At 46.6% G+C, this 70,531-nt stretch overlaps 6 protein-coding genes and 1 pseudogene across 6 annotated transcripts in view; 3 read left to right on the forward strand and 4 right to left on the reverse strand.

Annotated features, from left to right (window-relative positions):
* ANO3 (anoctamin 3) overlaps positions 1-10,757 on the reverse strand; it is a 228,487-nt gene extending 217,730 nt beyond the window's left edge. The window contains exon 1 of the mRNA XM_085063267.1: positions 10,566-10,757. Coding sequence (XP_084919393.1) covers positions 10,566-10,740 — 175 coding nt within the window. The 5' untranslated portion in view covers positions 10,741-10,757. The remainder of the gene's footprint in view (positions 1-10,565) is intronic.
* A 12,619-nt stretch (positions 10,758-23,376) lies between these two features.
* On the forward strand, positions 23,377-24,303 carry LOC146436755 (olfactory receptor 5AN6-like). The gene has a single exon (XM_085063886.1). It carries the CDS (start codon positions 23,377-23,379, stop codon positions 24,301-24,303), a length of 927 nt encoding a protein of 308 aa, XP_084920012.1.
* Positions 24,304-32,168: 7,865 nt separating this feature from the next.
* LOC146436756 (olfactory receptor 5F1-like) lies at positions 32,169-34,035 on the reverse strand (annotated as a pseudogene).
* Positions 34,036-40,603: 6,568 nt separating this feature from the next.
* Positions 40,604-43,579, forward strand: LOC146436757 (olfactory receptor 5AP2-like). Its single transcript, XM_085063815.1, has 2 exons — positions 40,604-41,518; positions 43,568-43,579. Exons 1-2 carry the CDS (start codon positions 40,604-40,606, stop codon positions 43,577-43,579), a joined length of 927 nt encoding a protein of 308 aa, XP_084919941.1.
* A 3,717-nt stretch (positions 43,580-47,296) lies between these two features.
* LOC146436758 (olfactory receptor 8U9-like) lies at positions 47,297-48,220 on the reverse strand. Its single transcript, XM_085063887.1, has one exon. It carries the CDS (start codon positions 48,218-48,220, stop codon positions 47,297-47,299), a length of 924 nt encoding a protein of 307 aa, XP_084920013.1.
* Positions 48,221-61,275: 13,055 nt separating this feature from the next.
* On the reverse strand, positions 61,276-62,252 carry LOC146436759 (mas-related G-protein coupled receptor member D-like). Its single transcript, XM_085063888.1, has one exon. The coding sequence runs from the start codon at positions 62,235-62,237 to the stop codon at positions 61,326-61,328; it is 912 nt and encodes a 303-aa protein (XP_084920014.1). The 5' UTR covers positions 62,238-62,252; the 3' UTR covers positions 61,276-61,325.
* Positions 62,253-65,167: 2,915 nt separating this feature from the next.
* Positions 65,168-66,551, forward strand: LOC146436760 (mas-related G-protein coupled receptor member X2-like). Its single transcript, XM_085063889.1, has one exon. It carries the CDS (start codon positions 65,290-65,292, stop codon positions 66,229-66,231), a length of 942 nt encoding a protein of 313 aa, XP_084920015.1. The 5' UTR covers positions 65,168-65,289; the 3' UTR covers positions 66,232-66,551.
* The last annotated feature ends 3,980 nt before the right edge of the window (positions 66,552-70,531 follow it).

The raw sequence follows: 70,531 nt of genomic DNA on the forward strand, positions 1-70,531 counted from the left end.
GGGGACACAAACACAGTGTCAGCGAGGAAGAGAGGAGGCAGTTCTGCTCCCAGGGTCTCCACACACACCAGATTCCAGCAGGAGCATCCCAGCTCCCAGACACATGTCAGTCTGGATGGGAATCATCTCATTTCAGCTTTCTAGGAATTCTGTGGAATTCATTGTAGGTTGCTGTCTGACTCCCAAGGGAGTGTAGAAGATGAGTCAAATGAAACCACTAACTTTCTAATGGTTAAAGCAAAGTGAGCAGCATTGATTCACCTCTTATCACAAAAAATTACATTTCTGCAATATTAAATCATCCCTCTGCTGTATGCCTGTGCTCCAGCTCACACACAGCATTCCATTATTGCATGAATCCTCTTGGAAACTGCATGGTGAAAGTCAAATACCATTGAAGTTGTGGTATACAAGTAGCAAGGCAATATTTGAACCAGGAAACAAATTTTGTAGTGCAGGGTCCTAGGGATTCACCCCAGGAATGAGAGGGGCCAAGTTCAGGCAGTTCAAAAGACAAGATTTCAGGACTGGGATTGCTTTAAAACAAAAGAGGAACCTGACACAGAGACAAACTGCTTTCCCACAGGTCTCATTGCTGAGGCTCTCTCCTGTTACTCATTTCCTGGACAAAGTCAAGAGCAGATTAGAAGCAGAGCTCTGATCCCAGCAAAGGCTCTGAAATAGTTCCTGTTTGTGAGAGCCCTGGAGAACATGATCCAGCAGGGACAAAAGGGGGCCTGGGACAGACCCCTCACTGGACACTGCCCAGGCTCACCCAGCAGGCTTCTCTCCCCTTTCCCAAGTGAGCATTCCAGGGAAGCTCTTGAAGATCCTGACCCAGGGACAGCAGCTGGTGTGTGTGAGGCAATGTGAACCCACAGTGTGTCTGCTCCAGTGAAATTCTCCAGGCTGAGAAAGGAAAGGTGAGACTCTTCTCTTTCAACACAATCCGTGTCCCCCTCGTTGAGGTGGGAGCTGCTGACTGATTTTGGTGGGGGAATTTCAGTCTGTAGGGTATTAAGGCTCTAAATATTGTGGGGAAAGGGAGAGGGGGAGTACTGAAACGAGTGTCCTGCTGAAGGAATCCAGGAGCTCAGTGGCATCAACTGACACCTGAGAATCCAGGTCAGATCCACCACAAAGCCACTTGCTCTGATATCTCCACAGGCAATCTTTTCCTTCTCCAACTGTTTTCCTCCTCCAGCTCTGTGCTGATCAAAGCCAGGAAGGAGGTATCTCCCTGGCTTTTGTGCCAGGCAGTCATACCCATCTTCCACATCCTACTAGCAATCTGTCCGGTCCCTTGCCTCTCTGTCAGAGACTGAAATAGTTCATGCCTCAAACATTGATATAAAATTTTGCTCATTATAACAAAAAGTGTATAAAGAAGCTACAATCAAGGAAACCTCCCTGAAGATACCTGACTGGGACTTTGGACTGAGTTAAACTGCTGAGATTAGATAAAGGGAAACCCTATTGTTCAGTCATCTCAGGCTGAGGGAAAGGTATGCATACACAAAGGCCAAAGCCACTAGCTGCACTAAGGATCATCCCTGGCTGAGTTTGGGGTGGGGGCAGAGCACAGGTCACAGAAGCCAAGTTTACACAGACTGGCCCAGCTGTGGAACCCCCAGCCTCACTGGCTACATCCACGGGACTTTCACATGAGAGGCAGCTGAGGGGAGTCACAATCCATCACAGACCCCCCAGAGTGCTAGGCCTGGCACCACAGGAGTGCAGGTGATGCAAGCAGAGTCTGCTGCTAGAGACTGCCCCTCCCCTGGGGGGACATGCCTGGACATTGCCCCTGGTCTGACTGTATATTAACCCATGGCATCCTGTGCTTTTGGGGGGACCATCACCACCAAGGAGACCGGCTGGAGAGGATCAACGCAACATCGTTGGGATCCACGGATGGTGATATTTTCTCTTTCCCTCTTTCTGTCCCCCCCACCTCTTTTCCTACTTCTCTTTTTCTCTCTTCTCTCTCTCTCTCATATTTTCTATCAAATAAAACTCATACTATTGACTGGCATATGGTCTCGTTTGTACCTTAATTCGGGCAGAGGTATTTCTAAAGAACCTTAATAATTAGATCATAACATTTTATTGGCATAGTCGGCAGGATAGCATTCTCTGACCCGAAGTGCCTTTCACAATACTATTGTCTTCTCTCATCAAATAATTTCATGTTCTTCCTTTTATACTATTTAATTATTAATTATTATAATAATTATACTATATCATAATTATTAATTATACTATACTATGTTAGTATATTATATACTAACAAATACAAACACTACCTTTTTTTTTAAAGGGTGGTAAGAGTTGTTATGACTCCATCCATAACAATTCTCTTACACCAACTTTCTTTGACAGGTTGTGCATATTCTAGTTTGTTTAAACACTTAGAAATTTGACTGCAATTTTCTCTGAGTACATTGTGGAAATTGAAGTGTCATCTCTGGGGGCCAGAAGTTATAGTAAACTGATATGGGGGTTCTAGTTCCCTTTAGTGTCTTTTGTTGTGCGAGTCCAGAATTGGCAGGTTTCAGTCCTGAAGCCAATTCTGCTGCTTGTGTCTCGTGGGGAGGCCTTCCTGTCTGTAGTTTGTAGTAAAAGCCTCTCCTTGGTGTTTTGTGCGGAGCTGTAAAGCTCCTGTTCGTGGTGTTGTGCGGAGCCTAAAAACTCCTGTTTGGAGGGGACCCACGCCCCTACTTTGTGTTTTTTGTGTGTGTGTGTATTTTGTTGTAAAAAGCCAGAATTGACAGGTTTCACTCCTGAAGTCACTTCTGCAACTCTTGTCTTTTAGGGAACACCCCCCACCACCCTCCCCCCCAGTCTGTGGTTTGTGTGGAAAACTAGAATTGGTTCTAACCCTGAAGCCCATTATAAAGCTGCTGCCTTGTGAAGATAGTGTTGTCCCTGTACAAGCTTAGGTATTTTTCATGCAGCTTCCTCTGTTGGGAGGCTGTAGGAAAAGTTTAGGGGAAAATTCCTATCCCAAGCAGCCAGTGTAAAGATAATGTTGTATTGTCTTTCTTTAGTTAATTTGTTACTTGCCTGTCTACCCTAGCTTAGACTTAGTGCAAGAAAAAGTGGAATAAGAAGCAATTGGTTACTAAAAATATGCTTGGTTACTAAAAAGGTGATTAGTTCTTCAAAATGTTTTAAGCAATGGCATTGCTTGTCACTAAATTTAATAATGTCCAAAAAAAAAAAATCACTAAAACTAAAAAAAAAAAAAAAAAAAAAAAAATTAATGCAATTAACAACCTGTTCCACTCAGGCAAGTATTGCCGGGGAAGCTTGTTTCTTTTCTTTTCTAGGAATGTCAAACACTCTTGCATTGAAGATAAGGAAAACGAGTATGAGAGCAGAAAATCTGCAAACAGCAAAATCATGCCTAAATGTGATGACCTTCTCTTCATGTAAAGTCTGTCATTTAGTGTTAGCAACAAGAAGTTTTATTTCATTTTAATAATTGGCCTGGTGGGCCACATTTTCACTTTTCTTTTATAGGAATGTACCAACACATGAAATGATGCTGCATGAGAGCCAGTGAAAATTTAAAATGTCACCATAATTGCTTGCATTGTCAGTTTGTTAACATTTGTAATTTATTCCTATTGTCATTGCAAGTAACTTGCTAGAAGATCAAATATTAGTTAAAATATTTTATATATTCTTATGTTTGATTTTTATCTAACTTATTTTGTCTTTTTACTGAAAAATAATGTGGCAAAAGTTGTTATAGATGCATAATTTGTCTCAACCAATTTAACCCTGAGAGTTGGTATAAGAATTTATACAAAATGCACTAATCTTCTCGGTTCTGCCTTAGAAAAATTTAAAATTATTATAATTTGGCTAAATTTTTCAAATTTACTAAGTAGTGAATTAAAAAATCCTAACAAAACACAAACGTTATATGGAATGACGTGAATAAAATACAGAAAAGCCTTCTACCAGCTCTCAAACCAATGGCTGTTAAATCTCCTGCCATATATCCTAAGAGAGTATTTTAACTCTGCCTCAAAAATTCAAGAGAAAAAACTAGTTGAGATAATACAACTGAATTTGAAAAAGAATCAATTTCATTTTTTAATTACACTGATTGTAAAGCTATAATTTCTAATTTGTTTCAAGGCTAAATTACAACAGTGCTATAATCTGAATCTTAAAAAACAGAGCATAGCCCTCATGTAAAGATAAGATTGCTTAACAATAATTTTTATAAAATCTTTTGTATGTTAATTTTGTATCATAAAAGTAATTTTCATGATGTATAAAATTATCCAGCGAAAAAAAAATATTACCTATAAAATTCTACCAACTATATGTAAATGTGGTCGAGAAAGAAACATACATCCCTGCTAAATCCATCCACATTTATACGAAAAAAAAATGAAAACCAGCTGTATAATTCTATAACCAATTTCCAAACATATTAAGCTAACATCTAAGAGATACAATATAAAAATACCCCTCACACCCACCACCCATTTAAAAACACTAATTCCTGGGGTCGCGGGGTGGAGGTACTGACTAATGAAAATTAAATTGATGATTACAATTGAATTTATGCTTTGAACTATTGTACCTATTAGTATAATTACTCATGTTATTGCTTCTACTATTTCTATCTTTTCTCCCATTATCTTTTTTTTCATCACCTCCGTAGACAACCCATAGGCTAAAGAAGATTGCTAAAAAAGAGACATTTATTACAATGTTTGAGTCACGGGGTGGCTGTCAGAGACTGAAATAGTTCATGCCTCAAACATTGATATAAAGTTTTGCTCATTATAACAAAAACCGTATAAAGAAGCTACAATCAAGGAAACCTCCCTGAAGATACCTGACTGGGACTTTGGACTGAGTCAAACTGCTGAGATTAGATAAAGGGAAACCCTATTGTTCAATCATCTCAGGCTGAGGGAAAGGTATGCATACACAAAGGCCAAAGCTACCAGCTGTGCTGAGAATCATCCCTGGCTGAGTTTGGGGTGGGGGCAGAGCACAGGTCACAGAAGCCAAGTTTACACAAACTGGCTCAGCTGTGGAACCCCCAACCCCACAGGCCACATCCACGGGACTTTCACGTGAGAGGCAGCTGAGGGGGAGTCACAATCCATCACAGACCCCCCAGAGTGCTAGGCCTGGCACCACAGGAGTGCAGGTGATGCAAGCAGAGTTTGCTGCAAGAGACTGCCCCTCCCCTGGGAGGACATGCCTGGACATTGCCCCTGGTCTGACTGTATATTAACCCATGGCATCCTGTGCTTTTGGGGGGACCATCACCACCAAGGAGACCGGCTGGAGAGGATCAACGCAACATCGTTGGGATCCACGGATGGTGATATTTTCTCTTTCCCTCTTTCTGTCCCCCCCACCTCTTTTCTTACTTCTCTTTTTCTCTCTTTTCTTCTCTCTCTCTCTCATAATTTCTCTTAAATAAAACCCATACTATTGACTGGCATACGGTCTCGTTTGTACCTTAATTTGGGCAGAGGTATTTCTAAAGAACATTAATAATTGGATCATAACATTTCCATACACAAAAAAATATATCCATTTTAGAAATAATAATCTTCAATGTTCAAAACTTTAAAACAGAAACCTGAGGCTGCTTGATTCCAAAAACTATACAGCCAAATGGTTTTGAATAATTGCACTTTCTCAAGAGATTGATGTAGTTGCATCTAAGTGATTTCACCATGCCCTCCCTCTTCTCCACCAAAGGCAGGAACACAAAAATGAGAGAGAACTAAATGATTACGAATATTTTTGCACATATAGATACATAATTCCTCGAGATACCATTCTCAATTTATTATTTTACCAGCAAAACAGCACATTTTAGGACTGAGACTAATAGGCAGCTGAATCCTTTCTCACTATGTACTTTTGGAAAAACACATGAGTCTTCCAGAACCACTCAGAACTTTCTATGTATAACATTCAGCTGCCTGCACAGATAACTCCATATAATTCTCTCTCTCCCACGATGTCCTTTCTAAATTTTACTAAACTTGTGTTTTCAGGAAGTTTTTTTTCTTCTTTTGTTGTTTTGGTTCTTTTAAATCAGATGAATGTAGATTGTAGTACAATACTGATACAAATATCACAAAGGTCTGTGAAGTCTGCCAGAGTTTCTATACATTTTTGGTGGTGTAATCATGAAAAAAACATATTTGGGGTTTCTAACAGAGCAAGCAGTAACTTATATACAATGTACTAAATGACATCATTTGTTTCCTCACTCACACAGCCATCAGAACTGACAGTGAAGTCAGTGTTCAAACATGAAATACAACTGTATTCTGCATCACCAGAGGAGCATCCTTTGCTTACCAAAGTTATTGATACACAGCCATCAGTCTGTTCTACTTACAATGCTCACAGGCTTCAGACTTGTTTTTTATAATTTTATGAAAAATTATATTTTTATAAAGTTGCATATAGATACATCACTCAAGACTTAACTGTTATGAAACCTGAAATTCCTCAGTGACCTCCCCATCCACACCGAGTCGTCTTGCATTTTCTAACATACTGGAGGCCTGCTTATCAATTTATGTTCATTATTCAAGTAAAAAGGACTTAAGCATAAAATCCCACTTCTGACAGGTATGATACAAGCATTTCATGGTTGTATTTAGGCTTTGCAAGTGTAAGGTACACTGTGCTACAGGAAGACTGCTCAGACTCATCTGTTTTGCAAGTGTTGACTTCACATTTCAAACAAAGGAGAGCTTTTGCTTTTGCTTTTTTCTGTAAGGTCAGCACATTCTTTACATAGACATACTTCTATTGCTACTAGACAGCTCAGGAAATAAAATCCACTGGTATAAATCATTAGTGTCTTCTCTCAGAGTCTGTTGAACAACCCCACTCTCCATTGAAAGTCAACATCCCATTAAATGAAGGAAGAGCACAGAGGAGAAATTATGCCTCTGGGAGAAGTTAGATTTCTATATTCAGTTTAGTTGCCATTTATCCCAGCCATGTAAGGATAGAAGTCATGACCCCCAGGGGAAGAGGTGAGTGCCTCAGTCTGGCAGGTCTCTCTGCTAACTCTGCATTATTCTTTAGATACAGGATCATTTTGTGTATTATTAATGACATTTTAATTCTGAGGGTAGTGCCAAAGAGAGATAGATCTTCCAGTTGTAGCTCATTGTACATCTTCAGGCTGAGTAGCAAAAAGACTGACTCTTGCCAGCACTGAAGACCAAGGTATATATATGGTATATTTATATATATGCTACATAAATTTGAGTCCCAGTCTTCATCCTTGTATGAATTAATATTCTTTTTCTCCCTTTCTCTTCACCTGCAAGCACCACAGCAGATGCCCTGAAATACTCATCAGTGAAAGAACCACATAAAAGGCAAAAAAAAGTAGTTTTTTTTCTAGCCTTGTACCATTCTACCAAAAGCCACAGAGTCAAACTCATGTGATTTTGTGCATGTCTCATTTCAGAACAACTCAAGTGCTGCATGCACCCTGACTCAACCAATAATGATTTTAGGTGGAATGTTTTCAGTCTCTTCCTGACTAACACGAGATGAAGTAGAACAGCCAGTATCAGGGATAATAATAATGTTTGAATCTGCACAAATATTTACATCTGCAATATCCAGATAAGTTTTGCTGGCTGTGAGAAGTCTGAATAGCAAATACACCAGGCCCTGGAGGAAATTCTACTCTGGTCAGTACAACAGAAAAGTTGTTCTGTATTTCTCTATGAGGAACAGCCTGGTTTGCATTGGTGAAAAGAAACTGCTGTGGCTGTGACACTTGCATTCATGCTATACATTGTATTAAAAATTATTTACAGAGTAAGTGTCTTAAAAATCAAAATAAGCTTGATTTTTTTTTTAAGTTTGCTTGACATCTCTAAAAATCTACCAGTCCCAGATTATCTGCTATGTATGAAGTGTCACTGCTCCATTCAAGCTTTCACACAGAGTCCAGCTGATCCAAGTGCCACGAAAGCCAACAATTGTCTCTGATCTGTTCCTGGGGCATTCATCAACCAATCTTGGGTATGCATTTCATCTCTTTAACCAATTCAAACTCACCATTGTTGTGCAAGTGATAAACCCCTAAAGATTTCAATAAGGCTCTACATGGAAAAAAAAATTCTGTACTCAGACCTTATCAATATTTTTGTTCTTATTCTAGGGTTGTTACTCTCCAATATGTTTTGATGTATGTGCAGATCCCAAAAAAAAAAATGCCTCAAGGTTGGTACTTGCATCGGAATTGAAAATAAAACAAAATAAAAATATGGTTAATATTTTTTGTCCCAGCTCCATTTCTTGAACATCAGAGTGTATTTCAAGACCTCTTTACCACTTTACATGTTGCCACTTTACTTTGTGAGTGTTCATTTTTTTGTAGGTCGTGTTTTTAAAATTAACAACACATCAGTACTACATGAAAAGCTTTTCTTAAGTGAAATCTCTCTTTATTGAATTCTCTGCTTTATGTGCCAAAAGAATTATATGATAAGCACAGCATAATAAATTTTAAACAATAAACCTCTCAAAAGAAACAGTATTTTAATGGCAAATTGAACAGAAGAACAAGGACATTGTACTGAGTACTTAATGTTTTTATAACAGACATACCTTTTCCTACCATTTGTTGGTGATATGAACAATTTCAGATGAGCCTTTTAAATCCTTTAAAAAAAAAAACAGTTGAAAATCTGAAGTTCATTGAGACAAAATAGAAGATTCCCAAGGCTGCAGCTGTAGAGGTGGAAGCCCATGGGGCAGAGATGAAAACATTAGCAAACCTCAGGGCAGCACCCCAATGTGGGATGTTGATTTCACTGGAGGTTTTCATATTACCATTTGAAAACAAACAAATGGACAAACTAAAACAACCCATACCTAAATTCTGAGAGGAAAACTTCTGTTAATTACCATAGCTTGAAGTTTTCTTCTTCCTGCCAAGCAGCATTGTTGGGAAACAGTTTACTCAAACCATCATGGTAGCAAAACCAAGAGTGTGATTGAGTTAATTTTTATCAAAAGCCATGGCTGAGCAAGTAGAAGTCCCTTTTAGGGAAAGACATGTGGAAGCCAAATAAAACTTGTTTATATTCTCCATTAAGGCTTCACCAACACAACACAACACTGGAAACTACAAAGGGCTTGCTTAAAGGCTGGTAAAAAAAACATATCAAGGAAAATTTTAGAAGGCAAATGATGAGATGGCATTTGCTTTAAATGATCATTCATAAACCCCCCGAAAACATTAGGACAATGTGTCAGTGTTTATTTGATTCTGCTCATGATGCAAAAATACAAACCAAGAAAATCTCCAAACTCTGACAAAACATTTGTCAGAGATGCTTGTTAGCACTGTTTCTGCTTCAGGAATATTAAACAGTGTTTGCAACAAATACTAGCAAGACAAAATTCTTTTTAAAAGAATGTAATAATTTTTTCTGAATGGAAGAATCCAACATGGAAGTGTTGTTTTTCATTACCTCCTTTGTGCAGAATTCTGAGCGGTTTAGTTCCACAAACAGTATGTTTCCAGCTTATGCTGGAAGTTCATTTCATTCTTTATCAACAAGATAGGCTAAAAATGTTAGTTTGACATTTAAGGAACATAGCCCAGCAAATCACCTAGCACATGCATAAGTTCTTTAATGACACTTTTATGGAGTATTTTTAAATTTATGTTACAGGATCCCAAGGGAACAGACAGACACCTGATTCCAGACCTTACAAACCCCACTGACATAAAAGATAAAATTTCCAAAGTGCATCAACTGTGAAAATTCTGTTTCACAAAAGTTACTGAAGGCTTTACAGAAAGAGAAATTAGAAAATTTCTATTAGTGAACGCACAAGCCATCTGCTTTTCTTGCAAAAGGAGCATCCCAACCATACAACCATTTTAATGTGTAAGACCTGAATTTATATGTAAAAAATGTTCCAAACATTTGTTGCAGAGTTAAAAACATTACCATTTGATTCATATATTCACCTACTTCAGCCAATCTGAAAGGTGCAGACTTCCTCTGCACTTTGGTTGTCCTATCATAGGATAAAGTGTCAATTAGATTTAGATATTCTCCACTTGCCAAGCCTGTGTTTTGTTCTGGAGCCATAAGAAAGTGAAACCATGATGAAAATCAAATTATTCTTTGAGGATTGTGAAAGTCATAGTATGTGTGTAGTGCAAAAGAAATCAAAATAGTCATTCTTAGAAGGTATTCCCTAGGTGAAGAATTATCAAATACCTAAGAAGACTTTTAGGGATTAACTGAGATTCCATTGATTAACTGCAGATGTGTCACCCTGGTTATATTAGACAATTCCAGGCAGCTACATTCAGGAGACACTGATTTTTTTTTTCAACAAACATTTGTTTCAACCCTTTATCTGAACTAACAGTTCCTTCTATAATGCCTGCATGACAGCAACAATTCCTTTGTTTTCCTTGTTGGGTCTCAGAATTTACTCACCACATGTTATATGAGTAACTAGACACAGATTTGAGGAAATAAGTTATATAAATGCATGCTTACCAGCTGGTGCAGAACGTGAGCAGTGAAGTTGAAAACCATGATAATCAGCACATGATTCACTGAATTTGCTTTCCTCAAAATCTGGCTTGAAATTCTTTTTGCTCTCAATCTCATCTGAAGAAATCTTATCCAGTTCAATTATCCCAGCTGACATTTTGATAGTTTCAGTAGACATCAAATTAAAAACAAAGCTGAATTAAAGAAGAGGCCAGTTTCAGTTCAGCTTTCCCAAACTTGCAGTTTGAAAATAACTTCCTATCACAAAAAAAACCCAACAGTCTCCCCAGACTGGAAAAGTCCAAAATGTTCAGGTTCTTTTTTCATTAAATCAATGACAGAAAAACTGTATTTCCATGAATCTGCTCTTCCAGCTCTGGAGCATCTGACAAATATTGCAGCTCTTCTCTAAAACCAAAAGCTACTACTTTTGAAAGTTCTTCTGCTCTTGCAGTGACAACAACATTATGAAATTTCTGAATAGCTGCCAGAAAAACAGCAAGGATAAGCAGAGACATTTGTCTGCCTGCTGAGTTGTGGACTTCCTAACTTAAGGAGTCCAACTCACATTTTTTTCCCCACTGGTCCAGCTGGGAGGGGCTAATACCAGAGGGAACAAGGACATCCCAATCCATTCTGGCATCCTGCCTTGTTACTTGTGCCACAGTTATGCTTCCTTAGTGAACCCTCAAGTCATTGTCTGGGGTGTGTGCAGGAGGATAAATCACTAAAATCTATGTAATTCCTTGAAAATTAGTAAGAAATGCTTCTCAGTTTCTCCACTTACTATTTTAGAGCATAAAAATGCTTCTTTCTAGGAAAATATTAAGTAATGGCAATACTAAGGGAAGTGGTTTAATCTTTCAAGCTTTTTTATTATTATTTTCATTTCCTTAAATGCAATGAAATCTCACCAGAAGTCAAAACATGGAAATGATCCATCTCTTTCTGAGCTGTCCCAGCAGACTGTGGGCACTCTAAGCAGTGCCAAAGGAGTCACCCCCTTGGACATGCTGGGAGGCTTGGAGAGCAGCCAGGCAGGGGCAAGGGGATGCTCTCTTCATTGAGAGGCTTGGAATCACTCTGCCAACCCAGAAATTCCTTAAAAATAACACAGATCATAAAGCATGAACTATTTATGGGGAAAATTGCCAAACCTGAGCTACAGAAGAGGTGATATGCAATTTGCCAGCTGTTAGCTTGCTATCCCTTTCTTATTTTCTCTTTGCACAGTGAGAAAGAGAAGTGAAAAAATGCAGAGGAAAAGAAAAGATCTATGCAGCCATGCAGCTTTAACTAAACAGTCCCTTGTCCTGCAAAACAGGACAAATCCAAAATCCTAAACTCGACTTGAAAAACATTGAAATGTCTGGTTTAAAAATAAGTCAGCTTTTAAACTGAGTTGCTGATTATCCTCAATAATCTCAATACAAGCAGTGACCAGGTGGAGGTTCCATGTGCTAGCACTAGAAACATATCCTCAAATAGGACCCAGTTATATTAAAAAAAAAAATACATCTATTTACCAGTGGGATAATTCTTTAAATATTTAAGGGAATGTCTGTGAGGTAATATCTAGATGGATTATGATCACAGCAAGGAACTCAACAGTGAGGCAAAAGGGCTAATACTAATAAGTAGAGAAACACAGAAATGGGACTGTAAAAATCAATCACAGGGCAAGCTTACCAAGGAGACCAGAAATATGTGACAGTCCTGTTTTCATTTCACTTCAATTAATGCACATCAGGGGCAGGAAAAGCTTGGTGCAAGTGTCACAACACTAAACAAAACTTTAGAAAGGGTTATGTAACAGGAAAAACAAACAAGTGTGTCATTTGGAAGGCAAACCCAGCATGGCTTACACCAAGAAAAGGAAAAGGGAAAATATCAGAAAAAATCCATTGCATCTTTTTTTAAATAGCCCTTTATTCCAGTTCTTCTTAAATATGTAAAGTCTGGTTATGTCATTTTTGCTGGCTGAAGTAATCTTACTTTGTCATTTGAATGAAACTTCCCCAAATGAAAATGTTGGTTGCTAAATTTTTCAGAAATTTTACAGGAGGTAACAGCCCTATCAATTTACATTACCAAAATAAAATAATAGTAATTTTAAAAAATATTAAAAAATCCATCACTTAAATTGCACTTCCCTGCTCATAAAAATGTAAAAATGCATTTTACATGGAGTTGTTACATAAATGAGTCCAGTGTGGCAAAACTTGTAAAGAAAGGAGCAGCTTAATCCTCTAAAGGCAGAACACCACAAATGCCCAGAGGGTGGATCATTTGTCCAATATTCAGTGTCCCAAGAACCTTATCTTAGCTTTTGCTGGATTCTGTTAACTTTTCCTGGATATGTGAGCAATTTCATTTCCTGTACAAACCTTTATCTGAAGGGTTTAAGTTTCTCCAGTAACATAATTATCAATGTGATCATTTTTTTTCTCATTATTATGATGCTGCTGTTAAGTTTCCCATGTAACTCTGAATATGTAAATCAGTCAAGGGCATGCTGAGTCTTCAGCAATCTGTGACTGTGTGACACCCTGGTCACTCAAACCAAGATTCTTTCACTCTGGAAAGGGGCAAAGGAGAAAAATGCCAACCAGATATTCTCAAGAGGTAAAAATACACAAAAGTTTACTGGCAAAAAAGAATAAATACAACCTGACATCACTTATCACAGCATAGACTTAGCCCATTAAACATAGAAAACCTTACAACCCATTTGATGTTACATTCTGTGAGAAAAGGGTTAGAAGAAAAGAAGAAAAACAAAAAGACTGGAAAGATACAGAAAGACAGACATAGCTAGCAACTCCTGGGTTCCAGCAATGTAAGGCTCCAAGATGAAAGGAGGGTTAAAGCCAACCAACTCTGCTGCAGAGTAAGGGACATACTTAGAAAGGTGAGGAAATATCTCAGTAATTCCAGTGTTTTGTTACATTTTGTACATTTCTGTGTTAAGGAAACTTCCCATTCTGAGCATTCAGGAAGTAGTCTTGCAGTCACACTCCCACTACCAGAGACTTTAACTGGTGGGACTGAAGCCTCTCCACAGTGGGCAATGCCAGGGAGCCTTGTGGGTGCTTTGGTTGACTCCCTACACACCCCACTCTCACACAGTCACACCAGGTCTCCTTACCTGTTCAACACCAGATTTTCTACAATATAGTTTCAAACTGTTCCATTAAGCAACTTAGTCATGCCAGAGAGACACAGAAACAGCTTGAGCTGGGTGCCTCTGAGGAAGGACCCTAAACAGACAAACCCCTTGGCTTTTAAGTCCTCCATTCTTGCTGTGTCCATCCACCTAGGTCACCTCTGGTCTTCATGCCCTTTGCTATCCAGCTCCTGTCGTGTCTCTCTGTGTATTCCTCAACACAGGTGTAGAGGACACAATACTCTCAGCAGAGGGAAAGGCCAGCAGCAGCAGCATTATGTCCAGAAACCTTTTATGCAGAAGAAATTCAGTGGAAGTATTCAATGTTGGAACTCTACTCCAAATTTTGAACCTGGGGGGATCCCTTTCCTTAGGAAGGGAAACGACTATTCCTATTGCTGCTGCTGCTGCCCATCAGAGATAAAGGCCATCAAGATGTTTCTGTCCTGAAAACTTTGTGGGAGCAATCCTTGGACATATTAATTATTGGATATGTTATTCAGATTTTGATGGCAGGCTCTTGGATGTGTTTGAAAGTGCTTTACCATGGGAAAGAAAGTGTCCAGCCCTAGTATTAGAAAGCTACAGCTTTCTAACCTGGCACAGCTTTCTAACCTGGCACACTTCTGTGGAAGCAAGCTCTGGATTGCATTCAATAGCTGAGTGCAGCTACAAATTTCATTTGTTGAAATTGAAACCAAGCACATTTCTGTCCTGACACATTTTGTTTGAGTTATTAACTTTGGATCTGCACTTTGAGCTGCTCAGCTAGCCGTGGTACATTTCCTGGTTTTGCAAATAAACATTGCCATCTCGTGGAACTGTTGAATGGTGACAGAGGGAGACAAAAAGCCAAGGGCTTTTTCTCCTAGCACCTTTGTGTGGGAGCAGTAAACGAAGGCATTCAATTTTGGATCCTGGTTCTGCAAGACCGAAAGAACAAGATCCTGCATACATCTGGGAAGGAAAGGGAATCGTCTTATTGTTGGCAGTGCAGTTTGTAGGCTGAAAAAGAAGGGTTCAATCCAGCTCAACTTGCTCTTTCTTCTGGGAACTTTTTCTGTGGGACTAGTTGCTGAATGTTTTTAGTTTTTAATTTTGTAACTGGTCTCTGCAAGAAAATCTACAAGTGTATGTAGGGCTGAAGATGAAAACACATAGACCTGTGTGTCGTGCAGTTTATAAGCTGTGAGAGGAAAGTGAAAAGCTCTGGATTTTTGTTCTAGGACGTTTAGTATGGTAACACTTTACTAGACCTTTTAAGTTTTGAAGCTAAGCTCTGCAACAGTACATGCAGTTCAGTAGGAAACAGCATAGCTCTGTTGCATGTCTAACTGGCTTTTTCTAGCTCTCTTCCTTCTCTCCTTTTGTCTTACTCTGTGCCTCTCTTTTCCTACTTCTCTTTGCCTGGACCTTTGGGGAAAATAGCATTTCGTACATCTCAAGGTTTTTCCCAGTTGGGCTAAGTTTATGCTAGGTAAATGCTAAATTAACACTGAGTACTGCTAGGATAAGTAGTAGAATGTTGAATTCTGTGTTGTATTTCATTCTTTGCCAAAGATGGTTGATTTTTTGAGCTTCTGCTTTTGCTATTCTTGCCAGTAAGCTGTAGTATGATTTTCACCTCTTGCCTATATCTGGTGGGGATTTCTCCTTTGCTCTAAGAGAGAGCAATAGAACCCTGAGTTAAACCACTGGATCTCAGTGTCCAGGGCTTAACAGGTGGACAGTCAGATCCAGACACATCTCAGTGAGATTAAGGACCTGATCAACAATCAGTAAAGGGAAAAATTCTGTTGCTGGATTGACATCTACAAAGGTTTTGATCAGATTCTGACTGTGTCCTAAACTAGGAACTGACTAAGGGTTAGAGATATTATTTTACTACCATGCAAATATTACTTCTAATGAAGAAACTGAGGAGGGAGTTTGACATTGCCTGCTACAGCTGTTCCTGGGCTCAGTCAGTGGTCAGGGGGGCAGTCCCTGGCTGCACCTTATCCTGAAAAGTGGGGTCAGCCCTGTCCTCTCCGGTTCCCTGGATGCTCCTTTGTATCCCTGCTCCTGCCAAGGCTCCTTGTGTCATTCTAGGGGTTAAAGTGACATAAGGCAAAAGCACAGTAGGTGTTGTTCTAACAGAGTATAAAGTATAGCTGGAAGCACCTTATCAAGACAAAAATTGGCTCACTGGAGCCCTGGAGCCACTACTGAATTGTAGTGGCAGTCACACTGGCTTGTTCCCAGATCTTTGTTTATTTACCATTTAAAAGACAGGACGACAGCCAGCTGCAGGCTCTGTGAGAAGGCTGTGTTTGCAAAAGGCTCTGCAAGTGGCAAAAGAGTATTCTTAAATATATTAATGACCAAAACATTGTAGGAATAATATCAGCTCCTTGCAGGGTGTGGAGGGTCACCTCAAAAACAGGGACAGAGACACAGTACAGGTGTTTCATGCATTCTTTGCCTCTGTCTTCAACACTCACTCCACCCTTCCCAGTGAAAAACATCGATTAACCCACTGGACACTTCAGAGCCCAGAACAGTGCAAGCCCTGCTCAGCAACAACCAAAGCCTCCCTGTGCTATCCACCACATCCCATCCTGAATCCAAACCCAGCTCTGTGCCACTTACTGAGTAGAAAGGAACCCTATCCCAGTCAAATCCAGACCAGTGCAAACACTCACACAGCTCTTGGGGAAAATCCTAATTTATTTAACACCTCCTGCTCCTCAGATCTGACCTGCTATCACATACACATTCCTCACGTTTGGTGGCCGTCTTGGGGCAGCTTCCCGGAGATGGAGGAACCTCCTGGGTCTCTTGGGGCTCATCTCTGCCACCAAGCAAGGAGTGTTCCCAGTTGGCACAGCCGGCACAGCGTCCTGGGAGCCATGGGGTGACAGCTGGGGGCTCCAGGATACTTGCTGCTGCACCACTTGCTCCTCCTGAGAATGCTTCACAGGATCAGGCTGCGCTGCCATTTCTCCTTCTGGGCTTTCCCAGGCCACGTCAGTGCTGAGGAATGCGCCGGGGTGGTTGATGTCCTTGGCTCCAAGGGAGCTGGCAGAGCTGTCCATGGAGTAACTGCTGTACTCAGACCAGCAGGTCTCACTGAGCCTCGGGGAGGGAGGGAGGCTTTGATGACTGAGGCTCTCTGAGGGAACGGAGGCTCCTGGAAGGTGCTGATTTTCCAAGGGCTGAAGGTTTTCATAAACGGGGAGGCTTTCAGACAGAGGGAGGCTCTCAGAGGGCTGGAAGCTGTCGGAGGGTGTGGAAGGTCTTGAAAGGTCGAGGCTCTCAGAGGGATGAAGTTTCTCACAGACAGGGAGGCTCTCAGTGGGAAGAAGGCTCTCAGAATCGGAGAGGCTCTCGGAGGGAAGAAGGTTCTTGGAATCGCAGACGCTCTCAGAGGGATGCAGGTTGTCGCAGACAGGGAAGTTCTCAGAGGGAAGAAGGTTGTCGTAGATGGGGAGGCTTTCAGGGGGAATAAGGGTCTCAGAATCTGGGAGGCTTTCAGAGTGAATAAGGTTCTCAGAATCCTGAAGGCTCTCAGAGGAAGGCAGGCTGCAGGCAAGAGGGAGGCTCTCGGCAGGCTGGAAGCTTTCAGAGAGAACGGAAGCTCTTGGAAGGTCAGTTCCTTCAGAGCAACACACGTTCTCTGAGATAGGCAGCCTCTCAGGGGGAGAGAGCCCCTTGGAAGGAGGGAGGCTGCCAGATTGCTGGAAGCTGTCACAGAGAACGGAAGCTCTTGGAAAGTCAATTTTTTCAGAGCAACACATGTTCTCTGCGATAGGCAGCCTCTCCGGGGGAGAGAGCCCCTTGGAAGGAGGGAGGCTCTCAGATTGCTGGATGCTGTCACAGAGAACGGAAGCTCTTGGAAGGTCAATTCCTTCAGAGCAGTGCTTGTTCTCTGAGACAGAGAGGCTCTCAGCAGGAGAGAACCCCTTGGAAGGAGGGAGGTTCTCGGAGGGCTGGAGCTTCTCGCATGGCTGGAGGCTGTCAGAGGCAGTGGAGGCTCCCGGCAGGATGGCAGATCTCTGACAGCCTGATGTTCTCTTGTGGGTGAAGGATCTCCGATGGGTGGAAATCCTTGAAAGGGTGGGAGCTCTCCCAGGGATGCAGATCCTAGGTGTGAGCAGCCTCTTGAAGCGACGGAGGCTCCTGGAGGAGCTGTACGAGCCACAGCAGGGCAGGTGGCCTCGCTTCACCAGCTTCTCCAGTTGTGCCCACAACACCTTCCACATCCCAGAATAAAGCGGCTCACGTGTCCCATGGCATGCCCACAGCAACAGCATAATTTCCTGCAGCTGCTGGGCCACAGCCAGGCAGGGGCCACAGCTGCAGGGGCTGTGCAGGGGGCTGGTGGGAGCACGTGGCCGCTTGCCAGGGGTCACCCGAGGCCTGGAGCACCTGGGAGCCACAAGGGCTCCTCGGCTCCTCCGTGAGCCTCTGGGCAGAACCCCAGCATGCTTACGATTCTTTGTGATACTTCCATGCTGCCTCCATGGCATCCAGTGGCCAATGGCCCACCAGATAGCCACAGCAGCCAGCAGCAGGAAAAGTGCAGACATGACGACACCGACGGCGCTCATGGCTCCAGGGCGTAGCATCGCGACTGCACTGGCAGCTGCGCCTGCTGGCCCCTCTTATATAGCTGAGGCACGGCTTTGTGACCTCACAGTGCCGTGGGCCAGCAGAGCCCTGTGACATGGCAGCCCTGCCTCACACCAGTCGGAATTTGCCTGTGAGATTTTGCATCTGCAATGAAACCCACAGTGAAAAGCCAAGATGATAATCAATGAAAGAAATTATTCTGGACACCAGGAGAAGATGTTCTTATTTTGAAACATCAATTGTGTACAATAAGGGAATTGCATATAATATGTAACTAACTATACTTTTGCTTGTATAGCTAAATGTATTGTTGCCTGAATGGTCATTGTCTGTTAGACTGCCTTGTCATTGTTTGCTAGCAGCCAATCTTAATAAGCACAGCAACTGTGAAGAGGTATAAGAGCAGCAGCAGAGAATAATAAAAAACCTTTACTTCTTATGGCTCTGGATTACAAGTGTGTGTCTCATTATGTGTGTCTCAACAAAGAGACGGGTTTGTGAGAGCAGAGCAGAGAATGGACAAATCAGCTCCAGCAGGGTGACAGCTCCATCCTTATATGTACAGAATATAATAGAAATGTAACCCAGCAGTGAACCCAAAGCCTGTGGCAATAATTCATGGCAATAACTGCACTTTTTTCTCCTGAGGTTTCTGGCAAAGGTAGACCCAGAATATCTTTGGGCCCAGGCAGAAGGAGAAGCAGCAAATGGAGTTGGGAGAGTTTCTGTGAGTCCCTACGAGATCATGATTTTCTCAAATACTTCCAAATATGTCTGAATAGGAAAACATGGTAACATTTTTCACATGAGGTTTTTGTGTCAAAAAAAGTAGATGATTTGATGAGAGATTGTCGGATGTTGAGGGGCATTGGAATTTTTTCTCCAACCCTGTTACTAAGCAACAAATAATTGGCTGATTAGAGCCATCAAGTCTTTTTTAAGAGACAAAAGGGTGTGCTAGGTGGGGCAGGGGAAGGAAGCAGCCAGCCCTTTGAGACTGGCACTCGTTCTGTCAGACACCTGGAGGAAAGGGACTGCTCTTCGCTTCTGGCTGCAACCGCAGGAGATCCAACTGTGCTCTGTCTTCTCCTTCTGACTGGGTGAGCTTTGATTCAACCTCTTTCCCACTGGGAAGCACACGTTTTCCCGGATGCATTTCTCACAGCAGCTGCCGGGGAGTCCGGATGTCCCTGCCACCCACCCTGCCTCCACCGCACGAGACCGCAGCGTCTGCTGTGACTGCAGAGTCCTTGCTGCCTCGCTGGCTAGCCGGGTAGAGCCAGCCCTTGCCCCCCTGCCGCCCTGCTCATCGCTCCAGGCTGCCTGCCTGCTTTCTCAGCTCCCTGCCATTACCAGCTGCCTGAGGCTGGCCTGACCCTGTGCCACAGCGCCACCTGCAGCCGCTCAGCAGTCATCGCAACAGCCCTGGCCTACCGGGAGCTCAACAGCGCCCCTGCTGCTCACGACAGTGATTACACCCCACGGGAAAAGGCTTGGCAGCTCAAAAGTCATCTGCTATTGGTTTTTGGTTCTATTTGTGGTTGCTATTATTGTTATTGCTTGTTTATAGATACTAGTAAAGAACTGTTATTCCTTTTCCCATACCTTTCCCTGAAAGCCCTTGATTTCAAAATTAAAATAATTCGGAGGGAAGGGAGATCACATTCTCTGTCCTAAGGGAGGGTTCCACCTCTCTTAGCAGGCACCTGTCTTTCAAACCAAGACAGAGATTTGTTGAAACCTAGAAATGTGCTGATGTTAATACTTTTGATAGAAGCAAAGCATCTGCATACACTTGTCAGAAGACTGTGAATGGTAAGTGAGGAGCTGAATGACACAAGCAAGAAAACATCTGGGCATGTGATTTGATTTCACAAGGTGTTACAGGTTGCTGTCTCAAATGTCCACATGTCAGTAGAGCTGGATCAATATCCTTCAGTGGAAAGGGAAGCTTGTCTTGTGTTCCTAGCTTCACAATAGCTTGAGTTTTGCCCAAGGAAGGGTGTGCTGGTTTTGCTGCTGTGTTCAGCCAGAATAGTGCTGTTTGATAGCTCCTGGAACAAGCAGCAGGAGCCTGGATTTCTGTCCCTTGGATTGTGTTGCTGTCCAAGACAAGGACTAAAGCTGAGTGCCAGAGCTCCAGGCACTGCCTTGAAAGTCAGGAGTGACTGGCATCTTATGTCCTGGTTCTGCTTAGGAGATTGCTCAGGTGTACACCTAATGGTTTTTTGATATCCTTTGACTTTCTGGGTGGAAGTAAAAGCATCCTTTGTCTCCCTGCTTTCTGTAATTCCAGGATCAGTCATTACTCTGTAATGGCAGCTAATTATCCTCTGGAATGGGCAGAGGAAATGCTGCCTGAAGTGTGGTTCCACAGCAGATGTGAGCAAGCTTTCTGCAGAGGTTCAAACGGCTTGTGACTTACTGAAACACTGAGGCCTGAGCAACAGCCTTGAGCTGAAGTTGAGCTCTGGGTGAACCTTCAAACTAGGTGGTGTATGTGTGTTCTCTCATTAATGAAATGTACAGGATCATTACTGCAAGGATCTCAGTATCTGCTCATTAACAAAACGTGTATTGACCTTTCTGTACTGAGAAGCTGGGCAAGGCCCTGAAATCAGCCCTGGGGACTTGCTGGGAGGTCCATGGCCTAAGGCAACTCCCTGAGATGCTCCCTGAGCCCTGGCCAGGCTTTGGGAGAAACCCAGAAGGAGGCTGAAGCCAGATGTTCCCTCACTGGAAGTTGTGTGATCTTGTTTATTGCATACTGCCCAAGCTGGGCTCTGTCCCAGCACAGTCAGAAGCTTCTTTGCCTGTGGGTGGATTAACCTGCAGGAATTCCCAGTTCTGGCAGGGGCTCTCCAGTGCTTGGCTGTGACAAGGGCTGTGAAATACTGTTCACAACCCTGATATGTCTGCTTGGGCTGCTCAGGGATGTGACACTGAATATCCTACAGAAAATGATTGGCCACGACCCAAAGGTCAGTAGTGTGCTTTGTGAGATTGTATACAAGGAATAAAGGAGGAAGGGATGAAATTGGCTATTTTTACAGGGAAGCATGCTTAGAAGAGGAATGGCCTGAAGTTGAGTCAGGGGAGGCTTAGGGTGGATATTAGAAAGAGGTTCTTCCCCCAGAGGGTGGTTGGGCACTGGAACAGGATCCCCAGGGCAGTGGGCACTGCACCAAGCCTGGCAGAGATCAGAGGAGTGATTTGAACAATGCTCTTGGGCACATGGTGTGACTCTTGGGGATGGTCCTGTGTGGGGCTGAGAGATGGACTCTGTGATCCTTGTGAATCCCTTCCAACTCAGCATATTCTGTGATTCTCCTGGATTCTTGAAGCCAGTCTTCATAGAATCCTGGAATGGTTTGGTTTGGAAGAGACCTGAAAGCTCATCTTGTTCCACAGCCCTGCCATGGGCAGGGACACCTCCCAGTAGACCAGGTTTCTCCAGCCTGGCCTTGAACACTTCCAGAGATGGGACAGGTGAGCTGTGGTTTGGGCATAAGGAATTTAGAATGGGTAGAAAGGTGGTTCATCATCTCTGGTGCCTGGAACTGCTGATGGCTACCAGCTCCCATGGGATTGTGCCCCACCAGTGAAGTCCCCCCCAGCTCCCTAGTGTTACAAGGCTAAACATGGCATTTGTGGAGCTGAAAAATCTCCAAAAGTGCACAAAAATTGGACACAACAGGTGCAGTGTTGCTCTGTGGTTGCTGTGGGGAAACCCCAAAGCCCTGTGGCTACCTCAAGGTGAGATCATCTCCTCTGGGCAATTGCCTTGAAATTCAGAATCTCAGAGAAGAGATAACAACCCACTTTGGGCTTTGTCACTCTCCTGGGGCTCCAAGAGTCCCCAAATCCCCAAATTGCATGGAATAACAAAGGTGTTTGCTGACAAAGGATATATTTTCAGACTCCTTTCCGGAGTTCCAGGCAGGCGCACCTAACATTCACCTCCAAGAGCATCAGGAGGAAAGCAGGGAGAGTGCAGAGATGTAGGAGAAGATCATCCTGGAGAACCATGAGCCAGGACAGCGCATGCTGAGCCACCCATCTCCTCTTGTTTTCTCTTGCCAAGAAGAAACACCTTCTGTTTTCATCTCAGGTCCTACCTGGAGGCTCCTGGGCTCCAGTTCCTCATCATACTCTGGGTTTAGCACCAAATCCAGGTGATGCACAGCAGGTGTGTGGTGAGGACACCCCGTTGGAATGCTTGCTCTGGAAACTTCTCCTCACTGACCACAAAGGGCTCCTGGATGAGGACTGGAATATTTCCTGTAAGGAACCCTTGTGGATCTTACCATTGCTGATATAAGGCACATCCAAAAGGTGATTTTTGAAATATTTTTCCCAAAATACTATTTTCAGGAGGAGGTTGCTGAGCTTTGGGTGTTGCACATTTTCATTTGAGGGCTGCAGGACCAGGGCAAAGAGCTGGGAGAATCTTTTAGAGCCAAAAGAGTGTGTCCATGAGGGAGGGGAGGCTTCATAGTCAGGAAGTTTTGGATGCCCCTGGATCCCTGGAAGTGTTCAAGGCCAGGTTGGAGGGGGCTTGGAGCAACCTGGTCTAATGGAACATGTCCCTGCAAATGGAGTGGGGGTAGAATGAGATGGTCTGCAAGATCCCTTCCAACCCAAACACTTCTGGGATTCTGTAGAAAAGACAGACAAAGCAGGTGTTTGGAAGATGTCAACACAAGGATGAAGAATCAATTCTGTGCTGTCTTTTACAGGTTTTATTGGGTTTCTCCATGTTACAGGTTGTGCTGGATGATCTCAAAGTCCCAGAGTGAACACACACAGGGGATTAAAGGCAGCACCAAGGTAAAGCTACTCACGGCCGTGTAACCAACAGCTTCTCCCTAACTGTGCCTTGACTTCTGCCCAGGTTTTTCTAATTGATCTGTACCTAAACTCTCACTTTAGATCCTGTAGGGGTGTCTCCAAGCAGATCCCACCAGAAAGAGGGTTTTCCTCCTGGAAGAAATGTCCAGCAATGAGTTCACAGAGAGAACACCCTTTGAAAGAATGTCAGGATGGAATTGCACCCAAGCAACAGAGTTCATCTTGGCAGGGTTCACCGAGGACCCAGCGACTCAGGTTGCCCAATTCCTGCTGTTCCTGCTCATTTACCTTGTCACCATCCTGGGAAACCTGGGGATGATTGCCTTGATCAGAGTCAGTCCCGTGCTCCGCTCCCCCATGTATTATTTCCTGGGCAACCTGGCATTTGTGAACCTCTGTACTTCCACCCTTGTCACCCCCAGGATGTTGGTTGGGGTTTTGTTGAGGAAGGAGGGAATCAGCTATGCTGGGTGCATGGCTCAGGTGTCCAGTTTTGCCTTTTTAGTGATCAGTGAGTGCTCTCTGCTGGCCACGATGGCCTATGATCGCTACATGGCCATTTGCCACCCCCTGCTCTACCCCCTTGTCATGTCCCCAGAGCGCTGCTTCCGCCTGGTGACTGGGTGCTACCTCCTGGGGCTGACCAATGGTGTGGCACAAACCATTGGCATGACCAGCTTGTTCTTCTGTGGCTCCAGCACCATCCATCTGTTCTTCTGTGACATTTCCCTGCTGATCTCACTCTCCACCTCTGACAACATCTACAGCCTCATCATCCTGAGGACTTCAGCATATGTGTTTGGTGTTCCCAGCCCCCTGGTGGTCCTGGTGTCCTATGTGGCCATCATCTCCACCATCCTGAGCATTAGATCAGCCCAGGGCAAGCGCAAAGCTTTCTCCACCTGTGCCTCCCACCTCATCACCGTCACCACCTTCTATGGGGCATTGATTTTCATGTACTTAATCCCCAAGTCACACACCTCCAGAACAGGAGATAAATGGGCTGCTGTGCTCTATACCATGGTGACCCCCATGCTGAACCCCTGGATCTACAGCCTGAGGAACCAGGAGGTGAAGGAGGCTTTGAGAAGACTCAGGGACATAAAATAAGCTTGGATGTTGTGACATAATGACTAAATAAAATGGAGATGCTGGTGATATCCTGGGAGTTTTGTTAAATATCTCAGAGGGACATTTTCGGTGTCTTTTGCACTTTGACTTAGATGGTGTGCTGGTTGATTCAATATCAGCTGAGAGGAACCTTTTCACTCCTATTTTGGTGTTTGGATGAGGTTTGGAGCAGCCTGGTCTAGTGGAAGATGTCCCTCCTCTTGGCAGGGCAGCAGAACTGGATGAGCCTTAAGGTCCCTTCCAACCCAAACCATCCCAGATTCTGTGAAAGGTTTGGTGTTAATGTTTTGGTGCACAAGTATTGCATATGTGAAAAAAAGAAAAAATCCCCCAATTAGTGTATTTTCTCACCCTGTGCCATGTCCATGCTGAAATCCAGAGTGATGGGGCTCTCCTAGAGAGATGGAATAACGAGGGATGGAGGAGAAGCTCCTCAGTTAGGTTAAATCAAGCCAGGATCAATGTAGTTTGCTGATTCATTAATGACACACATTTCACAGGCACTCAGGATCAGCCAGCTGAATCCTTTGTCCCCAAAGCCTATTGGTAATTCCCTAGTTAATATTTAATCTAGCTGCCTGGATAAATCCCCCTGAGCTGTTCATGCTCCTGTTCCTCTCTTTTTGGCTCTGCTGACCCCCATGGCAGTGACCCCAAAGGTCCTCAACTCACGTCCCCACATGTGGAGACAAAGTCCTCAAGTTACACCAGGAGAGGTTTAGGTTGGATAGAGGGAAAAATCCTCCATGGAAAAGGCTGTCCAGCCCTGGAACAGGCTGCCCAGGGCAGTGGTGGAATCCCCATCCCTGGAGGGATTTAAAAGCTGTGTGGATGTGGCACGTGGTGACATGGATTAGTGGTGGCCTTGGCAGTGCTGGGGGAATGGTTGGACTTGGTGATCCTAGAGGACTTTTCCAGCCTAACCAATTCCCTGACTCTGTGATCAGGACCATGAACTGGGACCTCTGTGTGTAACTCCTGCTGTTCTCCCACCCTTCTGATCCTCTGTAACTGTCCTACTCATGGCATTGCTTAATTTAGGTGCAGGGAAGATTGTACATCTTTTCTTTCAATAAAATGAAATGTTGAAGGATGGCTTCAAGACCACGGTCACGGATTCTTAGAGGGCTTGTGTGAGCAAAGCCAGTGCTAGCTGAAGGAAGCCATACAGGATGCAGCAGTAAGATAAATGCTGACAGGGCAGGAGCCCAAGGACAGAGTGCCCTTGAGCTCTGGGAAAGCACCGTGGGAAAAGTACCGTAGAAAAACTTGAGATTAAGAAAAATTAGGAGGAACCCCGAAATTGTGAGGATGGAATGCAATGGTATGCAGATTGTAACCTTTGTGCTTAACCAATGAAATAGTGAGTAGTAAGTATAAGCATTTGTAACAGTATATAAGCCATGCATACAGTGAAATAAACGGAGCTTGCTTATCACTCATATTGAGTTGTCATCTTACTTCCCTCACTGCTGGCAATGAAAGATTATTTTAATGTTTTATTTAAAACATCAAACCTCCATAAGTATTAAGAAAACATTAAGACACTTAAACCATAAACCCCAGAGTAACTGTCCTTCTTCCAGGGCCTTACAACCATTGTTTGGTGATAAGATATTAAATAATTTTTAAAAATATTTGAAAAATATTTAATATCTGATTAATATTTTGAGAAGCCATTCAATGGCTTTGTGTCCAACTGGTCTTAACTTGACCATCACCTGACTTTTTAATACCAAGAGACCAATTTCCCTTTTTAATACCAAGAGACAAATTATATATTTCAGGAGATTAATTTAAATATTTTAAGATTAGATATATTTTTGAGAAAAAAAATTAAGTACAAGTTTTCTTTATACAGATAAAGAAATGTATATATTAAGACTTTCTACATATAAATCTGCATATATATATAATTACATATATACAAAGAAGTGGTACATAAAACCTCACGCTTCCATTGAACTTCCTGAAAGTAGTGGCGTTTATTTACCAGTGCAAGTCTCTTCCTTAATGCAGCTCTCTGGGCAAGGGCCTGGAGTGACAGGATGAGGGGGAATAGCTTCACACTCTCAGAGCATTTAGATTGGGTATGGGGAAGAAATTCAGAGCATTTAGATTGGGTGTGGGGAAGAAATGTTTCCATGTGAGGCTGGGGAGGCCCAGGCACAGGTTGCCCAGAGAAGCTGTGGCTGTCCCTGGATCCCTGGAAGAGTTCCAGGCCAGCTTGGACAGGGCTTGGAGCAGCCTGGGATAGTGGGAAGCATCCCTGCCCTTGGAAGTGGGTTGGAATGGGATGAGCTTGAAGGTCCCTCAACACAGTCACAATCCCACCACACTGACCCTGCAGCTCTTTGTCTCCTGGATGTGGCAAACAAAGCAGCTGGAGAAGTTCACTTTGTCTTTAACAAGGAAGAAAGTTTCTCCATGGTTTCCCCTTGCTAATTAGTCTCTCGTGGCTCATTAAGAAGGATGACTGAAGTTGTTTAAAAGCCCTCTGAGAAGCTTCGTTGATGATTAGGAAACTTTCTTGGCAAAGCCCAGAAGATCTTGTTAAGCTGATGATTCCTTGAAGGGTGGTTGGTCTCCCAGGATCACTTCTTGCTCTGGGAATGGAAACAGCATCACTTGTGGTGGAAATAGGTGTGAGCACCTGGATGGTGGCACCTGGAGCTCAGGGCCCACTGGTGGGATCTGGAGCTCAGACCTGCAGGTGGGCTTTCTTAATTCTTCCTTTCAACCTGACAATCTTAAACTGAAGGAGAGTGGACTTACATTGCCTGGTGGGGAGAAATTCCTCCCTGTGAAGGTGGTGAGGCACAGGTTTCCCAGAGAAGCTGTGGCTTCCCCATCCCTGGAAGTGTTGTAGGCCATGCTGGACGGGGCTTGGAGCAACCTGGTCTAGTGGAAGGTGTTCCTGCCCATGGCAGGGGGCTGGAATGGGATGAGCTTTAAATTCCCTTCCCACCCAACTTTGATATCAAAAGTCTCTCTCTTGCCAAGCCCTTTGTCATTTAATTACATTTATTCCAACTCTTTTAATCCAGTCCAGATCCACCTTTCCCAGGTAGAAGCCCCCAGACCTAAAACATCTCTTCTCATGCTGTCTGTTTCCAGAAAGGATTGACACTGTTCACCATCTATTTACTTTTCAAAAGGAATTTAATTCTTTTTGTGGGGCACAATAAAAAGAGAATTGTCAAATATATTAATGGTAAAAAGAGAGCGTGGAAATAACATCAGCTTCTTCCGGAGTTTAGACGGTGATCTCACAAACAGGGACAGAGACACTGTACAGGTGTTAAATGCATTCTTATAGGTGTTCAGTGCATTCTTTGCCTCTGTCTTCAACACGCATCCCTCCATTCCCAGTGGCAAACATGTATTGTCCCATGGGACACTGCAAAGTCCTTGAGGCAGGCAAGCCCTGCTCAGCAGAAACCAAACCACCCCTGTGTGATCCACAGCATTCCCATCATGAATCCAAACCCAGCAGGTGCCAGCTATAGGGAAGACTTGAACCCTATCCCAGTCAAAACCAGAGCACTGGGAGCACCAGGAGAGCTCCTTGGGAAATCCTGATTTCTGTAGAACAGAGGCATTGCAGAAGTTGTTGAGCTGCTAACAGAAACCTCTTCCTAGCCCTCAACAGCCATGTCTGGAGAGCTCCCAAGAGATAAAGAAGCTTTAACTCCCTTTGTCTCTGGAGAATCTTCTCAGGCACAGAGTAGTGGGTGTTTCCTATCGTCACTTCTGCATTGTCCAGGGAGCCATGGGGAGAACACTGGTGGCACCAAGAATCCTTTCTGATGTGCCTCTTGCTCCAGGAAATGCTTCACTGCAACAGGCTGAGCTCCTGTTTTGACTTCCACACTTTTTCTGACCATGGGCATCTTCAGGGATGAGCCACATTCACAGATCCCTGAGGGAGGCAGGGCTGTGACGGCACAAAGGGGCTGAGCGCCGGCGTCAGGCAGGGCTGGGATGTCACAGGGCTCTGCTGGCCCACGGCACTGTGAGGTCACAAAGCCGTGCCTCAGCTATATAAGAGGGGCCAGCAGGCGCAGCTGCCAGTGCAGTCGCGATGCTACGCTCTGGAGCCATGAGCGCTGTCGGTGTCGTCATGTCTGCACTTTTCCTGCTGCTGGCTGCTGTGGCTATCTGGTGGGCTGTTGGCCACTGGATGCCACGGAGGCAGCATGGAAGTATCATAAAGAATCGTAAGCATGCTGGGGTTCTGCCCAGAGGCTCACGGAGAAGCCGAGGAGCCCGTGTGGCTCCCATGTGCTCCAGGCCTCGGGCGACCCCTGGCAAGCAGCCACGTGCTCCCACCAGCCCCCTGGGCAGCCCCTGCAGCTGTGGCCCCTGCCTGGCTGTGGCCCAGCAGCTGCAGGAAATGATGCTGTTGCTGTGGGCATGCCATGGGACATGTGAGCCGCTTTATTCTGGGATGTGGAAGGTGTTGTGGGCACAACTGGAGAAGCTGGTGAAGCGAGGCCACCTGCCCTGCTGTGCCTCGTGCAGCTCCTCCAGGAGCCTCTGTCACTTCAAGAGGCTGCTCACACCTAGGATCTGCATCCCTGGGAGAGCTCCCACCCTTTCAAGGATTTCCTGCCATCGGAGATCCTTCACCCACAAGAGAACATCAGGCTGTCAGAGATCTGCCATCCTGCCAGGAGCCTCCACTGCCTCTGACAGCCTCCAGCCATGCGAGAAGCTCCAGCCCTCTGAGAACCTCCCTCCTTCCAAGGGGTTTTCTCCTGCTGAGAGCCTCTCTGTCTCAGAGAACAAGCATTGCTCTGAAGGAATTGACCTTCCAAGAGCTTCCGTTCTCTGTGACAGCATCCAGCAATCTGAGAGCCTCCCTCCTTCCAAGGGGCTCTCTCCCCCTGAGAGGCTGCCTATCTCAGAGAACATGTGTTGCTCTGAAGGAATTGACCTTCCAAGAGCTTCCGTTCTCTGTGACAGCTTCCAGCAATCTGGCAGCCTACCTGCTTCCAAGGGGCTCTCTCCCTCTGAGAGGCTGCCTATCTCAGAGAATGTGTGTTGCTCTGAAGGAACTGACCTTCCAAGAGCTTCCATTCTCTGTGAAAGCTTCCAGCCTGCCGAGAGCCTCCCTCCTGCCTACAGCCTGCCTTCCTCTGAGAGCCTCCCCATCTCCGAGAACCTTGTTCCCTCTGAGAACCTCCCTGTCATCAAGAACCTTCTTCCTTCTGAGAACCTCCCTGTGATCGAGAACCTTATTCCCCCTGAGAGCCTCCCCGTCTCCGAGAACCTTCTTCCCGCTGAGAACTTCCCTGTCTGCGACAACCTGCATCCCTTCGAGAGTGTCTCCGATTCCAAGAACCTTCTTCCCTCTGAAAACCTCCCTGATTCCGAGAGCCTTCTTCCCACCGAGAGCCTCCCCGTCTGTGAGAGCCTCCAACCTTCTGAGAGCCTCGACCTTTCAAGACCTTCCACACCCTCCGACAGCTTCCAGGCCTCTGAGATCCTCCCTCTGTCTGAAAGCTTCCCTGTTTATGAAAACCTTCAGCCCTTGGAAAATCAGCACCTTCCAGGAGTCTCCGTTCCCTCAGAGAGCCTCAGTCATCAAAGCCTCCCTCCCTCCCTCCCCGAGGCTCAGTGAGACCTGCTGGTCTGAGTACAGCAGTTACTCCATGGACAGCTCTGCCAGCTCCCTTGGAGCCAAGGACATCAACCACCCCGGCGCATTCCTCAGCACTGACGTGGCCTGGGAAAGCCCAGAAGGAGAAATGGCAGCGCAGCCTGATCCTGTGAAGCATTCTCAGGAGGAGCAAGTGGTGCAGCAGCAAGTATCCTGGAGCCCCCAGCTGTCACCCCATGGCTCCCAGGACGCTGTGCCAGCTGTGCCAACTGGGAACACTCCTTGCTTGGTGGCAGAGACGAGCCCCAAGAGACCCAGGAGGTTCCTCCATCTCCGGGAAGCTGCCCCAAGACGGCCACCAAACATGAGGAATGTGTATGTGGTGGCAGGTCAGATCTGAGGAGCAGGAGGTGTTAAATAAATTAGGATTTTCCCCAAGAGCTGTTTGGGTGTTTGCACTGGTCTGGATTTGACTGGGATAGGGCTCCTTTCTACTCAGTAAGTGGCACAGAGCTGGGTTTGGATTCAGGATGGGATGTGGTGGATAGCACGGGGAGGCTTTGGTTGTTGCTGAGCAGGGCTTGCACTATTCTGGGCTCTGAAGTGTCCAATGGGTTAATCCATGTTTTTCTCTGGGAAGGGTGGAGTGAGTGTCGAAGACAGAGGCAAAGAATGCATGAAACACCTGTACTGTGTCTCTGTCCCTGTTTGTGAGGTGACCCTCCACACCCTGGAGGAGCTGATATTATTGCTACAATGTTTTGGTCATTAATATATTTAAGATAACTCTTTTATAGTGCAACACATTTGTAGCCACCTTAATCTCCAGCTTTCAGTGTGAGCTTTCACCGCATCACATTGCTCCCTACACTTGCAATCAGCATCTCTGTATTCTTCTCCTGACCTGCATTCCACTGGGCACGTAGCTTACTTTTCCATCTTCTTTCCTAGAGAAGATGTTTGCTCAGGCAAGCCAGCCTTCTGCCTGGCCTGGATGTCTTCTGACATTTGGGAATTGCCTGCTCCTATGCCCTTGGGAGGTGACATTTCAAAAGTGAGCAGCACTGTTGGACCCCAGCAGGTGCAAAAACATTTTCCCTGGGGACCTTGCTTCCCATTTCCCTGAGCAGCCTTCAGTGTGCTCTCCTCATTCCCAGTGCTGAGGTTTTGCTCACACTTTTCCTCTTGTCAGAGGTGCCCCAGGGCCATGGCTGGACCCCAGCTGGTCACCAGCAGTCACTCTCTCACACCCCAGTGTGATGGGGAAGAGAGCAGAGACAAAAATCCAGCTCAGAACAGTTTCATAATGAAAATCAAGACAAATATAATAATTTCATATTTATGAAACACATAATAAGAGTGAAGTGTCCCAGATTAGGCTGGATGGGGCTTGGAGCAAGCTGGCCCAGTGGAAGGTGTTCCTGGACTGAACTCAGCAGTTCCTGGGTCTCCCAGTGCCTGTGCTCATATTGCTCTGGCCTGAACATTTTGAACACTGACCAGTTCATGCCCAAATGACAAAAATCAGCATTTTCAGACACATTCCATTTATTCCCCTTTCCCATTGTCATTTCTGTGACATCCATTATTGTTGCAGGGAGAGAAATAAATAGAAGGACAAATTTGAGAAATAAAGGATAAAAAAAGGTGTGGCACATTTTTGGGGGGAATGCAATTTGCTTTGGGGGTGATCTAAATCACCAAACAAAACTGCACTTTCAACGGGAGCAGGAGATGAAACACCTGGAGGGATCATTGGATCTGACAGAGCTGGCCAGGTACAGGGAGTGACCTCAGGAGCTCTGAGGAATGAGGATGATGCAAGGACTGGCACAGGATCCAAACCCACCACAGCTCATCCTGGGAGGCTCTGCAGGAGCCAAATCCCACTTCAGTACATTCCCCAGGGCATCTTCCTTCAGGGAAACGGGAGTGCCCTCCAGATCCTGACATCTCTGCACAGTTAAGGAAAATTGACAACTCTCCAAAGCTCTGTAATCCCAAACTGTGTTACTTTCTGAAAATCAGAAAATAAGGAAAACACCTGGGGAGCAATGGGAAGGAATGCTACTGGAACAGCTTTGATTTCACACATGGCTTTTATAATCCATGTTTAGATTCCTGGCTGGTATCTTCCTTTCTACCTCCATTAGTGATTGCCTCATTTTTGCCTCAGAATGCTCATTGTCTCCCCTGCAGATTTACTCCGATTTTACCCCCAAAACGTTCGTTTTGTCCCCTACAGAATCCGTCCCAGAGCAACGTCCCCAGCCCCGCTGTGCCGAGGCAGCTCCGGTGCCTGAGCTCCCGGGCCGCTGGGGCTGTCCCCATTCCCAGTCACCCCCGAGCCCGAAGCAGCCTCCCCCAGTGCCCCCAGCCAGCCCCACTGCTCCCCGGGCTCCCCACACCTGCCCTGCTTCCTTCTGATCTGTAATCAGAATGCCTTATAGTCTTAAATCCTGTCAATAACACAGCAGATACGGGGCTTTATTTTGAAATCAATTGATGTAGAAATTGATATTATTTCTCAATGTATATAAAAGGGAGATTCTTTACAGTTTTCAGTATTTTACACACAAGCCCCTCATGAATTTTCGGGCATTTTTGGGGAGTAACCTGCCTTTGTGGGGGGACCCCACCTGACCCCCCTCATCTTCCACTCACCTGCTCCCCCACCACAGACATTGGCACCATCATGCCCCAGACTCCCCACTTCCCTTTTCCTCCCCCCAACAGAAGGCACAATCTCAGTCCAAGTGTCCTGGCCAGCACCTCGGTGCTTCCATAAAGACCTTTCCACATGGACATCACCCCTAAAAAAGGGGGAAAAATCAGGAGAGGACAAGACCTCACAGGAGTGGAGTACCCCCAACTCTTGCTCTGGCACAGGGAAAGTCCTTGAGAATGGAGGATGGTGCCTTGTCTCCCACTCCAGCTCTGCTCTGCCACATTCCCCCTCTGGTCCTGCACTCTGGGATGGATTTCTGCCAGGAGATGTCTCATGCCATCCCTGTGGTGCTGCTACAGGGAAATCATGGCCCCAGTGGCTTGGAAGATGAATCCAGACTGTGACCCTGGACTCCTGAGGGTCTGATTTCCAGCCCCTCTTCCTGAGAGTCCAAAATCTAACACCCCTCACCACAGCAGGGTTGTCCTCTCCTTTCAGCCAACCGGGAGCCATGGATGGACCAGGAAGTGAGGATCCTGCTTTTTGCTTTCCTCATGGTGTTCCTCAAGTCTGCATTCCTGAGGCTGTAGACAAACAGGTTCAGCATGGGGACAGTGATGGAACACACCAGGGAGGTGACCTTGTCCTGCTCCAAGGAGTGGCTGGAGTTGGGCCACAGGTAGGTGAGGATGGCGCTGCCATAGTACAGAGTGACGCAGGCCAGGTGGGAGGTGCAGGTGGAGAAGGCCTTGTGCCGCCCGGCCGCTGAGCAGATCCACAGGACAACACTGACGACGGACGAGTAGGACACCAGGATGAAGGCTGTGGTGCTCAGCACGTTGAGCCCCACCACGGCAGCCACCATGGCCTCGCTGGCACGGCTGTCGGAGCAGGACAGGGCCAGCAGCATGAGCCCATCGCAGAAAAAGTGGTCAATGGTGCGGGAGTGGCAGAACAGGGCATGGAATATGGAAACCGTGTGGAAGGTGGAGCTGATCACTCCAGCCAGGGAGGCCCCAGCCAGCATCCCAGCACTAATCCCCTGGGACATGAGCATGGAGTAGAGCAGGGGCCTGCAGATAGCGGTTGTAGGCCATGGCGGCCAGCACGTGGCACTCGGTGCTGGCCCAGGTGGTGAAGGAGAAGAGCTGGGTGACACAACTCGCAAAGGAAATCACCTTCTTCTCTGCCAAAAAATCCCTCAGGGTCTGGGGGATGATGGTAGAGGAGTAGCAGGTGTCCAGGAGGGACAAGTGGCTCAGGAAGAAGTACATGGGGGTGTGGAGGCACCGATTGATCTGGATCAAGGCAATGACTGCCAGATTTCCCATGAGAGTGACCACATAGATGGCAAGGAACAGGACAAAAAAATCACCTGCAGGTCTGTGAAGCCCAGGAGAATAAATTCAGATGCAAATGTCTCATTTTCTCTACCCATATTGAACATTTTATACATCCAGTTTGGCTGCTTTATGTCTTTAGATTGAAATGTTTAATACACATAAATCCATCGATAATGTTAAGAATGTCAATTTTTGTCAAGCAGTTACAAAACCTTCGGTCAATAAAAGGTAAATTCTCCTTGAAAGAGAGCAAACACAAGTTCCTGGCGCCACTATGCCCATGCAGCCAACATGTTTGGAACCAGGTGGATATTTAAGGCATCAAGGAGGGAAATACCCTACCAGAATAAATCATTAAGAAATTGCAGGGCTTCCTCCTAGTTCTTCTCAATCCGCTCACACATGAAATTCCATGATTTTCCTGATAATTGCTGGGAAAACAGAATTATGTCCCATCTTTTGATTATTCCCTATTCAGCCTGAGCACTTGAAGAATAAACACCTGCTCCCCATGTCTCAGGATGAGATTTTCTAGGTGGAAGCATTGGAAAATGGGCTTTTCCTTAGTATATTTTTCCCTGTAGGAATAAGAGCTGGGATTTGTCTTACCTCACTTTGCTTTAGATGTGATGCTTAATTTGGAGGTAAAACATAAATTCAGGGTCCATCTTGCTGCTCACCAGTGAGAGATCAGCAGCTCCTAAAATCCCATTCTACAACAGACAGAATAAATAATCATGAATTCTTCTCCTGGATAACCATGGCTTGTTGGCGTTACACCAGGGAGTAAAGCAAGAGTAGGCACTGCTGGCTCCTGACAAATGGATCCAAACCTAGAAGTCCTCATTGTTGGATGAACCTGGGCTGAAGGGTTGAGTTTCACCCCAGAACCTGATGTGTCCTTTCAGGTGTTCTGTGGTCTCCTGGAGTTATTAACAAGCATTTAGAGCTGCTTTTCATCACCCACGAGGTAGAGCCAGAGGTGTTAAAAATCAGGAAAACCAAGTATTTGGGGCTGAATTTCCCCCCAGAGGAAGCATCCAACTGCTGCAGTCAGAGAATTGACTTCAATTTCTTTCTTAACTAAAATTCAGTCTCACTTTTCCTTACCCAACCACCTTCATTTTGTGTGGTTGATCAGAGACCTGGAATGGAAATAAATTCGGTTAAAACTCATGGACTATGTTCTATCCCTGCTGAGAGGCTGGTGGTTGCTGTGGAATAACTAATGGAATATTCATCCTTGTGGGGTGAGGATCTCCATTGTGGCACCCACTTTCCTACTCAAATTCCGTAAGATCTTTGGGCAAAGCAGTAGAAGAGCTTCTGACAAACTGCCCTGGGACTCACCAAGGTCATTCCATCCAACCTGGCCCTAAACACTTCCAGGGATGGGGCAGCCACAGCTTCTCTGAGCAGCCTGTGCCAGTGCCTCACCACCCTCACTGAGAAGGATTCATTCCCAGTATTCCATCTAAACCTACCTGAAGGCAGTGCTTTGCTCCTCTTTGCTCCCAGGTCTGGTTGGAGTGGTGTTTGTACTTCCAGCTGCTCCCAGCTGCAGCTGGAGAGATACCCCAGGGCTTCTCCCATGTAACACCAGTGTTTGCAGAGCTTTGCTCTGTGGAGGATTCACAGAGCCAGGGATAAAACAAGTCAGGGAACAACATCTTACCCTCCAGGGAACTGTCAGAGCAAGCGAGGGGCAGCCAAGCCCTGAGGAGTCCCAGGATCCTCCACTGCCAAGTCAAGATATGATGATTATTAAATTAACAGTGGCAGAAGCTGTTATTTGAAAAATAACAGCTTGAAAATGTTGGTCTTAATTGTTTAATACATGCTAAAAATATCCCCAAAGGAAGTTGATGGCAATATCTATGTTAGGGAATGGTTTGGGTTGGAAGGGACCTTATGGATCATCCCATTCCATCCTCCTGCCATGGACAGGAACATCTTCCACTATCCCAGGTTGCTCCAAGTCCTGTCCAACCTGGCCTTGGACATTTCCAGGGATCCAGGGGAAGCCACAGCTTCTCTGGAAATCTCTGCCAGGGCCTCTCCACCCTCACAGGGAAGGATTTCTTCCCACTATCCCATCTAACCCCACCTGATGAATTCAGAGCACCTGAAGCATCCATTGAAAATTACCCTAAGACAAAAATTAAGTGCAGTTCAAAGCATCATTTCCACATGTTAGGAGAACTTCAAACATCCAGTATTTTCAACAGGCTCAGGAGCTGATGCTTGGAAAATAAAATGTCCAGGTGGGATCAGCCACATGATGCTGTTGTTTTATTCCTTGCCTATTTCTCAGTTTCCTGAGCAAGAACAAGGCACTTCTCTTCCCAAGGCTTACTGGAAAATCAGGAGAAATGAGTTTTTATCTAAAATGAAAAGGAGATGATATTCCCAGCAATGTCCAATAGATGGTAGAGATGTACAGGAAATCCTGATCAATATCTTTGTTCTTTTCCCTCTTCCAGTGCTCCATTTTGTACCTCAAAAGGACTTTCATGGCTCTTTTACATCCCTTGGGATTGACTACAGAGAGCCATGGTGCACAGAAGGAGCAAAAAGAAGTTGTTCATGTAAAAACAAGAATTAATTACATTCAGAAGGAGATGAAATGCAACTTTGGACAAGGAAAAGACATCCACAAAACAGGTTGATTTGTCATCCACACCACTAACAAGTTTCCATCCAAAATATGGAGAAATGAGGGAGCTGAAATTTCTTTCACAAGTTATTTCTTGCCTAAAATAAAGATCTTTAAAATAAATATCACACTCCATTGTTTTATTTCAGGTTGTTCAGGTTTTTTTCTTGCCATGCTTTGTTATTTGTCAGCCCCTTCTCCCCACTGCCTTAGTGCAAATCTCCAGATGCAAACTCCACTGATAATATTCCTGACTGTGTTTTTAACAAACCACCATGGGCCTAAAGTGGAAAGCTAATTAGAGCTTTGTTTGAAGGCTTTGAAAGGCAGAAATTGGGGGTGGAAAAAGGACAGGGCAAAGGTGGTTTGTTCAATTGATCCTGGAAATGTATCCTGGTTTCAAATATGGAGCAATGTATTGATTAATTCTTTGACTTGGCTTTTGGGTGATATATCATTATCTCCAAACTGCATCAAAACTGCAAATTAATCCATTTAGAATGTTGTGTTTCCATCTTTCCTAAAAAGGCTTTTCAAGGGAGATGCCTCTCTGATCCAGCCCAGACGTCACAGAATTCCAGAATGTCTCATTTGTTAAACCCACATAACCTCTATACAGGGAATCCTGACACCTTTCATGGAATCCTGGAAGAGTTTGGGATGGGAGGGACCTTAAGGATCATCCTGTTCCATCCCCTGCCCTGGGTATGGACAGCTGCCACTAGGCCAGGTTGCTCCAAGCCCCATATCCATAAATACCTACGGATATAAATGTATAACTTGCCTTCCTAAGGCCAGAGATCTCCTAGATGTTCTTTCTGATCCAAAATTATATCTAGATATTAAAAGCCAACATTAAATGTATATTATACAATACTTTTAGATATAAAATGCAAAATATTCTTGAGTTAAACGTGTGCACTAACATCCACATGTTACTGAAGTTTCTTTTCCCTCTTAAATCTCTTTGAATCCCACCTCATTTCCAGCTGAAAATGAGGTATGGATGAGAGTTCTGCCATGAAAAAAGAGCAGAGAGAATTCCCTGTCCCTGGTAACATGTCAAATCAGAATAAACCCATTAAATCTTTACAGGATTAAAGACAAAAATCCAATTCTTACCTCACCAGAGGAGCATTGGGATCATTGAAGGTTTCTTGAAGAACCTCTCCAACAGCAAAATAACCTTTAATAGAAATATTATTTAATTTTTCAAGTGAATGTAACTTTACTTCAGGGTCAGTGGGTGAGTTTGCTCCAGGTGTCCATTGCCAGCAGCTTAGGCTGTCCTAATGAGCTCTGGATGGATCCCTGGAGCAGCCAGCTGGGATTACAGGAGGTGAGGGCTGCTCCAAGCCTCCAGGTAATGAATGAACCCAAAAGGATCCCAGGCTACTCCTGCCTTGGCACCAGCAGGCCTGCACAGGTCTGCTGATTTACCTGTCTGAACACAATCCAGAGTCCATTAAACCTTCTTATTCTGCTCCAGGTATTCCCAGGAATAGCTCAGATGCCCACAAAACACAGTTTTGATCCAAAGATCGGATTTGTCTCTCAGTTAGCAGTAATGTGAAGCACATCCTCTGATATCTTAGGTGGAATTAGAGGGATCAAGACACTCCAGGCAGCCTGGAAGAGGATGTTCCATGTCCAAAGGAGACCACACAGGGCCACATAAAATCCTGGAATGGTTTGGGTTGGAAGGGGCATTAAAGATCACCCAGCTGGTACTGATGTTTTGGTTGGGTGTAGCTCTGCGAACAGCAATATTTTAACATCAGCATTGGAATTTGGTGAGTTTCTGTGCCAACATTTCACCCCTGAGTCCCATTAGTTCCTGCTATATTACCAGTTCTTCCAGGCAAAACTTCAAACAGCCCCTCTTTTCTCAAAATAATAAATGAACCCAGGAAATCCAGTTATTTCCAAAAGAAACTTTTGATACTTGGAAAAGAACAACCAAGAAGGCAAAACAACTTGTAAAAAAAGCAAAATAATTATCAAGTAATTAAATATAAACCTTTGAACTGTTTATCATTAAATCCTTCCTCTCCCTTTGTGCATGTTCCCAGAAAAATGGCAATTTTTGCTTTCATGACCATTTCTCCTCCACATCAGACCTACCCTATCTCTCTCCAGGACTGTATTGCACCAAATTACCACCAACTTCCTCCAAAACCTTATTTTTCCACCTTCCAGCTTGCTTTATAAATAACAACCAGATTTATTCCAAGTCTCCTGATGTTCTCTCAGCCAATACTCCAGGCCACCAAGTGAGCAGGTGATGACGAGGCAGGTCCAAGGTTTATCCAGTTTATCAAACCTTTATATTATATATCACTCACACTGGATAAAGTTCAGAACAATAAATTCATGTTTTATACTCTTTTCTGAACTCCAGGACACTGAAATATCTGGAAGCCAACTCAGTCCTGGGTCTGAGTTGGGTCCCTGATCAAAGCATGGTGCAGATAAAAGGAATGCAGGGATGTGCACATGTTGTGAAACTGGCAACCAGGACTTCTCCAGTATAAGTCCTGAGGGGAACAAACTCCTCGGGCTGAGCTTCAATAGAGTTTGTGGGACAAGGGTGTGGATGGAGCCCCCAGATGGGTTGATTAATGCTGATTAGTTCACTCTGAGACAATTAATCATTGCCTCCAAGTGTCCAGAGCCACCTGCTCAGGTAGGACATCCGAGCTGCAGGCACTTCAAGGTGGATAATCTCATCCTTGAAGGAAAACTGGGCTGTTGGATGTCCACAGAGGGACATCAGCAGCTCCAGAGCTGGGGCTAGAGATGCTTTGTGTGACACTTGGTGACTCTCTGACCAGCGGGTCATTGCTGCTGCCATGTGTCCTGGTGGCTCCTGCATGTGAGAGATTTGAGATCCCTGGAGCATAATGGGTTTCAGAATTCCATGTTATCCCTTTTTGTTTGCTCTTTTCTTTGTTTATCTGCTCTGCCATGAGGAGGACCGAGGGTTTTATCCCAGGAGAGCAGAGAGAACATATTTACAGCCCTGCCACCCACAGGCTCAGCTGTTGGAGTCAGGGAAGGAGCACGTCTCTCTCCACATCAGTCTGGATGTTCTCTGCTGCATTTGGGATAAACCCTTGGCTCCAATCGTCACAGCGAGAGCACAGGAGGAGCTGTAAATCCAAGAGAAAGAAGTTGACTTCCTTCTTCATGTCCTCCCATCCCCTTTTTTTGGGTCTCTGTCAGAAAACAGCCTTGCAAAAGTAGGAGTTTTTATAATAAATGGGAGTAATGGCTTATGCAGATTGGTTTTTATTTTTCTTAGGCAGCTGAAGCAACATAAATGGATTTATGGAAGTATTAAGGGTGAGTCTTATTTAGTTATAAAGAATTGCCAGCAGAATACAGTTGTTAAATCAGCCTTTGGAATTGGATTATTTTAAAATTCATTCCCATTTCAGTGTTTTATCTTCATTCCCATGGTTTTTGGATGTTTCAGCCTGCTGGAGCTCAGAAAGGTATAAAACATGAATTTACCAATGTGAATTTTACCCAGTATGAATGATATATAATAGTTTGATAGACTGCATTAATAAATAAAAGCCAAGGGAAAATGTTCTTAATGTGATGTAATGTGGGATTTCACTTGGATTAGGACTTTCTTCTGCTCCAGGTTTATGTGATCTCTGATGAGGTTCCTCCAAGGTAACTTCTGAAACAAATTTCTTTCAAACCAAAAGGGAATAAATATCTGATTCTTTTATGGAATAAATCCAAACTTTTATGCATCTGAGCACAAATAAGCAAATTTGCCATTCGTGTTGCTTTAAGATACATGTTCTTTTCTAAGCACCTCAACTAGTAAGTAAAAAAGTTTAGAATTTATTTTTGGAAAATATATGGAATATACCAATATGTGGCAATTAAAACAGTGACTGATTGCAGTTAAATATGGCCCAAAAGAGAAACTCTGAGGTTTACCATTTTGATGCATTTGTTCTCTTTGTCTCAGCAGGTAACACGTGGCCATGGGAGGAAACCATACGCAGCTCACATTCATCCTCCTGGGAATTACAGACACTCCCTGGGCTCAGGCCCCTCTTTTTGGGCTCTTTCTGCTGATTTACATCATCACTTTGGTGGGGAACATCGGGCTGATGCTCTTGGTTTGGGTCTCTCGCAGCCTCCACTCCCCCATGTACTTCTTCCTCACTCATTTGTCCCTGGCTGACGTCTGCTATTCCACCGTCATCTCCCCCAAAATGCTCATGGGCCTCTTGTTTGGGAATAAAACCATTTCCTGGGCGGGCTGTGTGACACAATTCCACCTCTTTGCTCTCTTTGCCACAGCCGAGTGTCACCTCCTGGCTGCCATGGCCTACGACCGGCTCGTGGCCATCTGCCACCCCTTGCTTTACGCCATGGCCGCGTCCCCCCGCGCCTGCTGGCAGCTGGTGGCCTGGTCCTACCTCGTGGCCTCCCTCAGCGCCCTCATCTACACCAGCTGCACCTTTGGGGGCTCCTTCTGCGGGCCCCGCCGGGTCGACCACTTCTTCTGTGATGCCGGCCCTGTGCTGAGGCTGGCCTGCTCTGACACCCATGGCAGTGAGGTCACCATCTTTGCCCTGGTCATGGCCAATGGGCTGGGCACCGGTGTGGTCATCCTGCTCTCCTATGGCCGCATCCTCCACACCATCCTGGGGATGTGCTCGGTGCCCAGCAGGGCCAGAGCCTTCCGCACCTGCACCTCCCACCTGGTGTCTGTGTTGGTGTTCTACGGGACGCTGCTCCTCGTGTACCTGCAGCCGGCGTCCCGGCATGGCAGCCAGGGTAAGGTGGCCTCTGTCTTCTACACCGTGCTCAGCCCCATGCTCAACCCTTTCATCTACAGCCTGAGGAACAGGGAGGTGAAGGCAGCACTGGGGAAGTGCAGGAGGAGGATGGTAAACTGCTGCTGGCATCAAAGAAGTGCAGCTCAGGGAATCAGGGAATCCTGGAATGCTTTGGGTTGGAAGGGATCTAAAAGATCATCTGGTCCAGCACACCATGGGCAGGGACACCTTCCACTAGGCCAGGTTGATCCAAACCCCATCCAACCTGGCCTGGAGCTCTTCCAGGGATCCAGGGGCAGCCACAGCTTCTCTGGACAACCTGTGCCAGTGCCTCACCATTCCCTTAGGGAAGAATTTCTTCCCAGTATCCCATCTAACCCTACTCTCAGCTTAAAGCCTTTCCCCACTGTCCTGCCACTCTGTGCCTTTGTGGAAGCAAACCATTCATCTAAAGTAAGAAATGATCCATTAAAATAATTGGATATGTCCCTGATCCTCACAATTTTATATATGCTCTTCCACAGTTCCTCACAAAACTCAATTACAATATTTATCCTGGAGAAATAGACCCTACAGTTACATCTTCCTTGGAAGGAAGCAAGAGTGGGAGCCTTAAACTTGAATTGAATTCCCTTTCCGGCCACGAGGCTGTCAGAAGAAATTACTCAGAATGGTTCTGGAGTATTACTCCAATTATTCTTCTCTTTCTCATAGGATGCACAAATCACAATTTTATTGATTTGTAACTTATTTTGCACTGATGAATGTGTGTTTTTCTTGCAAGATTATTGTCCTTATCCCTAAACTCCAATAAAATTCCTTGTTGTTACCTGTGAGTTATTTATTAGAGCAGAGCTGCTGGGGTGGAAGGGAGCATTTGGGAAGAGCAAGAGTATTTTAACATTTGATTGGCAAAAAAACAAGATAAAAGGCTTAAAAAGTGCATTTTTTTCTGGCTTAGAAGAATCAAAGCTGATGGTACTCAGGATCTCAAGATACACCTTGGAATATCAAGGGGAATGCAAGTGTTCAAGTGCCAAAACATACCTTGAAAACCTAACAGACGGATTTCACCCCAAATTTAAGTGCATGTCTAGTTTCCATAGGTGAAAGAATCCTCAGCCCCTGATCTATGGATAGCTGAGAGCTGTTTGGGTGTGGAAAAGGCCCTGAAAAACGCAAACCCAACAGTTCTCCAAATCATGGCTCATTAAAGAAGGTACAGGAATGGCCATAGCACTGGGGAGAGACCAGCAATCCTTCATCCTTTCCTGGCCTGGAAAAAACTCCCAATTCATGCCCATCCTAATGAATTCCAAAGGCTATTTGTGGGTTTAAGGGCAAACTGAGTGCAACCTTGGAACTTCCTTTCACCATTTGGGTGGTCTGGATAAGCTCAGCAGAGATGTCCACCTCTTCCTCCTCTTCTCCACCTTGTCCCCCACCTGTTGACACCTTTGTGGGGTGGGAAGAGTTCTGACTGCACAGAGGGACAGGCCTTGGCTGTGGCAGGGAAAGGTGGAAACTGGAATATTTTCCCTTTGTTACTGTGTTGTGAAGATGTCATGTTCTGAGGAGTCACATGGGAATTAACTTCCTTTTGAAAAGTAGATGGATGGTGAACAGTGTCTATCAGTTCTGGAAACAAACAGCATGAGAAGAGATGTTTTAGGGCTGGGGGCTTCTACCTGGGAAAGGTGGATCTGGACTGGATTAAAAGAGTTGGAATAAATGTAATTAAATGAGAAAGGGCTTGGCAAGAGAGAGACTTTTGATATCAAAATTGGGTGGGAAGGGAATTTAAAGCTCATCCCATTCCAACCCCCTGCCATGGGCAGGAACACCTTCCACTAGACCAGGTTGCTCCAAGCCCCGTCCAGCATGGCGTTCAACACTTCCAGGGATGGGGCAGCCACAGCTTCTCTGGGAAACCTGTGCCTCACCACCTTCACAGGGAGGAATTTCTCCCCACCAGGCAATGTAAGTCCACTCTCCTTCAGTTTAAGATTGTCAGGTTGAAATGAAGAGTTAAGAAAGCCCACCAGCAGGTCTGAGCTCCAGATCCCACCAGTGGGCCCTGAGCTCCAGGTGCCACCATCCAGGTGCCACCATCCAGGTGCTCACAGCTATTTCCACAAGTGATGCTCTTCCCATTCCCAGAGGAAGAAGTGATCCTGGGAGACCAACCACCCTTCAAGGAATCATAAGCTTAACAAGATCTTCTGGGCTTTGCCAGGAAAGTTTCCAAATCATCAAGGAAGCTTCTCAGAGGGCTTTTAAACAACTTCAGTCATCCTTCTTAATGAGCCACGAGAGACTAATTAGCAAGGGGAAACCATGGAGAAACTTTCTTCCTTGTTAAAGACAAAGTGAACTTCTCCAGCTGCTTTGTTTGCCACATCCAGGAGACAAAGAGCTGCAGGGTCAGTGTGGTGGGATTGTGACTGTGTTGAGGGACCTTCAAGCTCATCCCATTCCAACCCACTTCCAAGGGCAGGGATGCTTCCCACTATCCCAGGCTGCTCCAAGCCCTGTCCAACCTGGCCTGGAACTCTTCCAGGGATCCAGGGACAGCCACAGCTTCTCTGGGCAACCTGTGCCTGGGCCTCCCCAGCCTCACAATAGGGAAAAATTTCTTCCCCATACCCAATTGAAAAGCTCTGACAGTGTGAAGCTATTCCCCCTCATCCTGTCACTCCAGACCCTTGCCCAGAGTCCCTCTGCAGCTCTCCTGGAGCCCCTTTAGGCTCTGCAAGAGGCTCTCAGCTCTTACCCCTGAGATGAAATTCCCACCTACAGGCTGAGCTCAGACATGGGTTACTGCTGGCTTAGCAGCTGGACTCCATGATCTTAGAAGGCTTTTCCCACCAAAATAATTCAGGGATGCTGTAAATTTTTCTACCCCATATTTGCTGCTGGTCAGCATTCCTGCCTCTCCTGTTGGCTTCTGGGCTCAGTTTCACTGTAGTTCCCACCATTTGTTCTTCCTTCCTTCCTTCCTCTGTGCCTCATGATTTATTTTAGAGGGGAAACCACACAATTACCCAAAACTAAGCAAAACCAATTTAATAATAAAACCAAAATATGATCCAAATGACAGGATAGAGAGCAGTGGTGGGAAATTCCACCAGAAACCATGGGAGATGCCAGATGATGGCTCTCAGCTCCCTGAGCATGCTTGGGCCTTGAGTTTGGTCACTGCCCACTCTGTGGTGGCACTAGGGAAATTTCCCTTGGAAATTAATGACTTTGGAAGCAGCTCCATAAGGAAGAGACTTGCACTGGTAAATAAACGCCACTACTTTCAGGAAGTTCAATGGAAACGTGAGGTTTTATGTCCCACTTCTTTGTATAGATGTAATTATATATATATGCAGATTTATATGTAAAAGCATCTTTATATATACATCTCTTTATCTATATAAAGAAAACTTGTATTTAATTTTTTCCTGAAAATATATCTAATCTTAAAATATTTAAATTAATCTCTTGAAATATATAATTTGTCTCTTGGTATTAAAAAGGGAATTAAAAACAACTGGTGCAAGAAATGGAGATTCCAGGATTGGGACACAGCTCAGGATCTGAAGAAGTGCTGCAATGGCCCATTGGGAAGAAGGCAAAACACATCAGGAACTTGTCTGCTGCAATTTATTTTTACATGATGGGATATCCTGATAGCTGAAAACCCAGGCAGTCAGAACCAGGTATCAAAGAGAGTCACAATCATGTTTATGAGAGCAAGGAGAAAAAAATTCTTTTTTTTTACCCATAAAAGAAGGAAATGGTCCCACTGTAGTTGTAATTGGAGCAGATGAAGATGATGAAGATGAATATGAAGATGATGAAGATGAAGATGAAGATGATGAAGATGAAGAATTATGCTTCAAAATGGCTGCAGGAGACTCAGCTGCAGTCATCTGCACTGGCCAGAGAATCCTGGAATGGCTGGGGATGGAAGGGACCTTAAAGTTCATCTCATTCCAAGCCCTTGCCCTGGGCAGGGACACAGGATAACCCATGAGGAAAGTGGGTGCATCAGGAGCAAATATCAATGCTGGATGTTCCATCTCCTTCCTCTCATGGTCAAATGCTTGACCACAGAAGATGGACACATTTTATCACCATTTTACCAATCCCCACCTGCACAAAGAGCCAAAACCTTTTGGGTTTGAGAGCAGCAGCTCCAGCACGAAGCCACAGGGCACAGAGCAATGTCACCATGGCCACAGACTTGGGGTTTCAGTCACTGTGGCTCATGTTCCTGTTTAAAGGTCAGGTGATGGTCAGTGGAAGACCAGTGGGACACAAAGCCATTGAATGTCTTCTCAAAATATTAATCAGATTTTAAATATTTTTCAAATATTTTTAAAACATATTGAATATCTTATCACCAAACAATGGTTGTAAGGCCCTGGAAGGAGGAGAGTTGCTCTGGGGTTTATGGTTTAAGTGTCTTAATGTTTTCTTAATATTGACGGCTGTGGCTAGCACAGGCTTTTCCCATGAGAATTCTTCTTGTGTTTTATAAATAAAGATAAAGTTTGGATGTTATTGGAACAGTGTCCCAGAACTTGGGCAGTGCAGGCCTGGCCAATCAGGCCTAGGGGAAGGCTTCTGACCAACCAATCTGGTTGACTTTTGAGAACTCTATATACATGATGAAATCAAAACAATAAAGGTCATTTCTTTTTGCCACTGAGAACTGGTGCCTTCATTACTCTGCTAGCTGCTCAACAGCGACAGACGGAGGTTTGATATTTTAAACAAAACATTAAAATAATCATTAATTTTATTTAAAGAAAAGATGTACAATCTTCCCTGCATCTAAATTAAGCAATGCCATGAGTAGGACAGTTACAGAGGATCAGAAGGGTGGGAGAACAGCAGGAGTTGCACACAGAGGTCCCAGTTCATGGTCCTGATCACAGAGTCAGGGAACTGATTAGGCTGGAAAATCCTCTAGGATCACCAAGTCCAACCATTCCCCCAGCACTGCCAAGGCCACCACTAATCCATGTCACCAGGTGTCACATCCACACAGCTTTTAAATCCCTCCAGGGATGGGGATTCCACCACTGACCTGGGCAGCCTGTTCCAGGGCTGCACAGCCTTTTCCATGGAGGATTTTTCCCTCTATCCAACCTAAATCTCTCCTGGTGCAACTTGAGGACTTTGTCTCCACATCTGGGGACGTGAGTTGAGGACATTTGGGGTCACTGCCATGGGGGTCAGCAGAGCCAAAAAGAGAGGAACAGGAGCATGAACAGCTCAGGGGGATTTATCCAGGCAGCTAGATTAAATATTAACCAGGGAATTACCAATAGGCTTTGGGGACAAAGGATTCAGCTGGCTGATCCTGAGTGCCTGTGAATTGTGTGTCATTAATAAATCAGCAAACTACATTGATCCTGGTTTGATTTAACCTAACTGAGGAGCTTCTCCTCCATCCCTAGTTATTCCATCTCTCTAGGAGAGCCCCATCACTCTGGATTTCAGCATGGACCTGGCACAGGGTGAGAAAGCACACTAATTGGGGGATTTTTGCTTTTTTTCACATATGCAATGTTTGTGCACCAAAACATTAACACCAAATCTTTCACAGAATCTGGGAATGGTTTGGGTTGGAAGGGACCTTAAGGCTCATCCAGTTCTGCTGCCCTGCCAAGAGGAGGGATATCTTCCACTAGACCAGGCTGCTCCAAACCTCATCCAAACACCCAAATTGGAGTGAAAAGGTTCCTCTCAGCTGATATTGAATCAACCAGCACACCATCTAAGTCAAAGTGCAAAAGACACTGAATATGTCCCTCTGAGATATTTAACAAAACTCCCAGGATATCACCAGCATCTCCATTTTATTTAGTCATTATGTTACAACATCCAAGCTTATTTTGTGTCCCTGAGTCTTCTCAAAGCCTCCTTCACCTCCTGGTTCCTCAGGCTGTAGATCCAGGGGTTCAGCATGGGGGTCACCATGGTATAGAGCACAGCAGCCCATTTATCTCCTGTTCTGGAGGTGTGTGACTTGGGGATTAAGTACATGAAAATCAATGCCCCATAGAAGGTGGTGACGGTGATGAGGTGGGAGGCACAGGTGGAGAAGGCTTTGTGCTTGCCCTGGGCTGATCTAATGCTCAGGATGGTGGAGATGATGGCCACATAGGACACCAGGACCACCAGGAGGCTGGGAACACCGAGCAAAGATGCTAAAGTCCTCAAGATGATGAGGCTGAGGATGTTGTCAGAGGTGGAGAGTGAGATCAGCACAGAAATGTCACAGAAGAACAGATGGATGGCACTGGAGCCACAGAAGAACAAGCTGGACATGCCAATGGTTTGTACCACACCATTGGTCAGCCCCAGGAGGTAGCACCCGGTCACCAGGCGGAAGCAGCGCTCTGGGGACATGACAAGGGGGTAGAGCAGGGGGTGGCAAATGGCCATGTATCGATCATAGGCCATCGTGGCCAGCAGAGAGCACTCACTGATCACTAAAAAGGCAAAACTGGACACCTGAGCCATGCACTCAGCATAAGTGACTCCCTTCTCCACCAAAAAGCCAACCAACATCCTGGGGGTGAACACAGTGGAAGTGCAGAGGTTCACAAAAGCCAGGTTGCCCAGGAAATAATACATGGGGGAGTGGAGCATGGGACTGACTCTGATCAAGGTAATCATCCCCAGGTTTCCCAGGATGGTGACAAGGTAAATGAGCAGGAACAGCAGGAATTGGGCAACCTGAGTCACTGGGTCCTCGGTGAATCCTGCCAAAATGAACTCTGTTGCTTGGGTGCAATTCCATCCTGACATTCCTTCAAAGGGTGTTCTCTCTGTGAACTCATTGCTGGACATTTCTTCCAGGAGGAAAACCCTCTTTCCAGTGGGATCTGCTTGAAGACAACCCTACAGGATCTAAAGTGAGAGTTTAGGTACAGATCAATTAGAAAAACCTGGGCAGAAGTCAAGGCACAGTTAGGGAGAAGCTGTTGGTTACACAACTCTGAGTAGCTTTACACTGGTGCTGCCTTTAATCCCCTGTGTGTGTTCACTCTGGGACTTTGAGATCATCCAGCACAACCTGTAACTTGGAGAACCCCAACAAAACCTGTAAAAGACAGCACAGAATTGATTATTCATCCTTGGTTGACATCTGCCAAACACCTGCTTTGTCTGTCTTTTCTACAGATCCCAGAAGTGTTTGGGTTGGAAGGGATCTTGCAGACCATCTCATTCCACCCTCACTCCATGTGCAGGGACATGTTCCATTAGACCAGGTTGCTCCAAGCCCCATCCAACCTGGCCTTGAACACTTCCAGGGATCCAGGGGCATCTAAAGCTTCCTGACTAATGAAGCCTCCCCTCCCTCCTGGACACACTCTTTTGGCTCTAAAAGGTTTTCCCAGCTCTTTACCCTGGTCCTGCAGCCTTCAAATGAAAATGTGCAACACCCAAAGCTGAACAACCTCCTCCTGAAAGCATTTTCTTGGGGAAAATAGTTTAAAAATCACCTTTTGGATGTGCCATATATCAGCAATGGTAAGATCCACAAGTGTTCCTTACAGGAAATATTCCAGTCCTCATCCAGGAGCCCTTTGTGGTCAGTGAGGAGAAGTTTCCAGAGCAAGCATTCCAACGGGGTGTCCTCACCACACACCTGCTGTGCATCACCTGGATTTGGTGCTAAACCCAGAGTATGATGAGGAACTGGAGCCCAGGAGCCTCCAGGTAGGACATGAGATGAAAACTGAAGGTGTTTCTTCTTGGCAAGAGAAAACAAGAGGAGATGGGTGGCTCAGCATGCGCTGTCCTTGCTCATGGTTCTCCAGGATGATCCTCTCCTACATCTCTGCACTCTCTGCTTTCCTCCTGATGCTCTTGGAGGTGAATGTTAAGTGCACCTCCCTGGAACTCCGGAAAGGAGTCTGAAAATATACCCTTTGTCAGCAAACACCTTTGTTATTCCATGCAATTTGGGGATTTGGGGACTCTTGGAGCCCCAGGAGAGTAACAAAGCCCAAAGTGGGTTGTTATCTCTTCTCTGAGATTCTGAATTTCAAGGCAATTGCCCAGAGGAGATGATCTCACCTTGAGGTAGCCACAGGGCTTTGGGGTTCCCCAGAGCAACCACAGAGCAACACCGTACGTGTTGTGTCCAATTGTTGTGCACTTTTGGAGATTTTTCAACTCCACAAATGCCATTTTTGGCCTTGTAACACCAGGGAGCTGAGGGGGACCTCACTGGTGGGGCACAATCCCATGGGAGCTGGTAGCCATCAGCAGTTCCAGGCACCAGAGATGATGAACCACCTTTCTACCCATTCTAAATTCCTTATGCCCAAACCACAGCTCACCTGTCCCATCTCTGGAAGTGTTCAAGGCCAGGCTGGAGAAACCTGGTCTACTGAAAGGTGTCCCTGCCCATGGCAGGGCTGTGGAACAAGATGAGCTTTCAGGTCTCTTCCAAACCAAACCATTCCAGGATTCCATGAACACTGGCTTCAAGAATCCAGAAAAATCACAGAATATGCTGAGTTGGAAGGGATTCACAAGGATCACAGAGTCCATCTCTCAGCCCCACACAGAACCATCCCCAAGAGTCACACCATGTGCCCAAGAGCATTGTTCAAATCACTCCTCTGATCTCTGCCAGGCTTGGTGCAGTGCCCACTGCCCTGGGGATCCTGTTCCAGTGCCCAACCATCCTCTGGGGGAAGAACCTTTTTCTAATATCCACCCTAAGCCTCCCCTGACTCAACTTCAGGCCATTCCTCTTCTAAGCATGCTTCCCTGTAAAATAGCCAATTTCATCCCTTCCTCCTTTATTCCTTGTATACAGTCTCACAAAGAACACCACTGACCTTCTGTAGGATATTCAGTGTCACATCCCTGAGCAGCCCAAGCAGACATATCAGGGTTGTGAACAGTATTTCACAGCCCTTGTCACAGCCAAGCACTGGAGAGCCCCTGCCAGAACTGGGAATTCCTTTAGGTGAATCCACCCACAGGCAAAGAGGCTTCTGACTGTGCTGGGACAGAGCCCAGCTTGGGCAGTATGCAATAAACAAGATCACACAACTTCCAGTGTGGGAACATCTGGCTTCAGCCTCCTCCTGGGTTTCTCCCAAAGCCTAGCCAGGGCTCAGGGAGCATCCCAGGGAGTTGCCTTAGACCATGGACCTCCCAGCAAGGCCCCAGGGCTGATTTCAGGGCCTTGCCCAGCTTCTCAGTACAGAAAGGTCAATACATGTTTTGTTAATGAGCAGATACTGAGATCCTTGCAGTAATGATCCTGTACATTTCATTAATGAGAGAACACACATACAACACCTAGTTTGAAGGTTCACCCAGAGCTCAACTTCAGCTCAAGGCTGTTGCTCAGGCCTCAGTATTTCAGTAAGTCACAAGCTGTTTGAACCGCTGCAGAAAGCTTGCTCACATCTGCTGTGGAACCACACTTCAGGCAGCATTTCCTCTGCCCATCCCAGAGGATAATTAGCTGCCATAACAGAGTAATGACTGATCCTGGAATTACAGAAAGCAGGCAGAGGAAGGACGCTTTTACTTCCACCCAGAAAGTCAAAGGATAGAAAAAAATAATTAGGTGTACACCTGAGCAATCTCCTAAGCAGAACCAGGACATAAGATGCCAGTCACTCTTGACTTCCAAGGCAGTGCCTGGAGCTCTGGCACTCACCTTTAGTCCTTGTCTTGGACAGCAAGGCAATCCAAGGGACAGAAATCCAGGCTCCTGCTGCTTCTTCAAGGAGCTACCCAACAGCACTATTCTGGCTGAACACAGCAGCAAAACCAGCACACCCTTCCTTGGGCAAAACTCAAGCTGCTGTAAAGCTAGGAACACAAGACAACCTTCCCTTTCCACTGAAGGATATTGATCCAGCTCTACTGACATGTGGCCAATTGAGACAGCAATCTGTAACACCTTGTGAAATCAAATCACATGCCCAGATGTTTTCCAGCTTGTGTCATTCAGCTCCTCACTTACCCTTCATAGTCTTCTGACAAGTGTATGGCAGATTCTTTGCTTCTATCAAAAATATTAACATCAGCATATCTCTAGGTTTCAACAAATCTCTCATCAAATCATTTTGTTTCTTGACACAAAAACCTCATGTGCAAAATGTTACCATGTTTTCCTATTCAGACTTATTTGGAAGTTTTTAAGAAAACCATGATCTCACAGGAACTCAGAGAAACTCTCCCAACTCCATTTGCTGCTTCTCCTTCTGCCTGGGCCCAAAGATATTCTGGGTCTACCTTTGCCAGAAACCTCAGGAGAAAAAAGTGCAGTTATTGCCATGAATAATTGCCACAGGCTTTGGGTTCACTGCTGAGTTACATTTCTATTATATTCTGTAAATATAAGGACAGAACTGTCACCCTGCTGAAGCTGATTTGTCCATTCTCTGCTCTGCTCTCACAAACCTGTCGCTTTTTTGAGACACACATAATGAGAAACACACTTGTAATCCAGAGCCATAAGAAGTAAAAGGTTTTTTATTATTCTCTGCTGCTGCTCTTATACCTCTTCACGGTTACCATGCTTATTAAGATTGGCTGCTAGCAAACAATGACAAGGCAGTCAAACAAACAATGACCATCCAGGCAACAATACATTTAGCCATACAAGCAAAAATATAGTTGGCGACGTATTATATGCAAGTTCCTTGTACACACTTCATGTTCCATAAGAAGAACATCTTCTCCTGGTGTGCAGAATATTTTCTTTCATTGATTATCATCTTGGCTTTCACTGTGGGTTTCATTGTGGCTGCAAAATCTCACGGGTAAATTCCGACTGGTGTGAGGCAGGGCTGGGATGTCACAGGGCTCTGCTGGCCCACGGCACTGTGAGGTCACAAAGCCATGCCTCAGCTATATAAGAGGGGCCAGCAGGCGCAGCTGCCAGTGCAGTCGCGATGCTACGCCCTGGAGCCATGAGCGCCGTCGGTGTCGTCATGTCTGCACTTTTCCTGCTGCTGGCTGCTGTGGCTATCTGGTGGGCCGTTGGCCACTGGATGCCACAGAGGCAGCATGGAAGTATCACAAAGAATCGTAAGCATGCTGGGGTTCTGCCCAGAGGCTCACGGAGAAGCCGAGGAGCCCGTGTGGCTCCCAGGTGCTCCAGGCCTCGGGTGACCCCTGGCAAGCGGCCACGTGCTCCCACCAGCCCCCTGGACAGCCCCTGCAGCTGTGGCCCCTGCCTGGCTGTGGCCCAGCAGCTGCAGGAAATGATGCTGTTGCTGTGGGCATGCAATGGGACACGTGAGCCACTTTATTCTGGGATGTGGAAGGTGTTGTGGGCACAACTGGAGAAGCTGGTGAAGCGAGGCCACCTGCCCTGCTGTGGCTCGTGCAGCTCCTCCAGAAGCCTCCGTCGCTTCAAGAGGCTGCTCACACCTAGGATCTGCATCCCTGGGAGAGCTCCCACCCTTTCAAGGATTTCCTTCCATCGGAAATCCTTCACCCACAAGAGAACATCAGGCTGTCAGAGATCTGCCATCCTGCCGGGAGCCTCCACTGCCTCTGACAGCCTCCAGCCATGCAAGAAGCTCCAGCCCTCCGAGAACCTCCCTCCTTCCAAGGGGTTCTCTCCTGCTGAGAGCCTCTCTGTCTCAGAGAACAAGCATTGCTCTGAAGGAATTGACCTTCCAAGAGCTTCCGTTCTCTGGGACAGCATCCAGCAATCTGAGAGCCTCCCTCCTTCCAAGGGGCTCTCTCCCCCTGAGAGGCTGCCTATCTCAGAGAACATGTGTTGCTCTGAAGGAATTGACTTTCCAAGAGCTTCCGTTCTCTGTGACAGCTTCCAGCAATCTGGCAGCCTCCCTCCTTCCAAGGGGCTCTCTCCCCCTGAGAGGCTGCCTATCTCAGAGAACGTGTGTTGCTCTGAAGAACTGACCTTCCAAGAGCTTCTGTTCTCTGTGAAAGCTTCCAGCCTGCCGAGAGCCTCCCTCCTGCCTACAGCCTGCCTTCCTCTGAGAGCCTCCCCATCTCCGAGAACCTTGTTCCCTCTGAGAACCTCCCTGTCATCAAGAACCTTCCTCCTTCTGAGAACCTCCCTGTCATCGAGAACCTTATTCCCCCTGAAAGCCTCCCCGTCTCCGAGAACCTTCTTCCCGCTGAGAACCTCCCTGTCTGCGACAACCTGCATCCCTTCGAGAGTGTCTCCGATTCCAAGAACCTTCTTCCCTCTGAAAATCTCTCTGATTCCGAGAGCCTTCTTCCCACCGAGAGCCTCCCCGTCTGTGAGAGCCTGCAACCCTCTGAGAGCCTCGACCTTTCAAGACCTTCCACACCCTCCGACAGCTTCCAGCCCTCTGAGATCCTCCCTCTGTCTGAAAGCCTCCCCGTTTATGAAAACCTTCAGCCCTTGGAAAATCAGCACCTTCCAGGAGCCTCCGTTCCCTCAGAGAGCCTCAGTCATCAAAGCCTCCCTCCCTCCCCAAGGCTCAGTGAGACCTGCTGGTCTGAGTACAGCAGTTACTCCATGGACAGCTCTGCCAGCTCCCTTGGAGCCAAGGACATCAACCATCCCGGCGCATTCCTCAGCACTGACGTGGCCTGGGAAAGCCCAGAAGGAGAAATGGCAGCGCAGCCCGATCCTGTGAAGCATTCTCAGGAGGAGCAAGTGGTGCAGCAGAAAGTATCCTGGAGCCCCCAGCTGTCACCCCACGGCTCCCAGGACGCTGTGCCAGCTGTGCCAACTGGGAACACTCCTTGCTTGGTGGCAGAGACGAGCCCCAAGAGACCCAGGAGGTTTCTCCATCTCCGGGAAGCTGCCCCAAGACGGCCACCAAATATGAGGAATGTGTATGTGGTGGCAGGTCAGATCTGAGGAGCAGGAGGTGTTAAATAAATTAGGATTTTCCCCAAGAGCTGTGTGAGTGTTTGCACTGGTCTGGATTTGACTGGGATAGGGTTCCTTTCTACTCAGTAAGTGGCACAGAGCTGGGTTTGGATTCAGGATGGGAATGTGGTGGATAGCACGGGGATATGTGGTGGATAGCACATTGTTGCTGAGCAGGGCTTGCACTGTTCTGGGCTCCAAAGTGTCCAATGGGTTAATCCATGTTTTTCACTGGGACGGGTGGAGTGAGTGTTGAAGACAGAGGCAAAGAATGCATGAAACACCTGTACTGTGTCTCTGTCCCTGTTTGTGAGGTGACTCTCCACACCCTGGAAGGTGCTGATGTTATTTCCACAATGTTTTTGCCATTAATATATTTAAGAATACTCTTTTTTCTTGCCCCACATTTGTAGCCACCTTAATCTCCAGCTGAGCTTTCACCACATCACATTGCTCCCTACACTTGCAATCAGCATCTCTGTATTCTTCTTCTGACCTGCATTCCACTGGGTACACAGCTTCCTTTTCCATCTTCTTTCCCAGAGAAGATGTTTGCTCAGGCAAGCCAGCCTTCTGCCTGGCCTGGATGTCTTCTGACATTTGGGAATTGCCTGCTCCTATGCCCTTGGGAGGTGACGTTTCAAAAGTGACCAGCACTGTTGGACCCCAGCAGGTGCAAAAACATTTTCCTGGAGACCTTGCTTCCCATTTCCCTGAGCAGCCTGCAGTGTGCTCTCCTCATTCCCAGAGCTGAGGTTTTGCTCACACTTTTCCTCTTGTCAGAGCTTTGAAACTCCATTTATTTGTAGTCACTGTGACCAAAACAGCTGCCCATCCCCCTTGGCTAAGGGCACCTGGGACTGAGATGGAGGCCTGGCTCGAGGGGGCTGTGCTGGAGAGTTCTGGGCTGTGGGGGGCTCCCTCCTCACCCAGGAGGAGGCTCTCTGGGGAAGAAGGAGGGTCTGGCATGAGCCACGAGGCCCCTGGCCAAGGGATGGTAGCAGGGGGTCTATCTGTAGCAAATGCTGTCTGGGAGGAGCTGTGGGAAGGAGGGGATGTGGGGCTGGGGATGTCACAGAGCTCAGAGAGGGTGTCCCCCCAGCCCAGCAGCCAGAAAGCCCCTGGCACACAGCAGGAGCCAAGTTTCAGGTCACCAGGAACAGCCCCCTCCCTCACCAGTACTCCCAGTGATTCTCCCCAGTCGAGCCCAGAAACACTTCAGAGACTGTCAGAGAAGTGGGTATTTGCTTTATTCAATGCACCAGGTGTGGGGGAATTTTCTCCACCAAACACACACACACCAGTACCTCCAAAGGCACAGTGTTATAGGTAAAATCAATGAATGTTCATCGCATTCCCCAGGATAGGAGTGGTTATACAAATTCCTTCCCGTAAGTCATTAATATTATTAGCGATCTCTTGTACTCAATGGCAAAAGGATTCCTTTTGCCCCCTTTATCTTGATAAGATTAAGGGAATCCACAAGGCCAGAACTGTTATCAGCCTTCAGCCCAGACAGGGCCATGCTGGTGGAAGGGGCAAAAGCTCAAAGAAACAAGGATGGTTGAAGTGCAAATAGATTTGGGTTTTCTATTTGACCACTCCTTTCTCACCTGTACCAGCTCACATACCTTGTTTAGTTCATCCAAATAGCAGACACTGTAGCTGGGTTGAGTATAAGTGTACAAGCTGTGAACAAAATTGGTATTGTATAGCCCATAAATGACAACCCTGGTGCCTGCCATGCTGCCGTAATTCCAACTACCTGAGTGGATCCCGTGATCGCTGGCGCCGAACTGAGATTGTAACCCTGATTTGTGGGTGGGAATTAGCCATACCCACTGGGTGGTAAACAGCAAAAACAGAGTGGGAAAACACAATATCCTGGGTAAAAAAAGGAAAAAAACACCAGCCTAACAGCTGGCTAGATACTTGGCACTATTAGCATAAGAATAATGTAACCTCTCAAGAGGCAGCAGGAGATCATTATCAACCAAACAACACAAAATATGTGGCTTCCTTGTCTAAAACACCCCCATCTAAATCATCAAGCATGGGTGCTATGCAAATGTATTGAATGCTCGAGTAAATGGTATTGCTCTTCAATGAGGAAACATCCTCTCTGTCTGAACTGCAAAAATAATAAAGAACAAAGAGACCAAGAAAATATGGCAGTAGAACAAATTCTGTGTGGGTGGGAGTTATTCGTATCTGAAATTTGGGAAATTCCTGAGGAAAAATGGGACCAAACATTATGCTTGTGTGCAGTACAATTTGCATGGAAATGAAACAAGCGGTGTAAGGAGGGCAAGCCCAGCTTAGCCTCTGCACCTGCCTCAGGTATGGTCCAGCCACGAGCAGCAACCTCAGGGGGCATGAGACAAGGGGGTGTATGCCATACCAGATCTCCAATTACAACTTTGGCAATTATAATTATCGCATGTATCCTCGCATGGGTAACCCCAAGCAACACAAATCCAACAAACCCCTGCACCAAGTGTAACTCCCTTATGTGATGGGGCAGTCATGCTTCTTATCTAACCTGACACAAAATAGTAAATAACATGTGCTATTATGAAGCATCCCTGGAAACTTGTAATTATTGAAAACACTCACTATGGGTAGTCAAATTAAAATCCTCAGGGGGACATCAGCTTAGGCTGCTGTGTCTGAAAAGACAGTATGTTTGTTTTGCCAAAGCAGGAATGTGGAGCATTTCAGACCGAGGGGGTGCACAAAACAGAACTAAAAAGGAACTAATAGAGCAGCGAATACAGACTCTTGAAAGCATCCCAAGACAGACCCAGACACCCTTAACTTCCTCAGACTCCCTCTATAAAAAAGTTATAGAACAGCTAAAAGAAACACTTCCTATTCCACCCTGAGGCAAAAATCTATGGATCTAATGGAACGAATAGCACAAGCTCTAAATGTCAGCAACTGCTGGATATGTGGAGGTGCTTTGACAACTGAGCTGTGGCCCTGGAGGGGAATTAACCTAAGTGTCCCTGAAATTCTGTTGTAGAATAAAACCAGAATATCTAAAGAACACCACCCTGAAGGGTGGATGCTGAATTCAGGAGTAATGGGCAAGAAATGCATTGGGAGAGAGGGTTGAGCAATATACAAAACCTGGGTAGGAATAACCTCATGTAAATGAACCCTGTTCACAAATGTGTGCCACCGTTGGTGGTCACCAGAAACCCCTAAGGGCTATTGGAAACTGAGTACTCAGCCAAGTGAAAGTTGTAGCACCCTAAAAAACCTTATTCTGGTGTAACAGTAGCAATAATGACTTTATCAGTCCTTTTGCAGGCATGACAGAATTACATAATTACTGGAACCATAGTAGCAGTGTTACTATGCTGTGGGATGCCCTAGATGGACTCTTTCGGATTTGCGGAAGAAAAGCTTATACTAGACTGCCCAAAGATTAGAGATGAATCTGTACAACTGGAACCATTCCGCCAGGATTTTTTTATTGCCGAAGGCAGTAGGAAAAAATCTAGGATTTCCAGTTTATGAGGACTTACAAAGACCAAAATGGAGTTCAATAGAAAGCATCCGAAAATTGAGTGACAAGGTGGGGGGCACTCAAAGGTGGAAAAATAATGAGTGGCCACCTGAAAGAATAATAGAATATTATGGGCCACTCACCTGGGCTCAAGATGGATCATGGGGATACAGAACTTTAAAGTTTTAAAAACTTTAAAACAGAAGGCAAACATTGCACATTTATATGTTAAATGGGATAATAAGACTCCAAGGGGTGGTCAAAATTATTAGCAACAAAACAGCCTCAGCTTTAGCATTAGTCATGGAGCAGCTATCCCAAACCAGTGCCATGACTTACCAAAACCGTTTAGCCATTGACTATCTGTTAGCAGAAGAAGGAAGAGTATGTGGGAAATTTAATTCCTCCAATTGTTGCCTGCAAATAACTCGTAACAGTCAAGCTATACTTGATATTGCCACAGACATACAAAAGATTGCTCATGTACCAGTTCAAAAATGGGAAACAGTACCAGAAATTAATTGGTGAGATAAATTCTTAGGAATGGCTTGATGGAAGAGACTAGGTATTTTCCCTTTGTATGCAATTGCTGGGTTAGTATTCTTTCCTTGTTTAACTCCCTGTTTTTTCTGGCTAATCACAAGTGTTGTCCAAGGTATGCAGTTAGTCACCATGCCCACAGACCCAAGACAAGCTGCTTCTGGACATGCCCAAAGCATAATGGTCCTGGAGAAATAAAAAAGCATCAGAGGCCCTCTTGAAGAAGCCCAGTTAATCTGTAAAAGTTTCGAGTGTAATAATGAAGTTTGAATAAAAATTATGGTTCAAGCCAACATAAATTAAAAAAAAAAGAAAAAAAAGAAAAGAAAATAAAAAGGAGGGATTGTGATAAATGAATGAATAGCGAATGTTGGCTTTCACATATATGAATTTAACATTTACAAGGGATAAGGTACTGTGTAAAGTAGCACTAGGATAAAATATAGTTAAGTAGAAACAAAGTTAGAGTGAATATAACCATGTAATAGTTGTAGTATGCTAGAAGTGTGGTAAGAAATACATGGTAATAGATGTCTTTTAGGCTGATAAGCCACCAAGCCAGAGATCAAGACGCCCTGAAGGAATAAAAAGAAACAGACCTCATGCATACCAGGAAGTCTGTTATCTCCATTCACACCTCCCTGAGAAGCTGTCAGCCACAAGTTGAATTAGAGCTACAGAAGACTTCAGCCTTCAACCCTGAGCCAAACCAGAAGGATGAATATGTAACAGTTACAGACAGTACTTAAGCACACATTAAAATGAATAGGGCGTGGGACTAAGAAAAAGGCAAACCTGCCACTCACGCCCGGCAGTAAGTCTTTGTTCTCCTAATAAATGTTCAATATTATATTTCTATAAATGCCGGCTTGTGAATTTGATCATATCAAAAGGATCACCACATACAGAGAAAAGGGAGAGATCCACCTGTCTTTTGTGCTAGTCCATACACCTGGTCCCTCCTTGCAACCCGCCTTTGCTCTGCCTTAATTCTTGTGGAGGTATGCCAAACTCCACTTGGCAGGCCACACATGCCAAGAGAGGAGTGTCCGAGGCACGGTTGGCTATGGAGGCAGGTTTTTCACAATAGTGAATAACGGGTGTCAGGGCAACAGGTTTAAAGCCTACCTCACATACCAGCTTTGGCAGCTGTGGCTAGCACAGGTCTTTCCCATGAGAATTCTTCCTGTGTTTTATAAACAAAGATAAAGTTTGGATGTTGTTAAAAATGGTGTCTCGAGATTTGGACAGAGGCCTAGGGGGAGGTTTCTGGCTGACCAATCTAAGTGACCTCTTAAGAATCTATATAAGTTGGAATCAAATAATAAAAGTTCTCTTTTTTATGCTACGCTGAGAATCCGGGTCTTTTTTCTCTGCTAGCGGCTCAACAGCAACAGGCAGCACAAGGCCTTTGTTCTGTACGAGCTTTTGGCAGGTGCAAAGAACTCGTTCCATACCATATTTGGGACACACATAGCATTCTCTGTGTAAGTCCTACACCTGTGGTTTTGAAGAGAAATGTTGAGACAGAACTCGATTCTTTGATCGACACTTACAGATGAGCAGTCAGCCCGACTGGACAATAGTTCCCAAGGAAATAAAGTAGTAATAGAGCATAACCTATAGAGCTCTACAGCCCTCCAGGAGGAACATTGGAATCAGCAGCATCCAGACCCGCTCTGGCCACCTCCAGACCCCTCCTGACCCCTCCAACAAACCCCAGACCCCTCCCATCTCCCCCTGATTCCCTTCAGACCCCCCACCCTCAGGACCCTCTTCCCCCGGGCAGTGCCCCACAGCCCTGCTCCTGCCCTGCTCCAGCCGGGAGCTCCGGCAGTGTCTCCGCTGCTCCCAGACATTCCTGCTCCTCCACCCCAATAAATGCTGCTGGATCCATCCTGCCACTGCCTCTTGCTCCTTTCCATGAGAGACTGGGGGGCTGGACACTAAGGGGGGAAGCTCTGGAGAGGGGTGTTCCAGAAACATTCCCCAGAACCTTATGGGGCAGCCTGGGGTGAGCATCCCATGGGGAGGGACTGGAGTCTCAGGGATGGGAATGGGAGAGATGGGAAGGACTGGAGGTGTGTGGGCTGCATGGGGGAGTGGGATAGGAGGTTGGGATGGGGTGTGGGACATGGTGGGGCTGTTTGGAATGGGGTGGGACATGGTGGGAAAGTGTGGGCTGTGGTGGGGCTGGTGACTTCAGTGAAGCCACAGGGGGAGAGGGTGATGCCCCATGGAGCCCATGGTGACAAACACAGGTGTCACCCTGCTCCTGGAAGGAAATGGCTGTACTGAGGACCATGGACTTCCCTTCCCCTTGCAGCTGCACCATCTCAGTCTGCTGAAAGAGAAGCTGAAACAATGGGAGAGGAAGAAATTTTGAGTCCTTTGCACCTGACTCACAACATTAAAAAGAAATTATATTTGGAGAGTTTTTTTGCTGTGCCACTCAGAGAGCAGCTGGGAAGGGAATGCTGAGCCCCTGGGCCATCCTGCCCATGCCGGCTGTGCCGCTGCCATCCCAGCTCTGGGCACTCGGGATCATGTTTGCTGCAGGGAGCACAAGCCATGGCTCTGTCCCCTCCCTCCCTCCCTCCCTCCACCCCCATTCCCGGCTGGCAGCAGGAGCCAGAGGAAGGCAGCAAGTGCTGAGAAATGGGGCAAAGGCAGCTCAGGGTTCAGGATGATGTTTGTTGATATCAGACTGCAGTGGGATGTAAGAACCATGCTGGGGGGATTTTTGGAATTACATTTGTGTTGGGAAGGATCCCTTTTGGGGGAGTAGTCTTTTAGGTCCTTGGAGGGAGGAGAAAAGCCATTCTCCAATGTACTCCCTGGAGTGCATCCCTCCCACATGCCCCTGCTGTCTTCTCTTGCAGGATTACATCGTGGGAGGGGGGATGTTGGGGATGTTTATTAATCAGGTGGCTTGAAGAAACCCTCAGCCACTGTGTTGGGGTCCTTCAGCAGTGCAGTGGAAGGGATCAACAGGCTCAGAGTGCTGTGTCCATGGCTGAATCATTGCTGCTGGCAGTGTCTTCTTCTGGCTCCATCAAGGCCCTCTGGAGGGAGAGCTGGAGTGACCTCATGAAGCAGTGCCTCCTCCAGCTCCCCACGCAGAGGCAGATAAAGGAGTTGCTGGTGCTGTGGACGCAGGCAAGCAGGAAAGCAACCTGGGAGGACACAACAGTGTAGTCGAGCTGCTGCAGGAAATTGCAGAGGGTGATGGGCTGACTGAAGAGCACACTGAGGAAGATAATGATGCTGAGCCTCTTGGGTTGTTGCTGCTTGGCATTAATGAAGAGGATTGTGCTGGAAATGACCACGGCTGGGGCCAAGAGGAAGAGGTTGATGGCAAACATGGAGATGAGAGACACCCGACAGTGCTCGTGTTCCTGTGATTGGCACAGGGAAGTCACTGTGACAACGAAAGTGATGGAGAGCATCCAGAGCAGGACACACACCACCCATAACACGCGCTGGGGGCGGTGGCAGTGGCACCGGAGTGGGCAGAGGGTGGAAATGCATCTCTCGATGCTGATGGCCATCAGCAGGTACATCCCTGTGTTGCAGGAGAACAGGGACAGCAGGAAACATGACATCAAGTACTGCAGGGACGGGGCAGCAGAGCAGAACAAATTTGTGTGCAGGAAGAGCACAGTGCAGGGGACCACGAAGAGGAGGTAGAGGAAGTTGATGACAGCCAGATGGAAGATGTAGACAGTGATGGGGCTCCTTTGCATGCGGAAGCCAAGGAGCCAGATGACAGCCCCATTCCCAGCCAGCCCACAGAGGCAGATGAGCAGTGTGGCACCATCTATGGCCAAGTTGGTGACATCCATCCCACACAGATCATCTCCATCAGTAGGTGAAGTGGAAGGTTGGGATGTGGTGCTCAGCTCCATGGATGTTCACAGGGCAGGCAGTGAGATATGGATCCCAGCTGTGGTCAGAGTGGATGGGAAGTCAGTGATCAGTGCTTGGAGAATCCTGGGAATGACCACGCAGCTCCTCAGCAGCTCCCTGCAGCAGGAAGGATTCAGTGGAGAGAAGTGAGATGTGCAGGGGAGGAGGGTGGTGGAAATTGTGAGGGTGGGAGAGGGAGGTGGGAGGGTTGGGATGTTCAGCAGGGGACGCGGAAGAGAAGCTCAGGGCAGAGGAGGGAGGAGCTGGGGAGGACACTGCAGTCACTGGGAGAGGGTGGCAGGAACAGAGCAGCTGCTGGAGGAGAGGCAGGTGGGGTAGGGAGGAAGGAAGGAAGGAAGGAAGGAAGGAAGGAAGGAAGGAAGGAAAGCATTGCACTGACCTGTTCAGTGTGGGGCAGCAGCAGGCAAAGAGTGTCTGTCCAGATCAGTGGCAGTTCCCAGCATCTCTTGCTCCTTTTGGATCCATATCCTAATGCAGAGCCTCCCAGGTCAGCAACACGAAGGAGAAAGTGCCCAGATCCCCAGGAGGTCCCCACTCCTGTCCTGCTGACTTCTCTCTGTGCCCTGTCACAGTCTTGCTTCCTAAGACTCGGTGGAGTCATGGGGGAGTCGGAAACTGCCGCTCTGGCTACATCTGAGTTTCACTTTTACTTTGTTTTTCTGTAAACGAAATGGCTTTTTTCAAAAGCTCCACCAGAACTGTGTGAATGGCTCGTCATTTCCTCTTGACTAGAAACACTTCTTCCCTGCAGAATGACCAATCTTCTGCCTGCCGTCCCACTCCCAACAGTTTTCTACCATTGCTCATTTCTGTTCCTTGAGGGGTCATGGCCCCTCCAGCAGCAGAGGGATGCTGGTGGTGCTGGTGGCACTGGAATGCTGACAGTGCTGGCAGTGCTGGGAAGGCAGCTGGATGCTTGTCAGAAACAACTCCCTTGCTGGAAAGAGCTCTGGGATCATTGCCAAAACCTTCCCTGGACTCAAGGGAGCACAACTGAGACAAGAATTCCCCTTCGTTGACATTCTTATGCAGGCACACTCTGTCGAAGCCTTTCACTAGCAGCTCCTCCTCCTCCTTCTCCTCTTCCTCCTCCTCAGTCCTGTGAGCACTTGTGGTTGTTTTTACCTGATCCCACCCTTTCGCCAGCAGCGACATTTTCACCAGACAAGGTTACTCCAAACACCATCCAATCTGGCCTGGAACACTTCCAGGGATCCTGGGGTAGCCACAGCTTCTCTGGACAACCTGTGCCAGGGCCTCAGCACCCCCACAGGGAAGGATTTCTCCCTAATATCCAACCTGAACCCACTCCCTGCAATAAATTATTAGAGATCAGATTTTGGAGTGCTCTTATCCTCCTATCAGCCCTTCACCAGAGCTCATCCTTCTTCTCCTCCATCCTGTGAGCACTTGTGGTTGTTTTTACTGATCCCACCCCTTCACCAGCAGCAACACCTTCCAAAAGTCCACATTGCGCCAAATGCAAATCAGCTTGGCCTTGGACACTTCCTGGGATCCTGGGGCAGCCACAGCTTCTCTGGACAACCTGTGCCTCAGCACCCTCACAGGGAAGGATTTCTCCCCAATATCACATCTGAACGCACTCTCTGTCAGTGAGAAAGCCATATCCCCTTGTCCTGTCCCTCCAGACCCTTCTCCAAAGTCCCTCTCCAGCTCTCCTGGAGCCCCTTTAGCTCATGGATCAGGAACTGTTTGCACTGGAAAGGATTGGCCCAGTGAGGGAATGTGAGATTCCATAGCTGGGGACACAAACACAGTGTCAGTGAGGAAGAGAGGAGGCAGTTCTGCTCCCAGGGTCTCCACACACACCAGATTCCAGCAGGAGCATCCCAGTTCCAGGACACATGTCAGTCTGGGTGGGAATCATCTCATTTCAGCTTTCTAGGAATTCTTTGGAATTCACTGTCGGCTGCTGTCTGACTCCCAAGGGAGTGTAGAAGATGAGTCGAATGAAATCTCTAGCTTTCTAATGGTTGTAGCCAAGAGAGCAGCATTGATTCACCTCTTCTCAGAAAAAAATGACATTTCTGAAATGTTAAATCATCCCTCTGCTGTATGCCTGTGCTCCAGCTCACACATCCCATTCTTTATTGCATGAATCCTCTTCGAAACTGCATGGTGAAAGTCAAATACCATTGAAGTTGTGGGATACAAGTACGAAAACAACATTTGAACCAGGAATCAAATTTTGTAGTGCAGTGTCCTAGGGATTCACCCCAGGAATGAGAGGGGCAAGTTCAGGCAGTTCAGAAGACAAGATTTCAGGATTGGGGTTGCTTTAAAATGAAAGAGGAACCTGACACAGAGACAAACTGCTTTCCCACAGGTCTCATTGCTGAGGTTCTCTCCTGTTACTCATTTCCTGGACAAACTCAACGGCAGATTAGAAGCAGAGCTCTGATACCAGCAAAGGCTCAGAAAGTTCCCTGTTTGTGAGAGCCCTGGAGAATATGATCCAGCAGGGACAAAAGGGGGCCTGGGACAGACCCCTCACTGGACACTGCCCAGGCTCACCCAGCAGGCTTCTCTCCCCTTTCCCAAGTGAGCATTCCAGGGAAGCTCTTGAATATCCTGATCCAGGGACAGCAGCTGGTGTGTGTGAGGCAATGTGAACCCACAGCGTGTCTGCTCCAGTGAAATTCTCCAGGCTGAGAAAGGAAAGGTCAGACTCTTCTCTTTCAATGTAATCAGTGTCCCACTCTTTGAGATGGGACATGCTGACTGATTTTGACAGGGGAATTTTGGTCTGTAGGGTATTAAAGGTCTAAATATTGTGGGGAAAGGGAGGGGGGGAATACTGAAATGAATCTCCTGCAGTCATACCCATCTCCCACATCCTGCTAACAATCTGCCCTGTCCCTTGCCTCTCCCTGTGCTGCTCCACATGGAAGCTGGGGGTGGGAAAAGATGGGAAAAGCCACGTGTGGGGGACAGCAGTGTTGGTAAGGTGTCTGTGTTTGTCACCCCTCCAGCTGTGTGAGGGGAAGGAGAAGCAGCAGAGGTGTCACAATGAGCACATTGTCCCCTGCCATGGACACAGCCAGCCCTGCCTGCTGGAGCCAGCCCGGTGGGAAAGTCTCCAATGGGAGCTGGAATGAGGACAAGCACTCCAACTGGACCCAGTGTGACAACAGCCACTCGAGCAGAGTCCCTGTCACGCTGCTCCTGTGCCTGTGTGGAATGGTGGGGAACGGGGCTGTCCTCTGGCTCCTCGGCTTCCACACCCGCAGGAACCCCATCACCATCTGCATCCTCAGCCTGGCCATCGCTGACTTCACCTTCCTGCTCTTCATCACCATCACCCTGGGGATATTTTATGTCCCAGAGAGCTTCTGCCACCAGCTGGGCTCACGGGGTGTGACAGCCGGGCTGAACGTCACCATCCTCTTCTCTTTCACTGCCCGGCTCTACTCTCTGACAGCCCTCAGTGCTGGGACAGCTCTCTTTGTCCTCCCTGTGTCCTGCTGGCCGTGCCACCGCTCCCAGCGCTTCCCAGTGCTCCTGTGTGCCCTGCTCTGGCTCCTCTCCTTCCTGCTCACCGTCACCCCCTGTTTCTGCCCTTCGGTGCTGGTGGCCTTGGTGCTGAGCTACCTCTTCTCAGTGCTCACCCTGATCTGTTCTGCTCTAGCCCAGCTGGCCAGGCTCCTGGGCTGCTCATGGAAACAGCCCCCACGGAAGCTCTGTGCCCTGGTCCTGCTGCCTGTCACCTTCTTTCCCTTCTTCACCGCTGATTTTGGGTTCTGGCTCTTGCTGAGAGCCTTTGACCCCTCTGTCTTTGCCCTCAGCACCTCTGTCCTGCTCGCCTGTGCCAACAGCAGTGCCCACCCTCTGATTTACTTCCTGGCTGGGAGCTGTGCAAAGGAATTCACCCTCTCTGTTAGAGTTGCCTTCCAGAGGGCTTTTGAGGATGTGCCAGAGCCCTGGAATAGGGACAACACAGTGGAATCATGATAAAGTTGAATTCTCATTAAATAGAATCACCGTGAAATAGAATCAAAAAACATCCTGAATTTGAAGGGACTCACGAGGATCACAAAGTTCATCTCCTGGCCCTGTACAGGCTATACCAACAATCCCCCCCTGTGCCTGAGAGCACTGTCCAAATGCTCCTGGAGCTCTGTCAGGCTGGTGCTGTGTGCAGCAGGGGAACTCCTGCCTGGGGTGGATTCTGGATGATGTGAGGAATCATCATGGAAAGGTTTGGGTCGGAAGGAACCTTACAGATCATCACATTCTGACCCTTTCTCCATGGACAGGGACACCCTTGAAAGCTTTTGTTTTCAAGTTCTTGCTTTGAATCTTTCCTGTTCAACAGTTCTGAGCTTTCTCTGCTTCAGAAATGAGCTTCCCTACCCTGTGGAATATTAAAATTGAGTCACCAAGTCTCAGACCTTCTGCAAATGGATTTTCTTGGTGTGTTTGCTTAAAAACAGCATGGATAAGAAATCTTGGCACAGCAGTGCAGAACAATTCCTGAGTGATTCCTGCCCATCTCCAGCAGGTCCTGACACACGGGAAGACTGAGGTGTGGAAAATTCACACTGAGCCCTGTTGCCAAAACGAGTGGGCAGGTGTTTGGGATTGCCTCTGGAAGGCTTTTCCCAAAATGCACACTGAGTTTGGGGCTGTGGGCTGTCTTGTGGGCTGTCAGCACAAGGGGCTGGAGCTGGAACTGCCTCTGCTGGATCCTTCCATTTTCTCTGGGCTGTCTGGATGATTTTAGCTCCACTCATGTTGCAACTGTGACTTGAGGTTTGGCTCCACTTGAGGTGTGTCTGAGGGAAGCTGTGGCTGCCCCTGGATCTCTGGAAGTTTTCCAGGACATGTTGGATGGAGCTCGGAGCAACATACTTTAGTGCAATAGCAATGTACTCTAGTCACTGCCTGTGGCAGGGGGTCTGAAGAGAATGGTCTTTACAGTCTCTTCCAACCCAAACCATTCTATATTTCCATGGAAAACAAGAAGCTCAGGTAGGGAGTGGCCTGGGTGACACAGGAGACAAGGAAGGTGCTTGGAGCTAGAAAAATACATGATCATGATCCTTCTGCACTTGCCGTGGGAGAAACTCCCTGGCTGATGGGAGTCCTTTCCTGGATAAGAGGTTGTACCTCAGAAAGTTTCTACTTTCCAACGGACATGAAAATGGGAGACAGGGAGAGAAAATCCCTCTCAGATGCAGAAGTTGCTCTGTTCTGTTGATCATTAACAACTCTGTTAATCAATGCTTCTTAGATGTGTAACCTCATGTGAGCCAATGTGGTGGTTTTGATTGGCCCAAAACATCAGTAAAGTATTTTTAACATCTAGGAGAAATTTGGACCCCTCAGAAGCTGTTCTAGTAGGCCTGGGGAGGTGTATGAGGGGTGGGGAATGGCAAAAAGATGGCTCCTGTGTGTCCTGAGTGAATGTTCTGGAAGTTTTTACATCAAGTCCCGCAGAGCCAATCTCTGATGGCTCTGAAGGTGATGGACATGCTGCTGGCCAAGTTTGGGCCAATTGGGGTGCTGGTTATGCCTCTGTTAAAACATATTTAAGAAGAAATCAAAACAAAGCAGGCACACGCTTTTTTCAGTTCTTTGTAGTTGGAGGAGGAGGAGGTGGAAGTGAAAATATGTGAGGGAGAACAGCATGGAGACGTGAAGGTCAGTGAAGAAGGTGGAGGAGGAGCTGCTCCAGTGCTGGAGCTGAAAACTCTCTGCTAGCTGTGCTGAAGGCCATGGGGGAGCAGGAGGTTCCCCTGCAGCCCATGGAGTCCACAGGAGTGCAGAAATCCACCCACAGCCCATGCCAGAGGAGCAGGTGGATGCCTGGAGAGGGCAGTGATCCAGTTTGGAGGCTCGAAAGAGTTAAAGCTACAGAGGCCTTTTCAAGGAAGAGAAAGGCCTTTTCCTTGCTCCTGGCATGGAAGCAGCCTGGCCTCAGCTTGGCAGAGTCTGCACAGCACTCTATGGACAAAAAGACTCATGTTGCAGCAGAATTCGGGCAGGATGTTGCTCGTGAGATTGGACCCACGCCAAAGAAGTTCCCAGAGGACTGTCTCTTGTGGGAGGGACCCCTGGCTAAGTAGAGAACCCCTCTCCCTGATTGGACTGACCAGAGAACAAACCCCTCTCACCCTGCGCCCTGTCTGTGTTGTGGGCTTGGAAAGAGGGAAAGGGGGGTGAGCAGAGAGACTGCTTCTTAAGAGGGTGGGGGTGAGAGCAGAAAAACTGCCTGATGAGAAGGAGAAATAAGTATAGATAAAGAGTATTCGTAGTAGAAAAACTGTGGTGATGAATAGATGTATGGACCTGCTCTGTGGACTGAAAAAAATACCCCCCCACCCCCTGCCCCCCCACCCAGGTCTGGTGGTTATAAAAGAGGAAAGGGGGTGAATACTATAGATTCTTTTGGGGGGGGGGAGAGTGAACAAAAACTGTATGAAAAGTTTATTTTTGCCTTGCATTTATCCTCCAACTCTGTTAGGTAATTAAATCACTGTTTGTAACTTTAAGCTTGGAGCCTGCTTGCCCTTTTTCTGTGCATCCTCCTGCCAACCAGTGTCCTATCTCATTTGACTCATGAGATTGGTGTGTATTTTTTATAGTTTTCTTTTTGTAGCAAGAGAGAGTCGAGGTGCCTGGCGTTTAGTCAGGGCTAAACCTTGACAGTCTCCAAAGCATGACTCACCACCCAAGGCTTTCACTCTCACTTCCCTTTCCAGAAGCAGAGGCACGTTGTCTTCCCCTGGATTTAAGGCAGTGGGAAAAGGAGGGGCAACTTCCCATGAGCAAGAGATGTGTCTGCTGCCCAGATCTCTCCCAGGAGGAATGAGGAGCTCTTGGCACTGTCAACATCATCCCAAGCATTGCAGGAATGTGCCTTAGGAAGAGCTCTGGTATGAGACAGGTACCTGCCCTCCTCACACAAGACAGAGGCTTTAGAGTGGGAAAAACTAAGGAAACGAGCAATTTTTGGACACTGCTCACTAGGGATGAGCTCTGCAGCAAATGGATGTTGTTTATTCAACAAATTTTGGGGTCAGAGTTACCACGTTGGAAACAAACAAAATGAATAAATCCAGATCTAATTATGGGGTGGTAACAACGTGAAAAAGACCAGTACAACCTGGATTTTGGCTCAAGCTGCTGTGCAGAGTTGCTGTTCAGCTCCTCCTGAGAATGGCCAGGTTCAGGATGGAGGTGCTGAAGGGCTTCCTTGGACATTGATGCTGCGGAACCAGAGGATGGCCTCATTCTGCAGAACAGCAGCATAACCCCCTGATTTCTGCACAATAAAATGGTCCAAGCACCTGGTGATGTGAATTTCCTTATTTCAAGCTCTTTTTTGGTCACAGGCACCAGAATTCAGTGGAATTCACCATCGTCCCTGCACTTTACTCAGAATGATTTAATTATGGAATGGAAAAATGTGACAAATTCCCACTTAATGGGCAAGGGAATGTTGCTGTCCCTCCCCCAGCTCGGCAGCCCTACCTTGGGTCAGTTTGGTCTCTTCCCATGAGCAGGGAATACAGGGCTGGCTCTGTCAGACAGACGGGGAAGGATGCTCCTTGAGATCCTTACCTTTCTCCTGCCATCTAGAGGCCCCAGCCCCACAGAGATTTGGGAAATTGCTGCCCTCCCATACAGGATATGTCCCCAGGACTTAACCTGTCACACTCTGCCCAGGCAAGAGATCCCCCAAAACCCCATGAAACTCATCTGCTGAGCCAAAGGAGATGGAGTTTATTCCCTGAGGCAATGAGGCAATGAGGGTCATTCAGAGGGAATACAGGAACAGGACTGAGCTCAGAGCCATGTGCCCACATGGTCCCATATTTGTGGGTGTCTTTGAGGTGACACATCTCCAGGTGCCTCACGTCCAGCAGTGCCTCACAGAGCTGTCTCCTCCACCACAGCAGTGTCCCCAGGGCCATGGCTGCCCTCGTCACTCCTGGCTTTCTCCTCAAACACCCTCCGCAGAGCGACTTTGACGGAGCGCTGGAAGCGACGCCGCCGCCAGCTCCCCACCAGCACATAAATCACAGGGTTGAGGCTGCTGTTCAGCAGTGCCAGCAGAAAGGAGGTGTTTCCGGGCAATAAAGCATCAGAAAAAGGAAGATAGAGGAGAACCTCCACACAGAAAGGGATGCCACAGGCGAAGAAGAGCAGGATGTTGAGCAGGATGGTGACAAAGAGCCTCCCTGGGTGTCTCCTCTGGGAGCCACAGCGGAGCTTGAGGAACAGGAGCAGGTTGGAAACCAACATC

The sequence above is a fragment of the Lichenostomus cassidix genome, chromosome 5, assembly GCF_008360975.1.
Source record: "Lichenostomus cassidix isolate B80296 chromosome 5, HeHo_3.0, whole genome shotgun sequence".
NCBI classification, from domain to species: Eukaryota; Metazoa; Chordata; class Aves; order Passeriformes; family Meliphagidae; genus Lichenostomus; species Lichenostomus cassidix.

Excerpts from the sequence above, each read along its gene's own strand:
- LOC146436755 (XM_085063886.1), top strand. The coding sequence starts at position 23,377 with ATGTCAGGATGGAATTGCACCCAAGCAACAGAGTTCATCTTGGCAGGG.
- LOC146436757 (XM_085063815.1), top strand. The coding sequence starts at position 40,604 with ATGGGAGGAAACCATACGCAGCTCACATTCATCCTCCTGGGAATTACA.
- LOC146436758 (XM_085063887.1), bottom strand. The coding sequence starts at position 48,220 with ATGTCAGGATGGAATTGCACCCAAGCAACAGAGTTCATTTTGGCAGGA.
- LOC146436759 (XM_085063888.1), bottom strand. The coding sequence starts at position 62,237 with ATGGAGCTGAGCACCACATCCCAACCTTCCACTTCACCTACTGATGGA.
- LOC146436760 (XM_085063889.1), top strand. The coding sequence starts at position 65,290 with ATGAGCACATTGTCCCCTGCCATGGACACAGCCAGCCCTGCCTGCTGG.